The sequence below is a fragment of the Schistocerca cancellata genome, chromosome 9 (genome assembly GCF_023864275.1).
Source record: "Schistocerca cancellata isolate TAMUIC-IGC-003103 chromosome 9, iqSchCanc2.1, whole genome shotgun sequence".
NCBI lineage: Eukaryota > Metazoa > Arthropoda > Insecta > Orthoptera > Acrididae > Schistocerca > Schistocerca cancellata.
The window spans coordinates 167,128,040-167,200,128 of record NC_064634.1 but is presented as its reverse complement, the minus strand read 5'-3'; the positions used below and the strand labels follow the sequence as shown (position 1 = coordinate 167,200,128).

At 40.9% G+C, this 72,089-nt stretch overlaps 1 protein-coding gene across 1 annotated transcript; it reads left to right on the top strand.

Annotated features, from left to right (window-relative positions):
• The first annotated feature begins 29,960 nt into the window (after window positions 1-29,960).
• On the top strand, window positions 29,961-71,205 carry LOC126101260 (protein odr-4 homolog). Its single transcript, XM_049911947.1, is given in 10 exon segments — window positions 29,961-30,162; window positions 30,239-30,406; window positions 35,128-35,333; window positions 45,879-45,951; window positions 45,953-46,057; window positions 56,224-56,400; window positions 59,492-59,611; window positions 63,358-63,448; window positions 66,510-66,692; window positions 70,932-71,205. Coding segments are annotated over 10 exon segments (1,428 nt in total). The 5' UTR covers window positions 29,961-30,066; the 3' UTR covers window positions 71,141-71,205.
• Window positions 71,206-72,089: the final 884 nt, after the last annotated feature.

Here is a 72,089-nt window from a genome sequence, read left to right as displayed (position 1 = left end):
TGTGGGTTATGTTGTGTCTAGACAAGACAGCCTAGACACAATGAGAGGAAGCCGAAAGGCACGCGCTCAAACCCACGCAGGCCGGCGCGAGGTCTGAAACAGGATACGTAATGAATGCTATAAAGAAAAGTACGTAGCTTCTGGAATACTCAACTTTAATCCACACTTGTAGAACATCGCTCCTGATGATACATTAATAGAATCTCAATATCAATTGAATACGGCGCCTTGCTAGGTCGCAGCAAATGTAGCCGAAGGCTACGCCAACCATCGTCTCGGCAAATGAGAGCGCAATTCTCAGCGAACCATGGCCAGCAACGTCGGCCGTACAACTGGGGCGAGTGCTAGTACGTCTCACTAGACCTACCGTGTGGCGGCACTCGGTCTGCCATCACTGACAGTGGCGACACGCGGGTCCGACGTATACTAATGGACCGCGGCCGATTTAAAGCTACCACCTAGCAAGTGTGGTGTCTGGCGGTGACACCACAAGTTACTGAGATGAAAGAGCTATAAATCTCACACATGCTTTCTGATTCATACGTCCTTTCTTCTGTGTAATCATCCGAAAAGTGACACCTCCTCTTTCCATCCTTTGGCATTTTCGTAAGTTATGATAAATTTAGTAGACAGTAAATAGTCGACAATAACACTTTAGTCATCGAAGTACACGTCACTATAGACTTCACACCCTATGCACCCGCAGCAAACAATTCAAACATTACTAACTTGCATTCATTGTTCGTATTATCTTTAGAAACAATTGTCTTATCAGATCGCTATGCAAATGGGAACTACCCGATTTTTCGGCGTGGCGCTGCTTACACAGTTCCATCCCCCGTACTACTGGTGAAGTCTGGTATTTTCTCGAACGATGGCGCTAGATCTGGAAGGTGTTTGCATCGTCAATACAGGATACACAACATGCCACGCCACCTGTGAGACGACCTTATCAACATTAGCTTGTTGACATAAATAAAAGTAATTGAGGCTCTATTTGCATATTGCGCTAACAGATGGCGTTACTTCAGTACTTGAGCCAAGCTCGTAACAGTATTTTGCGAAATCGGAACAAAATTATGCGAGCTAACATCCCAAAGATGTTCGGGCTCACATGCGGTTCCTCTTCGTCGAAATTCTTGGCTCAAACTCGTCTAGGGGTTGAATCTCACGTGTCGCATTACACGACCTAAATTAGACACTTGTGACCTTTTGGTTAAATTGTCTGGTTGATGGCAAATTTGCCAAAAACAAAGTTAGCATGACATATATTAACAGTGATAATAATATCGGGAACTAAATTAACGACCCATATAAGATGTAGGCCACACAGTTGCGACTTGATTAGAATAATGTTTATTCAGAAAGCAAACTAATAGTGAAAGTGGTCGTATTTCGAGTTACTGTTACACCCGAGCGCATATCCATTCGACACAGTTCGATCATTCACAACCTCATCGCGAAATACAAGTTATCTACGCGAAGAGTTAGTTCACACCAGGCGCGCGGCTGTTCGCCGCTCAGAGACTGAACTGTCCACTTTCACTCCACCAGCACTGCCCTCTGCCCGTCCCCGGCCGAGTTTCCAGCGCGCCGAATATCTTCGCTCAACTGAGTAGGGCAGTTCCCTTTCCTGAAGTAGTCCATCTGATTGGCTACAGCTTATTCTACATTATTTTACAGTTTAACACATTTAAATAATCAAAGCTTGACCACTTTCACGCTCTAAATAAAGTTACAATAATATCCATTACAGAATAAACGTTAAATTCTTTTATATAAAACCAATACAATTTCCTTCTTAGCTTTGAATGTCACGGCCAGTATCCTTGCACCAATGTACTTTCTGATAAAGAAATAAAGAACAAAAGTAACTATTATGCACTAAATTTTACAGTAAATATTCTATTACCTAACGATTCAATAAGGTGGCATGCTGTCATCGTTCAATGTGTTTTGTGCGGAGGAAATGATGATCTGATGCTTAACTATAAATACTGATAATTTAAATTTACTATATCTAGATATATTTACTATATCTTGATATTTATAACGTTTGTCACTTTAATGATGCTCTTCTATATGAAATGTCGATACTTAAGATCGACCAAAGCGTTCAGATTTTAGCATTCAGGTATTTGTTACAAAACGTGTTAATTTCACTTTAACAGTAAATCCTAAACTATTATACATATGATCAGTATTCCAGTTTTATTGGGATGACCATGAAATTTTATGAAGGATGGTAGATTAAATTTACTGTGGCTTCATTTCCTGCGCTACTACAGAATTAAATAGTTTTCATAAATGTTTCCCTTTATGGCCGATCTTAGGTCCACAATATTACCAGTGCAACGTCCCCTAGGCCACACATGGCTTCTGCTGGTTTTCCCTATGACGTAGGTTCTCGTCGGTCTCACTCGCACACTACAAGGCTTAGGCCTCAACAGACAATAGACGTCTGTGAGATTCCCCATCTTGTGGTGAATCTGCGCCCTTTGTGGCACGCGGTCCTGGGCAACAGGGTTCGTTTCACAATTCCTATAGGCTGACTCTTTCGGCCATATACAGGGTGGTCGGTCCATTTATCGTGACCGGGCCAAATATCTCACGAAATAGGAGTCAAACGAAAAAACTACAAAGAACGAAACTTGTCTAGCTTGAAGGGGTAAACCAGATGGCGCTATGGTTGGCCCGCTAGATGGCGCTGCCATAGGTCAAACGGATATCAACTGCATTTTTTTAAAATAGGAACGCCCATTTTCATTACATATTCGTCTAGTACGCAAAGAAATATGAATGTTTTAGTTGGGCCACTTTTTTCACTTTGTGATAGATGGCGCTGTAATAATCACAAACATATAGCTCACAATTTTAGACGAACAGTTGGTAACAGGTAGGTTTTTTTAAAATTAAAATACAGTACGTAGATACGTTTGAACATTTTATTTCGGTTGTTCCAATGTGATACTTGTACTTTTGTGAACTTATCATTTTTGAGAACGCATGCTGTTACAGCGTGATTACCTGTAAATACCACGTTAATGCAATAAATGCTCAAAATGATGTCCGTCAACCTCAATGCATTTGCCAATACGTGTAACGACATTACTCTCAACAGCGAGTAGTTCGCCTTCCGTAATGTTCGCACATGCATTGACAATGCGCTGACGCATGTTGTCAGGCGTTGTCGGTGGATCACGATAGCAGATATCCTTCAACTTTCCCCACGGAAAGAAATCCGGGGACGTCAGATCTGATGAACGTGCGGGCCATGGTATGGTGCTTCGACGACCAATCCACCTGTCATGAAAAATGCTATTCATTACCTCTTCAACCGCACGCGAGCTATGTGCCGGACATCCATCATGTTGGAAGTACATCGCCATTCTGTCATGCTGTGAAACATCTTGTAGTAACATCGGTAGCACATTACGTAGGAAATCAGGATACATTGCACCATTTAGATTGCTATCGATAAAATGGGGGCCAATTATCCTTCCTCCCATGATACCGCACCATACATTAACCCGCCAAGGTCGCTGATATTCCACTTGTCGCAGCCATCGTGGATTTTCCGTTGCCCAATAGTGCATATTATGCCGGTTTACGTTACCGCTGTTGGTGAATGACGCTTCGTCGCTAAATAGAACGCGTGCAAAAAATCTGTCATCTTCCCGTAATTTCTCTTGTGCCTAGTGGCAGAACTGTACACGACGTTCAAAGTCGTCGCCATGCAATTCCTGGTGCATAGAAATATAGTACAGGTGCAATCGATGTTGATGTAGCATTCTCAACACCGACGTTTTTGAGATTCCCGATTCTCGCGCAATTTGTGTGCTACTGATGTGTGGATTAGCCAGCAGCTAAAACACCTACTTGGGCATCATCATTTGTCGCAGGTCGTGGCTGACGTTTCACATGTGGCTGAACACTTCCTGTTTCCTTAAATAACGTAACTATCCGCCGAACGGTCCGGACACTTGGATGATGTCGTCCAGGATACCGAGCAGCATACATAGCACACGCCCGTTGGGCATTTTGATCACAATAGCCATACATCAACAGGATATTGACCTTTTCCGCAATTGGTAAACGGTCCATTTTAATATGGGTGATGTATCACGAAGCAAATACCGTCCGCACTGACAGAATGTTACGTGATACCACGTACTTATACGTTTGTAACTATTACAGCGACATCTGTCACAAAGCGAAAAAAGTGGTCCAACTAAAACAATCATATTTCTTTACGTACTACACGAATATGTAATAAAAAATGGCGGTTCCTATTTAAAATTTAAAAAAACGCAGTTATATCCGTTTGACCTATGGCAGCGCCATCTTGCGGGCCAACCATAGCGCCATCTGGTTTCCCCCTTCAAGCTAGACAAGTTTTGTTCTTTGTAGTTTTTTCGTTTGATGCTTATTTCGTGAGATATTTAGCCCTGTCACTACCAATGGACCACCCTGTATTTAATTGAAAGCCCAATGATCGTTAACTCACAATTAGGCCTTGTCGGGATGTCGGTACAAGAAGGCTCATAACGGTGACGGTCCCAATGTGTCGGGACGGATGGCAGCCCCAGCTTTGACTAATAACATCATTACAAGTTCCAAGATGATACATAAATATGATTCCAAAATAACGACCAATAACATTACTGGGGAGGGTCTAATGATTAGAGCGATTAAGTTAGTTTCACAGTAAGGGAGTTAGTTAAAATGTGAAGGAATATTGGGAGCCAGAAGGCCTACGTGTGTTACATTCTGTTTCGCAGCTCAGTGGTATGGTACTGTGAAGTAAGTGGGTCAGCGGAGCGCTGAGTTAAGCAACACACAGGAGAACACTGTCACCGACCAGCGGAGGACGTGACAAGAAGCAGCTCGTCACGCGCCATTGTCAACATTGAGGGCAGCAATCGAGTCATTTATGCCTGCCAAGCAATACCAGAATATTCCATCGACATACTGGGGAGGAAGAACTGCAAACACCAATGACAGAAAGCCATATTTACGGATCGGTAGCCAGTTCCTCATCACCGGCCGTCGTGAGGCGTCGGCGTGACACACAGCCTGATGCAGGTCGTTGCCTAGAAGGCGGCGGAGTGACGCTGCCGCTGTAGTCATCACCGACGCTATTGTCGGACGCTGGCAGCAGGCAGTATGGGAGTCATAGCCCAGATCACGTAAGAAACAGATTGCCCAATCGCTTGGTCTAGCAGGCAACCCTTGTCAGGGAACGGCCACCAGGCGGCAACAGCGTCACACCCTTACTTGTGGAATCAACCACTAGATGGCACTCCGTTCTGTGAAACGTGTGGCAACATCGGCCGAACGCGAGCAGCTTTCCACTATTTGGCGTCTGTGAAGTACAGCTGTTTCCGACATACCGGTGGTAGTGGATCGAGTCGTCATGCCGAGGGCCTGCGAGTATATCAACTGTGGAAGGAGTAGACGAACAAATCCTGAACTAAAAATGTCCAGATTCCCATCAAAAATAAAGAAAGGTTACGCGAGTGGATTTTAAATTCAGGTAAATCTATAAATTAGTTACGAGTTAGAATTAATAAAGAGCCCTAAGCATTCGATCCTATCTCAATTTTGTCGATCTTATATTCTGATATAACGTGGCAGCCCTTCCTGTACAAGAATCATATCATATAATTTTTAAATGAAATCTTTGCTGCGATTTGGACTTTTTTTAAACTGTTTATTCACTTCACTATCGTAATTTTAGCTGTAGAGGCGTTTTTGTGTGCAATGTGAAAACTGAAACCAATATAAGATATGGATAACAAAATGCAAAGCATAGTGTGGTAACATTTGGTAAACAATTTAAGAAGCATTACCTTACAAGACCTTTCCCTTGGTACTTGAAAATGGCCCTAGAGCTGAGATGGCAACAGTGAAATAAATGAATAATAGCCGTCATCTAACTGCTAGGTCATCGGTCCCTCTAAATCCTGGTATATACTAGAGCGAACGAAGTGAACGAGTGTACAACCTCGTTTACTTTGCTGCAAATGAGTATTCATAGATAATTCGCCAATGTTCCCTGCCATTCGTTTATACATGTGAACAAACGTTTATACTGGAATGAAGGGAGGAGGATAGAAGAGAACGAGCATAGCGTGCAAACTGTAGACGCTGCCTATTTTAATTTTTTTTTTATCTGTGCGCTAATAATCCTCACACAGCTTTCACTCGAAAACAACATTGCTTATAGTAACAGGTCTGCGCGAGTGCAGATCGTGTATTACTTTTCATTTCGCATATGATTGTGAGAAGTATCCCTACAGTAGAAATAAACTTGGTTTGTAGAATTACAGGAGCTAATCTACATTCTTCGATTGAAAATTCGGGAAAAAACATAGCCAATCATGGTCTACAGTCAGCCGTGTGACGAAGGCATTTCGCGCGCAGCGCTCTAGCCGAACACAAATCAGCGTCATTCACGTCACCGAAGATACAGCGTTGCCAATTCCGCGACATGGACAGGTCATTGTAGCGTCGCCTGCGACATCTGTTGACCGACGGGAAAACTATTTTTACGGTTGCCTGTTCCGCCGTAAGGACGGTCAATCTGTTTCTTACGTGATCTGGGGTCATAGCCTGTTAAATGCAGAGGAGAGAGCGGATAGCTGGAAAGTCATATTAGAATTTAAAAGAGCTTTGGGGGAATTAAGATGAAACAAGGCAGACGCGACGGATAACATTCCATCAGAATGTCTAAAATCACTGGCGGAAGTGACAACAAAACCATTATTCAGGCTAATGTGTGGAATGTGTGAGTCTAGCGATAGACCATCTGGCTTTCGGAAAAATATTATCCACACAATTCCAAAGACGGAAAGAGCTGACAAGTGCAAGAATTATCGCACGACCAGCTTAACAGCTCATGCATTCAAGTTGCTGACAAGAATAACATACAGAAGAATCGAAAAGAAAATTGAGGATGTGTTAAATGACGTTCAGTTTGGCTTTAGGACAGGTAAAGGCACCAGGCAAGCAATTCTGACGTTACAGTTGATAATGGAAGCAAGACTGAAGAAAAATCAAGACACTTTCGTAGGATTTGTCCACATCGAAAAAGCGTTCGACAACGTAAAATGGTGCAAGACGTTCGAAATTCTGAGAAAAATAGGGGTAAGCTATAGGAAGAGACGGGTAATATACAATATGTACAAGAGCCAAGAGGGAATAGTAAGAGGGGACGGCAAAGAAAGAAGTGCTCTGATTAAAAAGGGTTTCAGACAGGGATGTAGTCTTTCACCCCTACTGTTCAATCTGTATATCGGAGAAGCAATGATGTAAATAAAAGAAAAGTTTCAGGAGTGTGATTAAAATTCAAGGTGAAAGGGTATCAATGATACAATTTGCTGATGTCATTGCTACCTTCAGAGAAAATGAGGAAGATTTACAGGATCTGCCGTATGGAATGAACAGTCTAACGAATACGAATCGAAGAGAAACGAAAGTAATGAGAAGTAGCAGAAATGAGAACAGCGAGAAACTTACCCCAGTTCACTGCTAGTAGCGCCATGTCACCACAATGCGTCTGTGCGTAGCACACAAATATTGCACCATAATTAAGAACGAAATTAAAAGTTAAAGTTGCTTTTTCAAACTTTGTCAACATATGCTTTAGTGTAATAATGTTTAAACTGTCAGATTGATTACGAGGGGCGTTTGAAAAGTCCGTGCAAAAATAAAAACTACTTACGGGTTTCGGGTAAACCTTTTTTATTATTTGATATAGTCTCCTTTTAGAGTTATAAACTTCGTTCAACACTGTTCTAATTTGTTGATCCCTTCCGAATAATAGGAAACGTTCATGTCTGCAGAGTAGCTATTAGTTGCTGCAGTCACCTCCTCGTTTGAATAAAATCTTTGTCCCGCCAGCCATTTCTTCAAATTGGGGAACAAACAGTAGTCCGAGGGAGCGAAGTCTGGAGAATAGGGGGGATGTGAAACGAGTTGGAATCCTATTTCCATTAACTTTGAGACCACAACTGCTGGGGTGTTTGTTGGTGCATTGTCGTGATGGAAAAGGACTTTTTTGCAGTCCAATCGCAGCGTTTTTCTTGCAGCTCGGTTTTGAAACGGTCCAATAACGATGAATAATATGTGCATCTAATAGTTTTACCCTTTTCCAGATTGTCTATAAGGATCATCCCTTGTGAATCCCAAAAGACAGTCGCCATAACATTTCTGGCCGAAGGGAAAGTCTTCGCCTTTTTTGGTGCAGAGTCTCCCTTGGTAACCCATTGTTTAGATTGTTCTTTGGTCTCAGGAGTATAGTAATGTATCCATGTTTCATTAACAGTGACGAAACGACGCTTAAAGTCCTGCGGATTCTTCCTGAGCAGCTGCAAACCATCCTTGCAACACTTCACACGATTCCATTTTTGGTCAAGCGTGAGCAATCGCGGAACCCATCTTGCAGACATTCATTCGAGATGCCCACAGCACTAGCAATCTCACGCACCTTAACTCTTCTGTCATCCTTCACCATATCATGGATTTTATTAATGGTTTCAGGAGTTGTGACCTCCAAACGGCGTCCAGAACGTTCAGCATCACATGTGCCTATATGGCCACTCCGAAAATTTTGAAACCACTTATAAAATGTTGCCGGCCAGAGTGGCCGAGCGGTACCAGGTGCTTCAGTCTGGAACCGCGTGACCGCTACGGTCGCAGGTTCGAATCATGCCTTGGGCATGGATGTGCGTGATGTCCTTAGGTTAGTTAGGTTTAAGTAGTTCTAAGTTCTAGGGGACTGATGACCTCAGAAGTTAAGTCCCATAGTGCTCAGAGCCATTTTATAAAATGTTCTAATCGAAGATGCAGAGTCATTGTAATGTTTATCAAGCTTCTCTTTAGTCTCCTGAGGCGTTTTGCCTTTCATAAAGTAATGTTTAATCACCACATGAAATTCTTGTGCGTTCATTTTTGACAATCACTCGACTTCCTTGATTCACACAAATGCCAAACACAAAAAAAAGACCAATATGGCTGAAACTTGGAGTGCGTTCTTTCCAAAGATGCTACTAACTAAACACGACCACGATACGCACCAGTAGTGCCATCTCTTGGACTTCGCACAGACTTTTCAAACGCCCCTCGTAGGTCAATATTTTTACCTAAATACATCGTTTTAAGGAACAATAAGTGATGCTAAATAATAAAGCAAGAAAGCCAGAAATTGGTCACAATGTGCAGATGTATGTCAAAATTAACTGATACAAGTCCCAACGTGATTTAGTCGGAATCCACGTTAATACAAATTGAAGGTGCTAAACATTAGACTTAGAAATGTGAAAACTTGTATAACGCTTCAGTTCAACATAAAAATAATAACTACGTAACCCTATTAAGCTACCTCTAATAGTTTTCTAGTAACTTAATGAAAACTAAATTTGGAACAAAATCGTCCTTATTTGTAGTAGATTAAGTATCTGTTACACACATCAAAAAACGTTTTCCATCACCTCGGTTCAGAGAGTTCCAGAACCTGTACAGAAAATTGGAGTATAGATCAACATCAACGTTATTTCCGCCCTTTTTGTTGCTCATGAAAAACACACGTTGCATGTTGTACCACCATACAGCGAGACCGTCAGAGGTGGTAGTCCAGATTGCTGTACACACCGGTACCTCTAATACCCAGTAGCACGTCCTCTTGCATTGATGCATACCTGTATTCGTTGTGGCATACTGCCCACAAGTTCGTCAAGGCACTGTTGGTCCAGATTGTCCTACTCCTTAACGGCGATTCGGCTTAGATCCCTCAGAGTGGTTGGTGGGTCACGTCGTCCATAAACAGCCTTTTTCAATCTATCCCAGGCATGTTCAATAGGGTTCATGTCTGGAGAACACGCTGGCCACTCTAGTCGAGTGATGTCGTTATCCTGAAGAAATTCACAAGATGTGCACAGTGGGTGCGCGAATTGTCGTCCATGAAGACGAATGCCTCGCCAATATGCTGCCGATATGGTTACACTATTGGTTGGAGGATGGCATTCACGTACTGTACAGCCGTTACGGCGCCTTTCATGACCACCAGCGGCGTACGTCGGCCCCCATATAATGCCACCCCAAAACAGCAGGGAACCTCCATCTTGCTGCACTCGCTGGATGGTGTGCCTAAGGCGTTCAGCCTGACCAGGTTGCCTCCAAACACGTCTCCAACGATTGTCTGGTTATGTGAAACTCATCGGTGAAGAAATCGTGATGCCAGTCCTGAACAGTCCATTTGGCTTGTTGTTGGGTGGTTGCAAAGCTGGACCTCGCCAAGGACGTCAGGAGTGAAGTTGCGCATCATGCAGCCTATTGCGCACAGTTTGAGTCGTAATATGACGTCCTGTGGTTGCAGAAAAAGTAATATTCAACATGATGGCGTTGCTGTCAGGGGTCCTCCAAGCCATATTCCATAGGTAGCGGTCATCCATTGCAGTAGTAGCCCTTGGGCGTCCTGAGCAAGGCATGTCATCGACAGTTCCTGTCTCTCTGTATCTCCTCCATGTCCGAACAACATCGGTTTGGTTCACTCCGAGATGCCTGGATACTTCCCTTGTTGAGAACCCTTCCTGACACAAAGTAACGATGCGGACGCGATCGAACCGCGGTATTGACCGTCTAGGCAACGTTGAACTACAGACAACACGAGCCTGTACCTCCTCCCTTGTGGAATGACTGGAACTATCAGCTGTCGGACTCCCTCCGTCTAATAGGCGCTGCTCATGCATGGTTGTTAACATCTTTGGGCGGTTTTATGGACATCTCTGAACGGTCAAAGTGACTGTGTCCGTGATACAATATCAAAAGACAACGTCTATCTTCAGGAGTTCTGGAAACTGGGATGAAGCAAAACTTTTTGTGGTATGTGTATATTAATGCTAGAAAGTTTTGGTTACAGCACGTGATGAGACCTATTAAATAATACAGTTATAACAAGTTTTAGGACCTTGATGTAAATAACAACCAATACAAGGTCTCTTAAAGTTGTAGTTCAGACGTCATGTTCTACTGTCAGTTCCGTTCTAAAAATTCTAAAAGGCCAAGTTTTAATGCAAGCCAGCCGAAACGTTTTCTCTGATTCTAACCAACTAACCTACATGCATGCAAAAATTACGAAGATTCTAAATTGATTCATAACATTGTTATTAAAATTTGCGTGTTCGAGAAACCAGCCATTTAGAGACTGCTACCGTGTGCATAGGGCGGATGACATCAGGTGTTCCCTTGGCCGCCTGCCGTGCCACATATTATATAAATACAGCCCGAGAGGCAAGACGAGGCTTCACTTCACACCCAGCCACCAAGATCCGCGTCAGTCAAATGCCGGGGGGCGCGCTGCCTCGGGTGACGTCAGAAACAGGCTTTTGCAAAACGCTTATTTTCAGTAATAATAGAAAGTAAACTCGCGAGGACTGTACACCGTCCTGGATCGCTTGTTGTTGTTGTGGTCTTCAGTCCTGAGACTGGTTTGATGCAGCTCTCCATGCTACTCTATCCTGTGCAAGCTTCTTCATCTCCCAGTACCTACTGCAACCTACATTCTTCTGAATCTGCTTAGTGTATTCATCTCTTGGTCTCCCCCTACGATTTTTACCCACCACGCTGCCCTCCAATACTAAATTGGTGATCCCTTGATGCCTCAGAACATGTCCTACCAACCGATCCCTTCTTCTGGTCAAGTTGTGCCACAAACTTCTCTTCTCCCCAATCCTATTCAATACTTCCTCATTAGTTATGTGATCTACCCATCTAATCTTCAGCATTCTTCTGTAGCACCACATTTCGAAAGCTTCTGTTCTCTTCTTGTCCAAACTATTTACCGTCCATGTTTCACTTCCATACATGGCTACACTCCATACAAATACTTTCAGAAATGACTTCCTGACACTTAAATCTATACTCGATGTTAACAAATTTCTCTTCTTCAGAAACGCTTTCCTTGCCATTACCAGTCTACATTTTATATCCTCTCTACTTCGACCATCATCAGTTATTTTGCTCCCCAAATAGCAAAACTCCTTTACTACTTTAAGTGTCTCATTTCCTAGACAGCAAAGGACCTGGATCGCTTAGATTTCGCAAAAGTAGCTGTTAGTGTGCCGCCCGTAATGTTAACAAATCCGCGTGGCAAGTGGTAACAATTATTTTCCACTTTTGTGGCGACCATTTACTTTTGACTATCAGTGGTCAGGGCGAATGACAATTTAGTAGTAACTTAACGCAGGAATCGCCTCTGAACTGCTCGCATTGCCATATAGGATAGAGAGATTTACTGTCAGAATGAACATAATTAATATTACAGTGTTTGAACCGTGAATTTACTTTCAAAATCTTTTCTTAAAGAATTTACTTTATTTACTAACGATTCATAAAGAACATTAACACATTTAATCACACTGATGAAAATGAAATTACCTTTAACAACTGGGAATTTTATTCATTAAAGCTTTTTAAAAAACAGATTTAAAATTTATAAGCAGAAAAGCTTACACTGCCATAGTCACAACTGCTCACAACAACCTCTGAAAGACTGCACTGGTGCAAATCTGCAACATACTTTAAACTAAATATTTTAACAACTCACACAAAAACATTAACTATGCACCCCGTAAGAGGGATGGAAGTGGTAGAAACACTCACACTAAGAAATTATTTGCCACCGAAAGTGTAATTTGTTTTTAAAAGGTCTCTTACGGTGGAAGGGTGGCAACTTTATAGAAATGACTATTTAAATAAAACCCATGAAATTCAGACTTATATAAAATGTACAACATGCTCTACATTACACATATACCGCCTCGCAAGATGATAGGCAAGATAAAAACATATTTCAGGAATTCAGCCTTTACACCTTAATTCTATAAATTCGTTAACACCGAATCCGACAAACATGACAGAGGCAGCTATTAACGTACGGAAGACCGACAGACAGACAAACAGACACTAACTGCCTAACAAATGGGTACGAAATACAGACGAGCAAGCTGGAGACGAGAGACTGACCAAGAAAACAAGTATAATTTAACAAGTAACTGAAACAACGTATCACGAATCACTTAACTTCTAATAACTGCGATTTCTGGCGAAGACCTGGCGCAGCACCCCCAAAACGCTCTCCCGAACCGTCCGCTGCCAGCCGCCTCAACGGACGCAGGAAGGCGCGCCGAGCTCCCGTCTCACGGCGTCGCAGCTCGCCCCGTCCATACAGGCGTCGTGGGTTGACTCCTGTTGTTCTCGTGTCGGTGCGGTCACTGGACTCACGTGGCGACCTCACATGCGCCGACGCTCCAGGCGGACAAGTCATCTTGTGTCCCAGTGCGCGACCGACCAACCGATCGATCCAACCGCCAATGCCCATTGCCTGAGCCAACTCGAGCAGACTGGCGGCGTAACACATACTAGCACTCCGGACGACAGACAAACAGACACTAACTGCCTCACCAGTGCGGACGAGAGACAGACTAACTTGGCTGACCAACTGACCAGACTCGCCGACTCAGACTGATCCACACTGAGTTTTTTTTTATTTTTTATTTTATTGTATTTCAATTCCCCATCGGGGCGGGCTGGCAGCAGCATATGCGCTGCTCTTCAGCCGAAAGACAGAGAACAAACAAGAGAAGACATTTAAAAATAACAAAGGAGAGAATATGGTGAACATAGATATAAAAAAGGGGGAACATCATGGAAGACACACAAAAAAAACTGTGAAAACTGATTAAAAGTAGCACACACAAAAAGCCACACACTGCGACAATTAAAAGAACACAAGGCACAGTATGACTGGAGCATAAAAGATATCGACAGATGGCGGAGCACATAACAAACACTGACGGCGAACCTCAAGGCAGTACACAATTAAAATCACACCTCTTGACGCACAGGAGAAACAGCACTGAACACAACACTGATGTGGCACACTGACGATGATCAAAACAGAGGATCTGCCAGGCGCAAGGAGATGAGGGAGACTGGAAGAAGGGAGGGAGGGGAAGAGATGGGGGAGATGAGCGGGGGGCACGCTGAAGAGGGCCAGGTAGGGAGGGATGTGGGAAGGAAAGAGGCAAGTATGGGGTGCAGGGTCTCAGGGGAGGGGGGAGAAGGAGGAAAATCCACTTTGGGAGAAGAAGAGAAATAAAGGGGGCCCTGGGGAGGGGGGGCGTGGAACAAGGCCAGGTTATAGTTGGAAGGAAGGATAGACGTCACGGCGAAGTTCGTCATCCGGGAGGGGGAGGCGTAGGAAATTGCCCTGATGAAGGAGATGGAGGGTGTGGAGGTGGAGAGAGGGAGGGATACAGCGATAGAGGCGCGGCAATGGGCGTGGGGTGGAGAGGAAGGAGGAAACCAGAGGGTGGGGGGGGATCAAACCTGCGGACAACGTAAAGGATGCGGAGATGTCGGAGGAACAGGAGGAGGTGGGGGAGTGGGATCACTTCATACAGGAGCCGAGTGGGGGAAGGAAGGCGGATACGGAAGACAAGGCAGAGCGCATGGCGTTCAAGGATTTGGAGGGCCTTGTAAAAGCGGGTGGGGGCAGAGATCCAGGCAACGCTGGCATAACAGAGGATAGGACGGATGAGGGATTTGTAGGTGTGGAGGATGGTAGAAGGATGCAATCCCCATATCCGGCCAATTAGGAGTTTCAGAAGGCGGAGGCGGGAATGGGCTTTCTGCTGGACGGTCTGGAGATGAGGGGTCCAGGTGAGGTGTCGGTCAAGGGTGAGGCCAAGGTATTTCAGGGTGGGGGTGAGCTGGATGGGACGACCATAAAGGATGAGGTAGAAATCATGGAGGCGAAAGGAGCGAGTGGTGCGGCCTATGATGATTGCCTGGGTTTTGGAGGGGTTGAGACGGAGGAACCACTGGTTACACCAAGTGGTGAACTGGTTAAGGTGGGTTGGGAGGGTACGTTGAGATCGTTGAAGGGTAGGATAGAGAGCCAGGAAGGCAGTGTCATCAGCATACTGGAGAAGGTGGACTGGTGGGGGTGGCTTGGACATATCAGCTGTATACAAGAGATAAAGGAGAGGGGAGAGGACAGAACCCTGTGGGACTCCAGCCGTGGAATAAAAGATACAGGAGTTGGTGTTGTGGAGGGTGACATAGGAAGGGTGGTGCGAGAGGAAGGAAGCCACCAGATGGACAAAATTGATAGGCAGGGCGTAGGTTTGGAGTTTAAAGAGGAGACCGGGATGCCATACATGGTCATAGGCATTTTGGAGGTCAAGGGAAACAAAAATGGCAGAGCGACAGGAGTTGAGCTGGAGGGACAGAAGGTGAACAAGGTTGAGGAGTTGGTCTTGAGAAGAGAAGGAGGGTCGGAAGCCACACTGGGTAAGGGGGAGGAGGTGGTGCTGAGCAAGGTGCTGATGGATACGGTGGGAGAGGATGGATTCAAGGACCTTACTGAAGACGGAGGTGAGGCAGATGGGACGATAGGAAGAGGCAGCAGAAGGGGGTTTGTTGGGTTTGAGGAATAAGAGGATGCGGGAGGTCTTCCACAGGTCAGGGTAGAAGCCAGTAGAGAGGATGACATTATAGAGATGGGCGAGGACTGTCAGGAAGGAATAGGGGCTTTCTCGAAGGTGACGGTAGGTGACACAGTCGTGACCAGGGGCCATGTTGCATTTGGACCGGAGGATAAGTTTAATGTCTTGTGCTGTGATGGGAGTGTTTATGTCGGAGGGGGGCAACTGCCCCAAGTACTGGAGACTAGGAGCAAGTGGAGTGCCCGAGGTATCGGCACGTTCCATGACGGTGGGGAAAAGAGAATAATCAAAGTGGGGATCATCGGGGATGGAGAAGACCTCGGAAAGGTGGGAAGCAAAGTGTTTGGCCTTACTGAGGTTGTCAGGAAGGGGGCGATCGTTATGGAGAAGGGGGTAGTGGGGAGTGGAAAGGGAACCAGTAAGGCGATGGAAGGCGGACCAGTATTTGGAGGAGTTGATAGGGAGGGTGGCGTTAAGTCAGGTGCAGGTCTGGCGCCAGGCACGGCGTTTCGTTGCTGTAATAAGGTTCCGTACGTGTCGCTGTATTTGCCGGTGGCGTTGGAGTGTATCCCTGTCACGAGTGCGCAGGAAGGAGCGATAGAGGCGGCAGGATTCACGGAGGAGGAGGACAGCCCGCGGAGGGAGAGTGGGACGGTGAGGGTGGATGGTTTTAGTAGGAACATGGGCCTCCACGGCGTCAGTAATTACCTTCTGAAGGAAGGACGAAGCATGGATGATGTCGTCAGGATGGCGATAGGTAAGAGGGTGGCTTTCAACCTGGGTGGAGATGGAGTCCCGGTAGGCATCCCAGTTGGCACGGCGATAGTCATGGACGACCTTGGGAGGGGGTGCAGGGTGCGGAGCCAGAGGGGGGTGGTGAGCAGACGTTATGGTGAGAAGGACAGCGAGGTGATCGCTACCTGTAGGGTCAAGGACGGCGACAGCAGTACGCCCAAGGAGGTTGTGCGGAGGGAATGACAACATCGGGGGTGGTGTCACTTTCGGGTCAGGTGTGCTGGGGAAGGGGAACAAGGTCACCTTGGATTGTGGAGAGGAGCTGATGCCACCGCCGAAGGGCAGCAGGAGTGCGGCTATGGATGTTGAGGTCAGCGGCAATCACATAGGTGGAGAAGGTGCGGTCAATGTGCGAGAGGAAGTCATAAGGAAGGGGAGCAGTGGAGCGGACATAGATGGTGGCACAGGTAATGGTGAGGGAGGGGAAGAAGACGCTAAGGATAAGGTGTTCAGTGGGGTCATTGAGAAGAGGTTGTGGCCGGACGGGGATATGCTTAAGGTGGCCAATCATGACTGCACCCTGCGCACGAGGACCAGGAGCGTCAGTGCGATGGAGGATATAGGGAGAGGTGCGGATAGAGTGGTGGGGCTGCAGAAAGGTTTCGTTCAAGAGGAAGGTGTCGACCTGGTGGTGGGAGAGGGTGTGCATGAGGAGGTATTTGTTGGAGCGGAAGGAGCGAATGTTCTGGAAGAGGATGCGATACTCGTGCCGCGACATGGCGGGAAGGAGGGGGGGAAGAGAGAGAAGGGAAGAGACTTAAACGAGGGTGTCGAGGCGGGTGAAGGTGAAGTGGGCTTGGTTGTGGGAGTAGGTGGCAAAGGTGTTCAGGTGGAAAACGGAGTGAGCGGCAAGGGAGATTTGTTGGAAGGTGTGTGGGTGCTGAAAAGGGTGAATGTTTTGGAGGACAACGGTAAGGAACCGGATGATGTCCTCGGCCGTGGGGGGTGGACGGAGGGAATTGTTGGGATGGACAGGGGGATCGACGGGACAAACTGGGACTTTAAGCTCAGGGGTGGCTGGAGGGGGTTTAGCTTTACACTTGTGGGAGTAGGTGGGATGGGGGCCATTGCAGGTATTACAGGAAGGAGGAGCAGCGAGATTGGGGCAGTTCTTAAGAAAGTGGGAGGCCTTGCAATGGGGACAGGTGGGGGGGTTTTTGCAGTCGGGAGTCAGGTGGTCATTGTACATCAGGCACCGCTGGCAACGGTAGGATTGGGGTAGGGATTTGGAGGATTCGACAGGGTGGCGACGGTGGTATATCAGGGCACCCTGGGTGAGGAGATGGTCAATGGATGGGGCGGACTCAGAGAAGACCCACATGAGGTAGGTGGGACCAGAGGCATTGTGGATATGGCGGGCAGAGTGGATTTCCAAGTCCGGGTGGGAGTTCAGTTCTGCCAACACTTCATCCTCTGTGATCACCGGGCTGAGCTTGGTGATCACAGCGGTGTAGGTGGGGGGGCGACGGGGAGGCTGGGGCTGACAAGGAGTGGAAGCGGAAAGGAAGGGTGTCAGAGAGGCGTGGGGGCCAAACATAACTCGTGGGAGTTTTCGCAGGAGGTCTGTGTGAAAGTATGGGGATGGGGACTTGATAAGGACTGAGTCCCTGCGGGGAATGAGTTGGGAAATGGGAGCACCAGGTAAGTATTTTCGTATCTCCATGGTGAGGGTACGAGCGTCGAGGAACTTAGGATCGGGAGTTGACAGGACAAAGGTGTGGAGGGTGGGGGCCGAGGTATGTGGGGCAGGAGGAGGGGTGGTGTCCATGGAGACGGCAGGGGGAGGGGGAGGTGGTGTTGACTTTTTGTGGGAAGTGGCGGGAGCAGGGTCGGAAATGACGCGCTTTTGGGGTTTTTTGGAGACTGGAGGCTGGGAGGAGGGGAGAGGAACGGGGAGGAGAGGGAGGTGGCGGGTGGCAGATCCCTGTGGCGTAGTGGAGGCACCAGGAGAAGCAGCCAGTTCAGTGGTGGCGATGGTGGCTCGGCGCGACGTGATGCATGCGGGAGATGCAGATGACGAAGTGACGGGGTGGGTGAGAGAGGGGAAGGCGACCACCTGGGGGGCGGCAGCAGAGGCGGCTACGGAAGCGTACGTGAGGGTGGGGGTAGTACTGGGAGCTGTTGAGGGTGTGGAGGCTGGAGGAAGGGTGTAGAGGTGTGGGTATACAGCAGGGGAGGAGATAGGGGGAGGGGTAAGTGAGGGGAGGGGAGGGGAGGTGTGAGGAGGGAGGCCAGGGGCGGCACTCCAGGAAGTGACTGTGGGAGAGGGGGAGGGGGAGGTGTAGATGACAGTGGAGGTGGGAGTACTCATTGCAGACGAACGGCGACTGACAGACGGACGGGCAGCAGGCGGCGGCGGCGTCGGCGTCGGTGGCGTCGGTCGGCGACGAACAGACGGACGGACAGCAGACAGCAGCGGCGGCGGCGGCGGCGGCGGCGGCGGCGGCGATGGACAGCGAGCAAGCAGGCGGACGGACAGACTGACGAACAGCTACAGCAGCAAGCGGCGGCGGACAGACAGACAGACAGACAGACAGACACAATCTTCGAAGATGGAGATTCCACCCTGAGAGTAGCCCAGGCTTTGCAATCTGACGCTTTCGAAGGAGGGGATCCAACCCTCTAGATGCCACACTGAGCTCATAGCGCCCCTTAAATGCACGTGAACAAGCAACTTTTCCGCTTTCCCACCAGAGGGAGAACCAAACCTGCGATTGCCACAGCGGCGCCACCGCCAGAAACGGAGGGCGACTGCTTCACACTACAGGCTGCGGTGCGCTCTTGAAAACAGCAAATTTTACCAAGGCTCAGTGTTGTGCAGGTGAAGCTTTACCAAATATATGTATCAATTACAACTCAAAATCTTCATTTATAGGAGGAGGAGGAGGAGGAGGAGATTAGTGTTTAACGTCCCGTCGACAATGAGGTCATTAGAGACGGAGCGCAAGCTCGGGGTAGGGAAGGATGGGGAAGGAAATCGGCCGTGCCCTTTCAAATGAACCATCCCGGCATTTGCCTGGAGCGATTTAGGGAAATCACGGAAAACCTAAATCAGGATGGCCGGAGACGGGATTGAACCGTCGTCCTCCCGAATGCGAGTCCAGTGCTTCATTTATAATCATTGTCCTGATCCTGCTGAGCAGACAGAGAATAGAGACATTTCTTTTAGTGGGCTGGCAAAGAATGTGGTCTTGCAGATTGGGAACTATGGTCAGTATGTTCTCCATCACTTTCTTGCTGACCACAAAAATGGCTCTGAGCACTATGCGACTTAACTTCTGAGGTCATCAGTCGCCTAGAACTTAGAACTAAGTAAACCCAACTAACCTAAGGACATCACACACACCCATGCCCGAGGCAGGATTCGAACCTGCGACTGTAGCGGTCGCTCGGTTCCAGACTGTAGCACCCAGAACCGCACGGCCACTCCGGCCGGCTTGCTGACCACAGAAACAGTTTCCATTCTCTCGTAAAAGATGGCAAACAATATTTACAATAATTTCAATTTCCTCCAATGACTCATGATGATTATTATGATAACCAACCCGCTACCCCACAAGTGAACAAAGCTCGACATAGCTGTAGTACTCATACCTTCATAAAAAACCAATCTATTACCCTTCATTCATAAGCACTAGTTTGCTGCTCAGCATATATGTTACAGAGAACTCATAATAAAAGTAATACGTTAACATCACTACAAGAGGGAGACTGCGTCCATCTCTCAAACCAGTTGATATGCCAGACTGAGTGCTAAAAATTATCAGGATAGTGTCTCCATATGTAACTGCTGGATGATCACTCAGACGAAACCTTCCTAAAATGCATATGAACACCACATACAAAGCATATAAAACGTTCTCTGGTTACACCTAACTTTACACATATGTAATAGTCGACTCCTGAACTTCCATTTCCTGCCACAACATATAACTATTAAACATTACTGAAGGCTCCATGTTGCAAAATCTATAGTGTTGGATCAAAAACCAACAAAACAAAATAATAGAACAAGGAAATACAAAATGGATTAAAATGTTATATCTCTATAACATAGAAACTATGATTCAATCTGCCAGCAGGACTAGCACAATGGCCAGAAATTTTATTTTCGAAAGGAATATTTATTCATAAATAATTCAAAGTTCCTGTAAATTGAAATCACTATTTTTGTTAGCTGCTAGGACAACCAAAGATATGTTTAATATCTGCACAATTAGGAGCATCAGCTCGTTAATGAATGATGTCACTTACCATATCAAGACTAAAAACTTATGGGCAGTATCGAAGGCTCAAGTTGACACAAAAATTTGTTCCATTAGCATGTGCAGGATTTAGTCATTTAGTCATTCTTCTTTAAAACTATGTTTTGATCATTTTGACATGGCCTGCACTGATGACCTGTTGCAAAAATATGAAGTTTGATCAACACATATTACTTTGCAAATGATTTATTTTCAGGTTATTCAGTAACAATACGAGTCTGAAAGAGTTCTTTTCTCAAATGAAGAATATTTCAAAACACCATAAAATAGCAATTTACTGTGAACTCTTGAATTTTTTTCTTTTATTAAAACATAGGCAAATACAGTAAACATTTTTAACGAAGACACTAAACCACTCACTGGGGTTTTCCTTCACCTTTTATCAAGTAAATGATATTGTGATTGTAAATTGGACAATGACAACTGATCTGAATAAGGACGTATTCCTAAGAAACTGGAATGTTTAGTGCAGTACCACATTATTATTATTATTATTATTATTATTATTATTATTACATTAGTATCACTATTATTTTCACACAGGCATTGTTGAATCATGGAGTGGTTTTAGATTCGTTTCCTGCTCTTCCATATGGCTTCCTGTCTAAGCTCTCCTGATATCCTTCTTAACGTGTTGGGCCCATGCCACGTTTTTTTCCTCTGTCTTATGTGTAAGCTTCGTTGTTGGGAGTCTTTGAACACGTCCATAAAATTTTAATCTTTGTTTTTTAATTTGTGAAAATTTCTCTGCAGTTTTGTGGAATTTCAGTCTCTATCCATCCTTCGTTTTTCTGACATGTCGTTAGCGGCAGAAATAGACCAACCGGAAGTGCCATCAATTGTAACATGTGGATTACCTGCCTCTTCATCATCTTTGCTCAAGCTAGGAAATAAATAGCCAAATATTTCAGACAATGAAGAATATGAATGTCATTGCTCCTTGTTTCACTCATAGTAATTAAAGCTGCCTTGTTAGGGTTCTGACTAACCACACACTCGGAAATCGCCACATATTTGGAAATTAATAGCCAAATATTTATTACAGTCTTCGTTTTCTAATCAGACGAGAGCATAAATAACACCGAATTCTGCAGGACGTACTGATATTACATCCATAAGAAAGTCCCAGTACAATGCTAAGACGAAAAAATTAGCATATAATGTTACATGAACCTACAGTAGTTTCTTGGACTTTGCAATCCGTAACATTATCCAGTCACTACGTTTACAAGAGACACATCTCCCGGATGTCGAAAAACGGATTTCGGCAACCGTTTTTCTCTGTCTTGTGTACATGTTAATCTTGAAGCAGATTTGCTAATCCAGTGAAATATGGCTTTTGGAAAACAACTGTTCCAGTTTCTATTTTAGTCAGCACAATCGCTATTTCTCTTCAGTTACATATTATTGGTATAGATAGCTTTATGCTCAGTCTAATGTTTTTACTTCTCCTTCATTAGTCGAATTTTTTTTAGAACAGGATGTAACCTGACAACCCAAGCATGTCCCAAAAACGGCTGTACATTTACAGGGTGACATTTATTGAAATATGTGAAATAAAATCGTCATAACTTCTGAACAGTTTGCGTTAGAACATTAAATCTACACGGTTGGCCGCAGGGCATGATTGAAATTAGTACGTGCATGTGCATGTGCTTTGTTGTTGTCAGCCACATTCATCTGGATGGTTTTGTCAATAAAAATCAGTTGTGGTAGTGGAATACTGTGGTGCATTTGGGGGACTGAGAATCCACATTTCGCAATCAAGAAATCTCTTCACCCTCACTGGGTGACTGTATGGTGCACAATGTCCAGTCACGGAATAATCATTGTAATATTCCTTAATGTCCCAGTGACTACTGAAGTGCATGTGAACGTTCTAGAAGATGATTTCATCCCCATTATACAGAGTGAGCCTGATTTCGACAAGATGTGGTTCATGCAAAATGGAGCTCGACCCAATCAAAGCAGGAGAGTGTTCGATGTTCTGGAGGAGCAGTTTAGGGACCGCATTCTGGCTGTGGTGTACCCAGAGGCCACTGGTGTGGGCCTCAATTGGCTACCATATCCTCCAGATATGAACACATGCGACTCCTTTTTGTGTGGCTACGTTAAAGACATGATGTACAGAAATAACCCTAAAACAATTGCTGAGCTGAAAACAGCCATTCAGAAGGTCATTAACAACACTGATATTCCGACACTTCAGTCGGTCATGCATAATTTCGATATTCATCTGCGCAACATCATTTCCAATGATGGTAGGCATATCCAATTTGTCATACCCTAAATCTCAGTATCTATAGTGACGTTTACATATTGAATAAAGTGTACGCATGCCATAGTTTGCAGCTAATTTACTTTTTTTTCATATAGTTTAATAATTTTCACCCTGTATGTGTGAGCAAAAATCAGTTGTGGTAGTGGAATACTGGGAGCCAGAACTGAATTTCCAGAATCGATTTTAAGGTGTTAGAAGCTCTACTCTTCTCCTGTCACCAAATATACCTTCACCCCTACTGTCTACCCCAACCATTCTTCCCTCTCAGCCTGCCACATTTCCACTCTTTACGTTAACTTATTCAAATTCCTATACTTTTCCGTTGTAGCTGACATTTAATCAGTATTTGATGCATTTCTATTACTAACATCACTTCAACAGTATTACTCAACAGCAACATCAGCTACTGTAACATAAATTTTATCTTACCTGTACATCAGAATATTAGTCTAATTTGTAAAATGTCATGGATAGGGCAGGCTCCTCTACACCTGCATAATCATGGTTAGCTTCATACTGTGTACCAAACCATGCACCAGATGAAACATCTTGCCATCACATGCTTCATTCCACTGACCAGTCAACACTGTAGAAAATTTTGTGCAAACGAACCATGCAACTGTAAGTGATGCCTTACATAATCGAGAATGTAAGAAACCCAACATTTTAGAACAATACTTTGATCTAAAAAAACTCCTTTTGTAAAATGTGAAGTGATCATTCCATCCAGTCTATCACCATACCACTATGCCCAAGCAACTTCCTGTAACACCACAGCTGAAAATATCAACCTGCATCCTGGCTGTAGCAAAACAGCTGCCTCATCACAAGTAGCAATCTGATGCAACCAAACACCTCTCATCCCTTCTTATTCAACATGCACTGGTAATCACACAGCCAAATAAACTTATCAGGACCAGCCCAGTTTAAGACATGGTGCAAACTCATTATTCCAGAACGGTGATGAGTTTGAATTATAGCACTGCAAATTGCAATACGCTACAAGGAACACACTACCACTCTGAACTTTAACCGTAAATACCCTACTTCTTTGATTGATTACTGTTCCATTTACTATGATAGTGGCCACTCTCCTGGACTGGTAGTTAGCTTTTTGCTCCAGTAAACTGAACTGTACAAGTATCTGATCGATGTTATTTGTTGTATGCTAGTTTTCTGTAGATTTAGTAGAAGATAAATACTATGTAATACATAAGTGATATTCTTGGATATTGCATGTTATCTACTTTCTTATCACTATCCCTAAATATATTGCACTGGCTAGACAACCATTTTTTTCAACTAAATCCAGCTGCCACATCCTCCTTAAGGGGCTCCGGAACGCCCTATACTTGCAATGTTAAAATAACGCTTATAAATTACATCTTTCCTCACAAAGTATTTGAGGTAGGAAGTTGAACTTTTTACAGATTATTTATTGGAATATGAACTACAACTTAACACAGGGATTTTACAAAATTTTAGTTCAGTTATTAAAGATGATTTTTTTCAATTGTAATGAAAATTCACAACATTTTTTTGCAATTTTTTATTTATATATTCAAAAATATACAGTTTTTTGGAAAAAGGCTGTGTTAAATTATGCAGAAGGTACTGTGTAACATTTACTGAAAGTTTGAAACAAATATGTTTGGAAGATCCTTAGAAAACATGTAATTAGTATGAGAAAATAAAAGTTTTGGGAATCGAGCGACAAAGATTGGATTAACTTTTTAGTGCATTCCAGGTCCATAGGATGGATTATCTTCATCCTCTGCAAACTCCTCCTCCAGCTTCCTCTTGTTCCTCCTCCTGTTTACTCTTGCTTGTATTTCTAGACTCTTTACAGCCCTGTCTGCAGCCCGAAGGCGTTCCTTGTCTAAAGCAAGCATCGCTCGTACCATGTTAGAACCTATCTACATTCCCATATTTCTAAATACCTTGCACCTTACAATGTTGCCATCATTGAAAGTCACAACAGCAACTTTACTTTTACTCATTATTATACTTCAACAAAACAGAGACTCAAGAAACAGAATTAATTACGAATATTTTCGAGATAACGACAGAGTAAATAAACATGAAACAATCGACAATCACACCAGCGATATATATTGAACCATCACAGGTTAGCCACAACACATACTTTATCTCACATCACTAAAATGTACCTGATGAACACGGACGTTAATAATAACACCATTTGACAGCAGTTTAACAGCGCCACAGTGGGTCACGCCCATGTAGAACACATTTAAAAAAAAATTTTAAAATAGTTGTAGTCTTCGGAATTGAATAAATTATATATCTATTAAAAGGTAATAGTCTGCAGATTCAGAAAACGCAAAAAAGTAAAAATTGAACTTTTCATGATTTTGAGCCTTTCCGGAGCCCCTTAAACACTCTAATGTAGTCTCCATACAACTAGATATCCCTGTTTAATTCTACTTCCATTACACCCCACACACCCTACTCCATCCCACTCTCCACAACCTCCAATTAAAAATACAAGCACATCTTGTGGTTTATGCTGAACTTAAAGACATGTTTCTGTTGGGAACACTGTTTGCAACTTGCTACACCAGCACGTAGGCAATGTATTCGTTGTTCATGACCCACCCCCACTATAGCAAAAAAAACATTTGTACATCTGTAATCACATCGTCTGCTACACTGAACTAGCAGCGAACATTGCGCATTATGTATTCCCATCAAGATCTACACTATGACAAGTGAAGATGAAGAATTAATGACATGTAGTGCCATATTAATAATACTCAATGAAATGAACAGTCGAAAAAAAAAAAGACAAAGACTTCGCTAGTGGACAAAAACACATTGTAGAAGATGTAGTGATAGGGATTAGGACTACAATATTGAGTGTGACCTGGGAAAAATGGCTTCTACAATGAGCCATACCAATGTTGGCTTTGTTCCTGCTTCCATGCAGTATGATTGGCCCCAACTGAACAGCACTGTCTGGAGGGTCAGCATGGAGCTACATTGGGTGTCTGTTTGTCTGATATAGGTTTGGTTCCTGTCGATACTATTCGTAGGTGGGGCTTCACAAGGCATAGTCTACATCTCAGTAGGAAAGGGAAGGGTAAACTGGCTGGGACAACAGCAAAATCGTTAAGGGGGACACTGAAACTCATGGGAATACCTCTTTTATAGGCTAAGATCAGTGTCCACTGTTTCAGCAATGAATTAAATTAAGCCTAATGAGTAGCTCAGAGAGGCAGGTACTTGAGGTGTTAAAATATAACAAGATTTTCATAAAAGTATGGTGAAAAATAATGTTAGTATGTCACAAGATCTTCATAAAAGTTCGAATCCCGGTCTGGTACACATTTTCGCTCATTGCTGCTGAGTCTGCTTAATTGAAGATCTGCTGGAATGGTTAGATTCAGCTACTTATGCTATTAGGGTTATTGCAAATTTTGGTGATAAACATATCAGTCAATTAGCCTACTATGCCTATTTTCATTCAGTGCTTTCATATGGCACCATATTTTGGAGTAATTCATCACAAAGAGAAAAATATTTGTTGCACAAAAGCATGTAATCAGAATAATAGTTGGAGCCCACTGAAGATCACCTTGCAGACATTTATTTAAAGAACTCAATATATTCAAGGTACCTTTGCAATACATATATTCACTTATGAAATTTCTTGTTAATAACCCATTCCAGTTCAAAAATAATAGCGAAGTGCATAGCTAACACAGTAGAAGAAAGGATGATCTTCACTATTGTGGGTTAAATCTGACTTTGGCACAGAAAAGGGTGAATTATGTTGCCACAAACATCTTTGGTCATTTGCTAAATAGCATTAAAAGTCTGACAGATAGCCAATTGGCATTTAAAAACAAATTAAAAAATTTCTGAATGACAACGTCTACTCAATATTTTGCAAAAACAGACATGGTGTCTGAAGGGATACTGCAATCACTTCTTATACAATGTTACTTATAATCCTCCTTGATTGCAAAAATGTTTATTCACATGGCCAGTTTCGGTTCGTCTAGAACCATCTTCAGATCTGCAATTTTGGTTACAGGAGTAACCTGTCCACACTCAGCAATCTTCACATTACCAACTTTAGCCCATATAAACAGGTACTTATCTGCATTTAATTTCTTCTTCTTTCTAGTGCTCAAAACAAATGGCATACTGGGAATAAGTGTACCATATGGGACTTAAGAGTCCTGTTGTCTCAGCTATACTCCAAGTCTTCCATGCCAAAATATTAGCATCTGGAAATGCTTCAAGGCCACCATAATCACAATGATTACCCCACATTACAGCTATTGTCAACCATGTACTACCTCCAAACAGAGCTTGTACATCACATGTGAAGTTCAGGCGGAGTCCTCGAAATACATTTGGACCTCCAATCAGTTGTTGCTTATTAAACTGTCCAGCCAAGTCAATGTCAATTGCCTTCAAAGCACGATACACAGGAACGCTGAGCCGCCAGCGACGACGCCATGCACGTCGCAGAGGCATTGCTGTGGCACGTTAACACAAGTAAACGTAGCAAGCCAACGCCCAGCGAGACACCCAGAGCTATGCGTCCGCACTCCTCGACGTTCGCAGAGCGAATGACGCTCCGTGCTGCGGCGCAGCTGGAGCCTGCAGCGCTTATCGCATTGTGTCATGTGAATAAACATTTTTGCAATCAAGACGGATTATAAGTAACTTCTACTCAATAGATGAATTTTTAGACATTAAGTAGTAACCGTAAAAAAAAAGTGTAATGAAAACTTAGGTTAAACTGACACATTCCATATCATTACGAAATGTCGTATTCGTGATCTGTGGAACAAGTATTAATGTAATGTAAATGTAATGTGCCAGGAATAACATACTGTGTGAGCTGATTCTGGAAAACGATTCTGATTTTCGTTACTGTACTAGGATGTTGCCATTCGATTTTGTTATTCTAATTGATATTATAGGGCCAGTTATTTCAAACAAAGACACAAAATTCAGAAAAGCAAATTGTGCAAAGTAAATACTTGCTGTTACTCCTCATTTTTAGGTAATGGGAGATTCTTATCAAAGCCTTGCGTATTTACTCCATATTTCAAAGCCAGTACGGTCACAAATATCATATTTCTTGCAGTCTCTGAATCTTTGGTTGAAAGATTGCAAAACGATAATTCAGCTATTTCAATAGCACTGAAACACATATTTAGTTCACGACAGATTTATATCTATATGCTAAATTAATACACGTCCTCAACGGCAGCATTTTCAGCACTTCCAATGAATGTGACAGGGGATTAACCATTTGGTTGTCCCCCTGTCATATCCAGGTTCACTGTTAGTAGATTTACCACTAGTGCTTCCTCCCTTCTATGTAAACTTACTTCGACATCATAGAGAATTACATAATTTTTTTTCTGTTTCACTGCCCATTCGTAGGGACGCAGCTCTCACAATTTGTTGACAACATATCTCTCACGAAGTCGGTTAATAAACGCTGTTGTCGTCGATTTCTTTTGCTGCAGAGCATTCTGCGTTGCAGCTATGTTTAAAGGGCCAGTTCTTTCACCCTTGTTTTCCACAATTTTTGTGGAAGATGACGCGCACTTACCGGTACACCTGGACTCACAACGTCTTTCACATCTTCTTCAGATATGTTTTGTGGAAACTGAACTCAAATTTACTTGTTTGAGTTGCCTGTGATTGAATATGAATGGTGTGCAAAAGAAAGTATGTTCTGCCAGGTACAACACTCCCAAATAAACCACAGAGTACTTCAAACAAATATAAAGAAATACGTAACAAATTCTCAGATTACTTTGTAAGCCCACAAGGCAAAATAATTACAGCTGAATATTGTAGCATAATACTGAATACAAAAAACATAAGCAATCATAATTTTGTTTACCTCTTTATCCACTGTATCCCCTATTTCATTTGGTTCCTGAAAACCCAGGAGCCGGAAATAATCGAAAAAAAAATCCACTAATTTCATACAGTGAGTCCGTCCCACTTCCAAATTTCCTTCCTTCTTCTATTTTTCTTTTCTCTCGTTTATCCTGTGATATGTGAGACACGATTTTTGACCACACCATTGCTGCCAGTGCCAAGTGCCTCAGCAATTTTTCATAGAGAGTCAGGCTTGAGCTTCGTATTTTTGTAAGTGGAACTTCTAACGTTCAATAGGCACTCCTCTATCTGATGGAGTGCGATAACTGCGTGAATTTTGTTTTTTGTCCACGCCAGTTTCGAAAAAAAGCACCCCAGCCACAGGCAGTACTCTGCCTGGCAGTGTGTGGTAAGTTCGTGAATATTGCTGATTTTCTCCATCCAGTTTCGAAAAAGAGCATCCAACAACACGGACAACAGATGAACCATCCTGACACAGATGTTGGCAACATGTTGACGAACATCGGTACTACAGAGCTGCATTAAACTAAGCTGTGAACATGTTGCAGAACATGTTTTTAGCTCAGTTCAAACGTGCCTTACTCACTCACAACGCTCATCTGATAATTTTTTTTACCCTCATGCCCCCAACATCAGCTCCCATCCTATATTTCATTTCTACTTCTTTCATCGTGATGCCATTCAGCCAACTGTTTAACCACAGTTGGTCTTGAAGCCTCCAGCGTCATCTCTATGCGATTCACTCGTTATCCAGCATTGTATCAACGACACAATGTTGCAGTGAAAATCATCGCTAGTACGTCAGGTTCGCCTGTTTTTATATCACCTGAATTTTTCATATTTTAATGTTTGTTAAAATTACACAGACCTTACAACATTTACGTAGCTGAAGTGCAGTCACATTGTTAAAAAAAAAAGTTCAAATGGCTCTGAGCACTATGGGACCTAACATCTGAAGTCATCAGTCCTCAGTCACATTGTTGATGTGAACGTATCCCTCATTAAAGTAATGAAAATAAATAAATAAATGAAAACGTTACTATCCGACTGAGGAATTCTTCTATTAAGCCGTAAATATTTGTAGTCTCTAGGTGTTGGCAAATATTCACAACGTCTTCTTGCGTTCTGCAGATTCAGAATAGCGTTCTAGTTGTGTTTCTGTCAAACAGCAATTATTATATCGCTGCTATTAATGCCACAGATGCATATGAAGCTGTCTGCGGCAAAGACCACGTAGCCACGAGGTATGGAGTGCCGAATCCGTATGTCAATTTGAAGCATAATGCAGACATCGAAATAGGTAACTGTCAGAATGGGAAGACAAGTACTTGCCGAGGAAGGAATATTGCCGAATCTTCAGGCACTTGCCAAACCAGATTGTTATGAAGTCGGTTTAATTATTGGCCAGGTGTGTGCGAATGAGATTTGGCTTGTAGTTTGTTGACATTTAATATTTGAGCAGTATAGGTTATGTTTATCCGTAGACATCTGGACAGCGAGATTATGTGATACACCTGGCGAGAACGCCAAGACCTGCTAACAAGGATGAAACTGAAGATACGCAAGATGAACGAAAGAGACCCAGCGATCATGTTGTGATAAAATCATTTAAAGATCTCCAAGAACATTGGATTGCAGAGCACGCAAAACATGTAAGTTCTAACAAAGCAGCTGTGTGCCGTATATGGTACGCAAAATGTTAATGTGAGAACGATATTGTATTGTAGTAAGCAACTAACAGTGGGTGAACACTTTGTACTAACAGGATTCGCGTACTTCAATTTGTTTGTCTGTATACATTATCACTGTTGCTTAAAACACTCATTATATGGATAATTTCCTTGAAGACTATTCACAAAACAACGAGCAGTGGTTCAGAAAGATAATGTGCTTCAATATGTGCACTAATACGTTATTAACATATTGAGTCCCATATACACACAATCATCATCTTAATCATGATAATAAATACCTAGTAGTAGGCTTCCACTTAGTAAATTTTCTGATGAATACATATTTCATTAAACTTGTAAGAATAAGTGAAACAAAAACGTGATAACTTTTTACATTGTTGCTGAAACATGTTTCATAATGTTAGCTTGTGAACTATATTGGTGTACATTTTAAGAGACGGTTGTATGTTAAAAACAGTAACTGTGTTGCAATAAATAAATAAATAAATAAATTCTGGTCCACATTGATGTTTGCAAGTCTAACTTCATGTTGTCATTCTGTTCAATGTGTGTAGAGCTGTTTACTATTATTTACAATTTTTAGGCTGGTTTTCCTAACAGTCATTTCAGAGTCAGTCTATTTGTAAAAAATGATCTAACTGTAGTCTGTATGTGTCCATCTTGTTTCCTAGGGAAAAACACTTTTCCTGTTTTGGTTGTTTTTACACCTGTTATTTCTGTTTGTTGTGTGTACTTTTGTTTACAGTATTGGCATATAAGTACTCCTGTTCTCATTCCCTGTTATTACCTTATGAAATATGCTGTTTTGTTGTGTATTGTGCAGTTTTATTGCTATTGTTGTTGTTGACATGTGAAAGACATTTGAATAAATTCACTGTTAAGGAGGTAAAACATAATTCCCATCATGTACAGACACGCCGGCACAACACACAATTTGTATTTTACCATAATTAGATCTGTTCAAATTTATGGAGGACTATTTTAACCATATGTAGCAAATCAGAATATAACCCCGATATTTTAGAGAAGAAAGGAAGGTATCTGCTGAGCCATGCTGCCTTTACACTGTCATTATATTGAAGCAATATGCCGTCACTGCTGGAAATACTGATTTTTCTTAATGCTGTTGTCACACCCAATAAATAGTGTGGGACACAATATTAGTCATCTAAACCCATGAATAGTGGGTGTGGTTTTGTTCTGTAATGTAATAGTGGTGTGCCATGTGATACCATACATGTGCAAGCAGGAGGAGAGCTTGACACTGATACTGTTTCCTTGTCTATACACTATTTTTTAGAATATAGATTGTGGTGACAGATCGCTCTGTAGCATAGTCCAAAGTATAGATTAGGTAGAAAGGGGACAGTTTAGTGAGAGTTTGTGAAGCACTATCAAAAACTTCACATATTTCAAATATTGTGTCAAACTAATTGAATAATTCAATACCGAACTGTTAGCTGGCCACATTAAATCACATTCAAAACAATTTTTTGTTTGTAATGAGAGTTAAAATCTTTTTTTCCTTTATCCATTCTGGATTTGGAACACTGTGACTGTCGTGTTAAAGGTTTCAGGAATTACTGCAACCAATCACCATTTTTTCTTCAATTTTTATATATTCATGACCGGAAAAAACAGCGTTTGGTTGCAATAATTCCTGAAATCTCTTTTTTTTTTTCCCCCGTTCAGTCATTCATTCATCATATTACATAGACCATATCAAGATGGATAATCTTCAGTGCTGTGGAGTAAGTCAAGATATACTTTAAGGAAGACAGGCATCATAGTTAGTTAGTAGCATGTTCCATAGATTATAGATTCTTTTACCAAAATTATGTTGAATGAGTCAGTTTTCAGCACATGTTTGTATATTTAGTGTTAACATTAATTGAAAAACATTATTTTTGGTCCTACTCATGCAACTTCATTTATCTGTATTTCTGTAGTAATGGTAGACTAGTACTGCACTGCTTAAAGTTATTTATTCTTACACCATCGCAATTTAAGTGGCTGGTTCAGTAAGGAAGCTGTTACTTTGGGGAAAAAATGCTACTGGCTCCTTAGTTACAATACAGTTGCTGTCAGTCTGCTGTTAGACCGTGTATATTTCATTAATATGAGTCAACTGGCAGCCACAGCGGAGCCTCACACGTAACACCGTGGCCTGGCATGGAGGTAAAACATCCATCACTATGCATGCAGCAGTCGTCATTTCCCACACCATGAGTGTGGTCTTTTGGCACACATCACAAAAAATAAATTGAAGATATATCCCTGAACATGTGATGGCTCTCACGAAGGAAACACACTTTATGGTAAACAACAGACTTTTGAGAACAGTATTAATGGTTACTCCCTCTGAGAGAGATCTGAATAGTTGTATCCATTAGCAGTTAAATTGTGACTTAGACATGGAATATACCTCACCTGCCCTGAAGAAGGAAGCTTAGGTGGACTGTAAAACATCATGTTTATGTGCTTGGCTACTGCTTAGTGCAACTGATACAGGGTGATTCAGGACGTACGTCACATAATTTGAGAGGTCATTCTATGTGTGAAAATAAATTTTAAAAAAGTCCTAGCAATGTATGTCTGATTTTTGATTGTTACTGAACTGGGGTGGGTTGAAAATGACACACATCCATGGATGAATATTAATGAAATACTTTTTAGATGCTGTGGTGGACACAATAAAGGTGGGACAGATGACTGATCCATCCTTCAAGAGGTCTCCACAAAGTCCCACACCCACCTCAATGTACTTGTCAAAGGTGTGTTGTGTAGCACACCAAACATCCTCTCAATGGGCTTTAATGTGGGCTGCAGCATTGGTGATATGAGCAACAAGTTCTTCATGTGTATCCACCTTCATAGCGTACACCTGCCCTTCAATCAGCGCCATAAACAGAAGTGTAATGGGGTTAGGTTGGATGATCTGGCAAGCCAGTTGATTGGTCTGCCATGGCCAATCCACAGTTGAGGAAGTGTGTTATTCAGATACTGGGCTACATGTCTGATCAGTGGGTTGGTGTTGGTGACCCATCGCGTTGCAGGTACACTTGCCATTGTTGCTGTAATGTTATGTCTTCCAGAAGTGCAGACAGTCTTCTGTCAGCAAATGTGTGTATGCTCTGACTTTCCTGTGATTTGACAGGAACACAAGCCCTACCACCAGGTTATCAATCATACCACACCAGTTGTTCACTGACAGCCTAACTTTGAATCTTGTTTCCTTAGTGTCAAGAGAGTTCTCCATCGCCCATGAATGAGAATTGTGGGTGTTTTTGATACCATTGCATGCAAATTTAGCCTCACCTGTAGATAAAGTGTGTTGCATGACACCTCTGTGTACAGCAAACATTTCACAAAATTGTGGTCTGCTTACCAAATCGCCTGGATGTACAAAGATGTTGTGTGGGCTGCACATGGAATGGGTGCAAGCCCTCGGAATGTAAAGTACACCACACTTGTGTTTGTGGAATATCGAGCTGACTGCTTATGTGCCATGTACTGGTGATGGGACTAAGTTGTACCATTGCAATAATGTCTTCCTTTTCATCAGCTGACTGGACAGCCTTACGTTCTGATGTTATATATATACTAGGTAGTATTTTGGATTTGCGTAATGTTCTAAAAACCCTGGGAAATTCTCTGTCGCAGGGGGCTTGTTGATCAGGAAGACGTTTCTCATGTTCTGTCACAGCCACATGTGCACTACCATAACTACTGTAAACAAACAATACATCTTCGTGGGTGAACGTATGCTGCATGTTGATATTTGCGAAAATGATGGACTTGTTCAATTAAATTCTCATGCACAACTCGCACACGGCCTCACGACTGCGCACTGAGTCAACCCACAATTGCACACTGGGTATGCATGCAGCTGTTGCCTTGGTGCAAGTGCTTCCATCTGTTGGAGAATCCCAACACCTTTTGTAGGATTGATCAATCATCTATCCCACCATTATTCTGTCCACCACACAGCATTTCAGTAATTAATATTCCAACTTGTTTTCAGTCATTTGTGGAAGTGCGTAGTCTTTAACCCGCTCCACATCCATAACAATCAAAACTCAGGCACATGTTCACAGGACTTTTTTGGTTTATTTTCACACTTAACAGCCACCTCACAAATTATGTGACATTTCTCCTGAAATCTCCCTGTATATGGTGAGTGGTTACAATGTAACCTAGACGTTGGGGTATGCTACAATAAGCAAAAACGGGTGCAGATCTCCAACAGCTAACATTTTTGTAGTCTTCCAGCACTCGTATCCAAAAATTTTTCTTTAACAGGTCTGACTTTGCTACTGCCCCTAATAAGCATGGTGCATTGACACAAGGAATGGTTAACATTTTTCTTTATGTTGTGTGTTCTGGCAGAATTGTGTATTGTTCCATTATATGCTGATATGAGGTGTGATAGATGTGCAGCAGGAAGAGAGGTAGTTGCACTAGTGGTTTCATGAAAGATAGCTGTGGGAGGTTCAGTAATGTAGGGCACACAAATAAGCAGAGAAAAATTAGTGAGAGGAGGTTAGTATTAGCATACTCATTTTATTGTTTCATAATATCATAAAGTAAGTTTTGTATTAATGTACTGTAGTGCCTTAAATGAAGATTTGAAGAAAATAGTGTTTAACTTGTTTACTTATGTGTTTGCTGTTTTGCAGGTCACTCGAATGTTGCCAGGTGGTTTCTCCGTTATGGGAGTCTTTACAGTTGGCCCTGGTGATGTTTTTGCAGATTCATTAGGGCTGAAACAGCTGCGGCAAGTTCTGGTCCGCATTAAAAAGCATCTTTCCACTAATCATTTCCTTTTTGGTGATGGCTGCTCAGTTGACAAGTTATTACTTCATTTTGACAGCAAAACACACAAGTATGTTTCCTGACTTGAGTGCCTTCATTATGTTTTTGCACAACTTAGTTAAGAGATCTCACGACTTTAGTGATTCAGAATTCTGTTGTTTCTGAAATTTAATGAGACTGGATAAATTTTCTTGTGGATATTTGTCATGTAAAAACAAAAGTTTAGTTGTATGAGAACAACCACAAAGAGAGTGTTCCCATATTTGACACAAAATGATGAACTTCCCACCCTCCTTTTCTGTCTTGTGTTTATTTTCTGTTTTGTAACCTACAATAATACATAGTTAATTAACTAACGAAGGAGAAATGTATTTATTTGTGTTTTGTAACCTACAATAGTACAGACTTAATTAACTAAAGTGTGTACAGTTTGGTTAAAAATGTGATGTGGCCCTATCGTGAATCTAACCGAGCTGTATATTAGTTTTGTAGAATGCATGTGATTTCTCTTCCTACAAATTGTATTACAATTTTAATATGGTGATAGAAAGTAATGAGTGGGATACAAACACCTGATATGAGGGTTGTCTGTAAAAGGTTCAGTTATTTTTCACAATGAAAAATGTGTTTATTGGCATTAAATAATACATGTATGGAACACTTAGATTTTTACCTGTTTTTGAGATCAATGCTTTTTTGCATGCAGTGCACTATCTTCTGTATACCTTCATCATAGAGCTCTCTTGTTGTGCCATGAAGGTGGCTTAAAACCTGTTCTTTCAGCTCCTTTCTGCTTGTGAAATGTGTCCCACCCAGGTGTTTCTTCAATTCAAGGAAGAGATCGAAAAACTGGGGCTATGTCTGGACTGTAGAGCAGGCATGTGGCAGTATCCCATCCATATTTGTTGATGAGATTGGTTGTGTTACAGTCAATGTGTGGACAAGTGTTGTCCTGATGGAAATGCACTCCCTTCATACACATGCCATTCCTCTTGTTTTAGATGGTGCAGCGAAGGTTCTTCAATATTTCACAGTAGTGATCTGTATTGATTGTTGTACTGCCAGTTAGGAATTTGCAGAATTATAATCACTTCCTGTCCCAAAACATTCTCGCCATCACTTTGCTGGCAGATGGTGTTCGTTTAAACTTCTGCTGTTTCAGCGAGACTGGATGTTTCCACTGACAGGATTGTTGTTTTATTTCTGGTGTTGTGTAGTAGACTCAGGTTTCGTCTCCAGTGACAATAGAGTTCCAGAATTGCTCGTCATCAGCTGTGTGGGCCTGAAGAAATTTGTGAGCTGCTTCCACACATTTCACTTTGTGGTCTTCCACCTTTGCACAAACCTTGGCATAACCTAAATGATCCATCAAAATTTTGTTAATTCTGGATAATCTTGCAGAACTCCCGAACCATCACCCTTCAATCTCTCAGTATTGCTTCTCCCACTTTTACAATTGTTTCATCCAAAACTCATGGCTGTCGAGAATAGTGTTCATCATGGACATCTATACTTCCATCTTTGTATTCTCTATACATTTGCCCACATTTTTTATGCTCATACAAGTTTCTCCGAAGATTTCACACAGTTGGAAATGAATGTCTACCGCCACAATCTGTTTTGCACACAAAAAAATGAATCTCAGAGCAAAATTCACATCTAGTGTGAGACACAAATGGGATTTCCATCTTTAACGACTGCCAAGCCAGGACTGAGTGTTGCTGATAGCTCGCCAGTGCGGGAAATGAGTCAGAACCAAGCTACTCACCAGTTTTGCTGGATCCAGCATAACAGCATTGCTTGCAAGTGCAGGTTCTTGGGAACCTTGTTTTGCAGACAACTCAGATACATACATGTTCTTCTGGCCTTGGCTACATTGCTTTGGTGCTGCAACTGGACTGAGGAGATGGGTTGTTGGGTGGTATAGGTTACAGGTGAAAGGTGAGGAAATGTTGAGGGGCTAGTGACCATGGGTTGGGGTGGAGGGGCAGCAACGGAATGATACAGGGTTGGAAGGGGGAAATAGAACATAAGAAGAGGGAGATTGGAGAGGGCTTGTGAGTGAAAGGGAGGGCAGGGGCTAGCTTCCCACATCAAGTACACAAACCACTTTTTGCAACCTTCCCACGTCACTATTATATGGAGCACTGCTGATCACTGTGGATGTCGCCTCTACAGGGTAGTCATAAATACTCTGAAAAAGCTTGTGAGGGTGTTGCAGGGCAGGTTGTGCTGAGAAATATTGTTAAGGAAAAAACTGATACATTGTGCCATCTCAGAATTATTTAGCATTGGAGTTAGCCAATTAGGTCATTTTATACACGAATTCAAGCTGCCTGCCAGAGGCAGTGTTTCGAGACACATTCTATGCATCCTGGAGGCTTTTGTTTGCGAGTAATCAAAAGAAAAAAGAAAAAAATCAGAATTCCACGTGATACCCTAGTGTCTTAAGAATAATACTATTATAATAGTGCACAGAGTGGTGGCATAATGTAGTGATTAAGGATATCCTTAATATGCAGAAAGTTGTAGGTTCAACTCTTGTCAGATGATTTGAAGTTTTTTGTTCATTATTTGTATGCAGTTAATCACTTTAAATGTAATGTTTTTAATTTCTGCTTCCTTGTAGCGTCTTGTTATTCATAATACTAATGTTTCATGCATCTATTTTTCTTCCCATTGAAAAATTTGTAATTGGCAATCTGTCAGAAACCCAAATATGAAGTAATTTAATTATAAAGGCTGTGCAATGGTATTAGAATTTTAGTTTTTGTTGAAAGGTGTAGAGGGTAATTGTCGGTCAAACATTTAAAACATAAATTCTTGTTGTACTATGGATAAAATAATGCAGATGATGATGTAATGGGAAGAAGGAATTATAAGAAAAATGAAATTAAATTACAATAAGGGACAGAAATAATAAATGCAGTAAAATGGACAGAAACATAAGATGTTAAAACAGCTGAAATTAAATAGACAATACATAAAAATAATCAAAATCACTTGAACAGAGATCATGAATGAAAAAAGAATGTAAATAATATTGAGACAGGGTGGTGATTCTTCTGGAATTCTCAGGGAATTACATTTCATCAGGAAAATTTGGGGAAATCTCGGGGAAGTTTAAGAATTTCATAAAATGTCAGGATATTCTGCATTTTTAACGTAGCACTGAAAATGAATTTTATAATGTATTATAAATCACAAATATTAAAATAATTAATACTTAAAAATGCATCAATTATGAGTATTATTCCATATGAATTACTGATGTTTAAAAACTGAAGTTAGAATACAGCTTATGGCTGGTAAAGAAGCTTAGCTGAGAGGAAAGAAAAGTCATTATTGTTGTATGCTGCCCCCTCTCCCTTTCTCCCCACTGACGATTATTTTATCATGAGCCTCTTGACAGCATCTTCCTCCTTACACTTGGAATTCTCAGGGATCCCCACCCCCACCACGCCCTGTGTGAGTAGCCACCATGTGAGAACAAATGAGAAATTGCATGTAGTGATTACAATGATGTGACAAAGGAATAGAAATAATAAAATTATATTTAAGAACATAATTGAATAAACATGATGATCAAAGTAATTTTGATAATATTTAAAAATAAAAAAAGTTAAAGCAGCCATTGAGATTCATACCCCCAACTTTCTGCACATGAACAATGAATTATCATCAATCTATGCAGTACTATTATGCTTAAGGCACTAATGTATCGTGTGAAATACTGGTGGTTTCAAAATAGAGATCCTGACCCTAGGGACCTCTCCTTGTTAGTAGAGTCAGATATGTAATAAAAAAACATGGAGCAATTTTCCCAAGTCGTTCATGTAACAACAATATAATCAAGAATAAAAAGTAATTAAATATTCACAGCAGCTGCTCAGTGTTCTCCTCCAACCCAAATGCACACATTGCAGTGTTGTCAAGAAATCTGCAAGTATTCTGAATTCAGAAGTTTCCCTGGTTTCATCAAAGCCTAAATTATTCTCACAAGACACTCTTTAACAATGTCTGCTGGTGTCGCTTGGACAGATCTCTGCATGTGGCCACACAGATAAAAATCTAAAAGGGCAAAAATATGGGGCTGGACTGTATTTGCCAATCCACCTCTGCGGATACAATGTGTCTAAATGCTCCTGTACCCCATCAGCGAAGTGCAGTGGTGTGCCATCATGTTGGTACACATTACCTAACAGACTACTAGAGGAACGTCTTCTTAATACAATGGAAGGATGTTTTTGTGCAATGCTAAATACATCTGTCCATAGAAATGGGGAGGAAGTAGGACAGTAGCCAACAAACAGTCTTTATATCTGCCCAAATGTTCATGCCGTATTTATGCTGATATGATTTCGTATATATACTATGCACATTTTTGTCATTTGAAATGAGGCTGTTTCAAGGGCTGAATGGCCTTTCTCTGATGGAACATACCTAATCTGTCCACAACACTATCCTTTTGAATTTGGAATTTTGATGCATTGTTTTAACTGCCACAGGGAATACTAATTCCAAGAAAGATAGCCCTCTTTCATTAAGGTATACACTTTCTTTATGTGATACAGAAATAGGTTTTTGTCATGTAGCATGTCCAATACTACAGCATGCGAAACCTTTAGTGACAAACAGGTGGATACATTTTACCATGCTTAATTTTCAGGCATAATTTATTTCTCAGCACAACCTCACCAGCAACACTCTTACAAGCTTTTTGCACTGTTTCTGAACACCCTGTAGACCATGGTCTACCATGGTCACACACTAGATATCCTTATGTACTACTGACTCCAAACTTTTCACCTCACTCATACTTGCTGCTAAGTATATGCTAACTCATAACTACTTCATGCTAGAGGGGAACTGATAGTGGTATCAGATGTACCCTCTGTCACACACTGAGAGGTAACTTGCCGGGTGTAGATGTAGGTGTAAAAGATCTACAAATAAATCTGTGCATGGCCATGAGACCATCATATGCAAACCTGTTGAAGTGCAGTATTCATAATTGGTTTGTCTCTAAAACAGAATTGTGATAGCCTATTTATATATCTCACATATACCAATGAACCTGGCCCCAGCTGTTAATTTAACTGTAGAAACAGTCCCAGCTGTTAATTTAACTGTAGAAACAACTTCTACTCACCTCAGCTGTCAATTTTTTTATGTTGTGTATATAATCAGATTTATTTATATGTTACTAAATGTTGGAAATATCCCATTGCTGTACTGCCAGGAGTAGCAATTGGTTTCATATCACCTGAGGTGAAATCCCTCTTCTCAAACCCTAAGAATACTAACAGTAAATAAAAAATTTGTCAATTTAGGAATGGAATCCTTCTCAGCACGTAAATAAATCAGTTTTCCTGGCAGTAATATTTTTTCATAATTCTAACTTCGAATACGTATAAGGCAGTCATCTATGAAAACCTGTGGAATTATTTAGATCAGTGCATACTCGAAAGATTGTTTCAGTTCGAGTATTTCTGCTGTGAAAACTTTTTTTATTCAGTCATTCAGTTCGTCTTTCATGAACCCCGTCAAGATGGGGAGCATTCAGGGATGTAGAAAGAGTCGAGCTATACATTAAAGGGGCAGAAGCTGCCACTGCATGCTACTTCTGTAGTATATATTGACAAGAAATTTCGATTAGCGCTAATCTAACCACAATATGAATTATGGAAATTTTTGTGTGTATATTATGAGAAAAAAAGCTACTGCTCTTTCTCTTATTCTACTCAACCTGTTTTATCTAATGTTTCAAACAAAGCATTTAGGTAACTTTACACTGACAGCTGTTAGCAGTTTGCATACCAGCATAGTCAGGATCTGTTTGTATTAAACATTAGAGTTCACATCTCTCAGAACAGATATCTGATAAATTATAAGAGGAGTGGCTAAAGCACTATTCTTTTACTTTTTGTTGATATCTAATTATTTTAAATTTCCTGTCTCCTTTCTGGTTGCAACATGTTGTCATAAGCTTCTGCACTAGAGTAAAAAACACTCTTCTGACCCATAGAAAGGGATGCATAGCCTATCTGAATTTTTTTATGCCTTGTGAAATATGAATCTGCTCATCTAAAAAGCTTTAGCTTATTTGCAATCATACATAGACTTTTCTCAGATTACTTTTCAGCTTCTGAAAATCTGTTAGCTTACTAAGTCTTTCTTTCTACAATGCACAGTTTTAATTGATGCTATACACCATATCATGGCACATACTCTTTTATTAGACTACCAACCAAATTACAGATGCCTACCCACCTTCCCGCTGCTTAGTAAGTATTTTTGCTGCACACTTTTATGCAGTGATGACTTTCTTTCTGAAAGATGAGTTGCTTGAATGTAAAACCTTTGGATAGTATTAAACAATAATAAGCAGAAAACTTGAAGCCCAAAATTGGTTGAGCTGTATTTCTTAAGATGGTCAGAAAAGTGTTTTTTCTCTCCTCTTTTCAAAATTCTGTTAGTTGAGCCAGTTTATTTTTTAAGATGCTTCCTTACTTATTTATAAACTTAGACCAAGTACTAAATTTATTAATGTCCATGTACCCTGTAGCATTCAGTAATGAAAATAGTGAGTGAGCTACCATTTGCAGAAAATAATTCAGTAATTATCTCAAAGATATGATGATTATTTCTTCCATTGCAAATACATTCTATCAGATAAAAAAAAATCTTCTCAGGTTTTTTTAAATGGATTACCTTTAACTGTTGCGAAACTATGTTGGAATTGTAATAATAATTTATTGATTAAAGATGTCTGTCATATCAGGAAGCAATATTTATTGCTTTTAAGCTTTTGTGATTCCAAGTTCAATTGGAACCAAGCAATGTTGGAATGCAATAAAATCCTATAGCTTCGGTGCAGGTTTGTGAATAAACAGATGTAGGTAAATAAAATAAGTTAATTTTTACTTGGTTTTGAAGAGATTTTCGTGTAATTAGGCCCAAAATGTAATTAGGCCCAAAACTATATCTATCACAGCCGCAAAATGAGTGGGGTATTTTTCCCCTAAATGCCAAAACTTCAATTTTTAAACAGTGATCAATACAAAAAGTGTATAAAAAACAAAACAGATTTGAACTGAGCACATCACTTGTGCCAAAAAAAAATTTTTTGGACATGAGTGTAGGTAGCACCCTGCACAATAGGTCTCTTGAATATCAAATAGTGGAAGGGGTATGTGTATCCAGTTACGTTATTATTGAGACATTGAGCAGCAGCTGGCACTTCCCCCTATGTGTGTTTATGACAGTCTTTAATGCCATCATACATGCAAGCTTATGCATTTGGAAATATTTAACTTTAATACTGTTGGTATTATGTCTTATAAAAATGAATTAATCACCACACAGTTACTGTAAGCCAGGTTCTATATGTTCGTACATGTGCACCACAAGATGCGAGGGACAGTAAATATATAAACGAGATGGAAATATTCACAAAACTTTTGGGCTGTGTTTTTGCTCAGAGCTGACAGACTAATAAAAAACATGTGGTTGCTTGACTAAATTGTCCTAGCCAGCTACTCTATACCAGCAAAGTGATGTTGGGCATCCAGTTGAAGTAACTGAGGGCAACAAGAGTAGAAGAAGTGAAACAGAATGGTGGAGGGAACAAAGGGATAAGAACTGGGGGGGGGGGGGGGGGGGGAAGAAAGCAACACGGTGGGGTAGGCATGGCACAAGTGATGCCATCCCGGCACAGGCCAGAGAAATTGTCTGTGGCACACAATCGAATGTTGAGGGGTGAGACTACAGAAAGAATAGCGTGTGTGTACCCCACTAGTCTGAAATGTTTAGAGTCTGGATTAATAAGAAGTAGAGAAAAGTTAATTTGATGATTTTAATGCTTCAGGAGTTCCACAAAGTCTCCCCCTCTTTTGCATAGTACTTTCTGAACCATGTGAAACTGTAAGAAAATTCTTTCTTTGGGCTGTTGTTCAACTCATGTGTCTCAATGGCTTGGTTGCTCCTTTGCAACTGGTCCATGACGACAGGGGCCAGGAATTAGGGGCATGAGTAAATATGGCACGGAAGAGCTGTTCGTGGTCTAGTTTTGGAGGACAGTGCCTGTATGTGAGAGCCAAATTAAACTTTTCAGCACTGTGTTGGAGAAACTGCTTGTTACTGCAGATACATCACTGCATGGTTGGCTGGATTGCATGGCTGGCGTTTTTTAGTGTGGAGGGAGCAGTAACTACCAAGTGGAGATATTGTTCACGGGCTTTATGTGGGTGGAAGTTTTTGTGTAGGTACTAGAGAGACAAAGCTGAACGTCCAGGAAGGTGTCAAGCTAAGCTGAAGGGAATGAGGTGAAAGAGGAAGAAGGTGTTAATCCTGTTGAGGAATGATGATAGGATCTTGGTCCTGACTCCAAACTGTGAAGATAGGAATGAACTTATGTCACCTGGTAGTTAACTACCTGGTGAGGTTAGGGACGTTTCTCTGGATTGGCCACAAGTGGCATGCCATTTGATGATTTCATATGGGTGCACATGGCCATGCCACAAATGTAACTAATTTTTATTTTTGTCATACTGTTCAAGAATTGTCACACTGTACCTTCTGTCCAATAATCACTGTGGGTTTTCACAAAGGTGCTGCTCCCTGTGTGTCCAGTGAGCATGATCAAATTAATCTGTTTTAAAATTATGGCTTGTCTTACCACTGTAATACGCTTATGGTCTTGTGAATGGACCTAGGAAAGGTTTATGAGGTTGTGTTGGAGACAAGGAGTTCCTGGAAAGTAACCAGAGTGTGGTTGAATGGCAGAGGGGGAAGGGTAATGGTCCAATCTTGAACATTTAGCATCAGCTTTCGTTTGATTTCAGAGGGATTATAGTAAGTGTTCCCTCTAGTTATCAGATGAATGAGAGCAAACTTTGACCAGTGTGCATGACTAGATTCACGTATAATGCTGAAATAGACCTTTGGAACAGACTGGAACTTCGGTGTGATTGAAGTTATTGTTAGGGGTCTGGTTTTTGTGAGATTCTGGAGACTGGAGACTGGAGACTGCAGCAATAGAAAAGTTCGACAAGACAGGGTGTTGGTGCCAAAAGATATTGACAGGGAAGGAAAGAGGGGGAGGGTTCCTGGGGCCAGTGATATTCAGAAGTGGGAAAAGAAAACCAGTAGATAGGATGACTTCTGGAAATGGTGTTTGGAATGCTTTTGCAGTTATTGGAGATCAAGGATTTCAATTTGAGGAATAAGTTGTAGGAAACTGGGTTGCAAATTAATAGTAACTTGAGAAGGAAGAGATGTAATTGAGTGATGCATGTGCATGGATATTTTTTGTAGTAGTGTGTTTGAGAATGTTAATGATTCATGTAGTTTGAGATTTATTGATGGTTGTGGCATTAAGAGGAGGGAATTTTTCTGGTTAGCTGTTTTGCATTTGAGGGAGGGAGGGATCCCATGCGCTAGGCAGCATTTCAGGTACAGGATGTGGGACTAGGTTTCAGCTAAGGATAGATGATTTGTTGAGTTGACATGGGTAAATGCAGAAGGGTTCCTTAGGAATGTTATGTAAGCATAAAAATGAAGTAAATGACACTGGGGAGTTGTTATTGGTGGTAAAATGAAAAATGTGAAATAAGGATAGGAAATATGAAAACATATGAAACGACTGTATAAAGTTCACTGGAGAACTATTCCAGGGGATTGAGCTATGGTACTGCAAAAAGAATTTGTACTGTGAGCTGTAAGATAGTTCTGTAGGATGAGAATATTTTGTTGCCTATCTTTGACTAGCATATGCAAAGAAATCATTGCTCTGGCTGGCCATATTCAATCCAGTCCTATGTAGAATGTGAATAATCATGAGAACAGTGTGTGTAAGAGCTGTACAGGTTAAAGGATCAAAGGAAGCAGAGTAGATTACTAAAAGTCCATTTAACTGAGGTCCTGTGAAATGGCTCCTGACACTGTGTCTATTACTGATGCTACAGGGTGCCAAAAGGTTCAGTGTAATTGTGCTAGTGAGAGATGATACTACATATATGTGAAGAAAGGCAAGGACCGGTGCTCAATGTAGATGGTATAGAGAATAAGACGTAGAATGCAGGACAGCAAGCAAATGGCAGAAGGCACAAGGTTAATTGGATGAATGGAGCACATAGTCATTTTAATATGATGATGGAAAATACTAGGAATAAAAATAATGTAAAGAGTAAGATGACAACTCACTGCATGGCCAGTTGTTATTGAACATACAGTGTCACTTCTTATTTAAAGATACTGTGTATTTTCCTTATTTGATCTGGACACAATTAATTACAATACATTTCCCATACATATTCAGTTCAAACTACGTTCTGTCACACTTCCCTACATTTGCTTGATGAATTAATCTTAAAGGCATCTGGAATTTAGCGGTTATGCACATATTTTTATTCTTGTGAATAATAATCTCAGAAGTGTACTATTTTTATGAAACATTTGGAGCATTCTTAGCTGTTAATATTCAAGCAGGGCGTGACAGTAATAGAAATGAAACCTAAGACTGTAACAGTCCATATATGTATTCAGTATTTCGTGTGCATGTGTATTTTGTTACACATAAAAATGTGGCTGTTTTGATCTTTCCTATCCTCAGGCATACATGCAGACTGTTTAGTGCCGATAGCACCACACCATCTTCTGGCACATCAGTAGACTGGAAATTTCAAACAGGCACCTGCTAGATGGCACCAAATTGAATGCCAGTATGAATTAGATCAGTTTTTCCCAGTCACTGAAGCAAAGTTGCACAACCTATCAAAAAAATCATTGCAGGTTTGTATTTTGATGGTATTCTATGTTTTTTAGATTTGCTAATTGCAAACCTTCAATTTTACTGTGTTTTTAATACCACTCTCGTTCCTCTGGTTTGTGGCTACAAGCTTTTAGTCTAGCCTATACCCACTGTATGATGATGTAAATTAATTCTGCTGTTAAGTGATCTATAATGAAGCTTACATGTATCTCCAAATTTGCTTAAAAATTTAGTCAGTCAAACAGCATATTTTCAATATCTGAAAATCCATCAAAAGTGGATGATAAAAATTTGATTGAAGATTTAAGGAGGTAAAAAGGAAAAAAGCCTCTGTCAGCAAAAACAAGAGAGTTATAGCGGGATCACATTCAACATTTGAATAGAGTTTCAGATGTAGATTTTCAAAAGATGTCATGTTCAGCAACAAAGAATGAAAATAATGTTACAGGCAGGAATATGAAATAATATGTCAAGTTAAAACATTTTGACAACAGATTGGTTTACGTTTTCGTGCAATTTGGCTTTTGCTTACACTTCGGATAACTTTATTTGCTTTAATGAAAGGTCATGGCAAAGGGCATTTGTTTTGTTTCTCAAGGCTACATAAGATCCTTTTTAATGCTGCTTCTTTCTGTGCATTTAGTTTTTTAGAAGTTCAATCTCAGCAACCAGTTCCTTATTCGCTATTTCACTGATGGGATCTATAACTGTAGTATGGCCAACTTTTTTTCTGTTGATTCACATTCTAAAGTTGTGTAAGTTTGTTTTTGCAAATTTCTTACTTAGCAGTGTTGTGCACGACTTCCGGATACCCAAGTCATTAATTTACTTTTATTTTTCATAGAATTATTTACTAAGTACTGTACAAATACATTAATTTCTCATTATCAATCAGTTAAATAATATACAAAAGTGATAAAATATTAGGTTCATGAATTGCTACAGTAGCTTATTTTGATAAAGTTTTAAAAGTAAAAATTCAAAAAGCAGCCAACAGGATTCGAACTCTCAACTTTCAGCATGTCAGGCATGGATCTTAACTACTATACTATGCAGCCGCTTACAAGGGAAACTCACCATCACATCCCCTTCATATTTTGTGGTGAGAGGGCCCAGTGCACATTAAAAACTGAACACAGATTAAGTATTAAAACAAGAAGAAGTTGTACTGAACTGTGGAAAAAAAAATAAAGATAGAAACAGTGAACGGTCCAAGCACATGACGTGCAACATAGTGCAGTGTGGAACAGCCATGGCATCATGATTAAGTGGCCATTGCGTTGAATTGCAAAGCAGGCGAGCCGTGCTCAATGCTTCTCCATGCCATTTTATTTTTTATTTTATTTTTTTCCCTGCTGTATTCAAATTTCTCTTTTTGTCGTGGTGCAATGTCTGTTTGCAACAGCAAGGTGTAAGGAAGAGACCTATAATGAAAGTTGATTCTATACGACTACTCTATTAGAAACTGAAAGGAAGTGGCTTCTGAAAGGGAACTGCAAACATTTGAAGTCAAGGCGACAAGTCATCCGAATCTCCAACAGAAAACACATCTTGTGTGTCATACATGGCATTAGTAACTACATTTGTCATATGGTAGGAATCTCTTATCAATGCTTCTAATTTGTATGCCTGGTGAGTGAGGTATGCCTCCTTCCCTGATTTAGGTGTTCGTGTGAATGTGATCACTCCCAAGGAAATGATGAAAACATAATAGTTTGTCACATAAGCTGCATCAAATGTATGCAACAGTTTCAAAATCACACAGTTTCTCTGCGCTCTGTCAAAACATATATTTTTGAAGTTGGGTTTTAGTTTGGAAGTTTTGACTCTTGAATTCCTTTGTTGTAACATAGTTCACACACTTGTTTTTCATTTCTGTGAGACATAGACATCTAAGTGGCGTTTTGCCTGCCCTCACTACTCATCACATTCACTTGTGACAGTAATGTATTCTTACCTCATGAGTCACATTTTATAACCAATGTATAGTATGACAACTGCCAATACTACAGAAAGAGTACACCTTCTTCCTACTTTCAAGCTTTATCTGTGTTAAATTTTTGACGAGCTATCCACTGGGCCACTAAACCTGAGGGGGCTCCAATAGGGAGTTTGCCTTGTTAGACTAACATTGTTACTTGTGAAGCTCCTTAAAATCATGCAAAATATGCAGGTATAAGAGGTCAGTCACAAGTTGTACTATATTCTTACACTGAAATAGATAACACATCTTCAGAATACAAACAAAATAAAGATTATTTCCATGAGAAATGAAGTTATACTACCCGTGAGTAAAAGGTAATAAACCTGAGCAACAATTTGTGTATTTGCTACACAGTGTTGTAAATCATTAACTGTCATAGAGTAATCCAGTAACATGTGAAAAAAAGCATTAAATTGATGCAAATTGATTGATATTAAGGTACTTTTGGTGTTACAATTATTCTGTAATATCTTCCCCGTGCCAGTTGGAATATTTATGCTGGGGTTTGCTATGAATAGTAGCTTCTTTCTTGAAGGTAATCTTAGTAGTTTATTGATCAAATCTCATTCATAATCTTCAGGTCAAAAATGAACTGAAAACACACATGCACAGTTTTCACATTCATTTTGTTTGTGTGTTTGCATCAAACTTTTCATTCACAAAGCAAGTGCTGATGTTTGGGAAAACCATGATAAATAATGTTGGTCATCTTGAGCAGTATTAATGCATTGTGCCATGGTGCAATTGCAGTGACCCTTGCTCAAGATTTACACAAAATAACTGGTTTTCCTTTGCTGCTCACCACGACTTCTGTGTTTTGCTCTATACACAGCCACCACAGTCCTCAATGTGACTTCAAGGTGTGCAAGGACGTCTGGGAGTTATTTGCTTGTCAGGGGCCAGAATGGCCTACTTCCTTAGGCACACAGACACAACTTGGTATCAGCTTCCCTGAACTTGGTTGCATTTCCCAGTTGGAATGTGCATCAAGTCCCTTTTCTGGGACCGTAATACTGTGTTCCCTGTGCGTTTCTGTACACTCCTTCCTGGTTAGTATCCTGACCATAAATTAGGACCAATTTATTTCAAAGACCTGAAGTTTGTCACCCCCCCCCCCCCCCCCCCCCGAACATCAGCATGTGTTCCTCTCATTTCTTCAAGAGAATCAAGGTGATATTGTAGCTGTAAAATCATTAATAGGATGGGACATACTTTTACATCCTCCACCAGTCAGGAACAACAGTAATTCATGGGAACACGTAGTGTTTTATGGTAGGGCTGATAGGCATCATCAGAACCATTCATTTTAGACCAGCTTTCATTGGGTTTTAATTTTTATTTACCCAATAAGCAATCTCCAGGTAAATGATTGATGTTACTCTTGTTGTCCTCTGATATCTCTTATTCACAATCCTCTCTCTTCCCCTTAATCATACTACCATCTCAGATAGCTTACTGTGGGTCTTTACTCATGTGGGTATTGAACAACAGCTCATTTGGCTACAAAAGTGATTACTCGCCCAACATTCACTTTGTCAATCCTACGTGCGGATTTGCAGGTGCAAGTAAGACTTCTACTCATTTGGAGTTGGGACATCTGGTGGACTTCTGCCTTCTTTAATAAACTATGCTCTATCAAAGAGACCACAGCTACATGCCACTCTTCTGTAATGTATTCTGCATCCTCAACACTACCTCGTCTGACAGTTTATATTATAAACCCTGTTTTTCTAAGTTTTTAATTACTTTCAATGCAGTTAGCCATTTTTTCCTGCTGCACTGTATTGTACTATTTTAGGGCTCCCTTTGGTAAAGCACTCTGGTGAAGCAGACCTTTAAGATTCCTTATCCTTGATACTAGCCAATGACGAAATAACTGTTGAATAAGTTTTTATTCTTCTTCAAAGAGTGTGTTTTTTCTATTGCTCTCTTTAACAATTTGGCTGTATCAGATCTGGGGTGGGATGCTTGCCGCGGCATGCTCTGCCCAGGACACGCTAGACTGCACCTACACTCCAGTCAACCTGTTAGTTCTCACATTTTCTTTCACTATAGTTGGACCTACTGCTATGCTCATGGTGCTTGTCTCATAGGTACATGCCGTTATTTGCAGACTGGCTTAAATCTGCCAACACCCCCACCCCCACCCCGGGGCATTTCTCGTCATTGTCTATACCTCCTTTTCCTCCTTACAACGAGATGGTGAAAGACTGGTATGATTACGAAAAACGTCTTCGACAGCACTTCTTGGCATTTCATGTCATGGATGAACAAACATGTAAGTCTCTGTTTCTTTCATGGATTTCACCTCAAATGTATCAATTGTTGTCGCCATTGGCTCCTTCGAAAGATCCTGCGTCTTTGTCCTTTGCCGAAATGTACTCACTTCTGTCCGTATATTTTCATAAGCAAACGAATGTGGTAACCTCTTGTGTTGCCTTTTATCGTTGTCAAAAACAACCGAATAAATCCTATCGCGCTTAGGCTTCTGAACTTCATGGCCTCAATAGAAAGTGTCAATTTGTTACTGGCGTTCACAAAGAATCCTATGCCAATTCCATGGTACGGGATGCTATTATCCGGTCAGCGCCCGACAAAGAAGTGAGGCAACGTGCCCTTCAGTTGGCAAATCCAACTCTCGAGAAGTCCTATCCATTGCGCAGTCTTTTGAAATTTCTCATGCCGCTGGAGCGCAAATAGAGGTGTGGGGTGACGTTGGGGAAATACAACCTATGTGCGCTGTTGATGACATGTGCGGCGTGTCTCCGCCGGTTGACGTGGCTGCAGTACACTCAAGAGTGCAGCCTTGGCCTAACCGTAAACAAACCTCTGAGAAACTGCAGCAAAACCCCCAGCAACTTCCTTCATGTCTGGGGTGGCGATTTCAAAGCCACTGTAAATGCTCAATGCCTCATCGACACTTACCCTATGCCCCGACTTCAAGAACTGTTCACTAAACTAGCTGGAGGCCAGTATTTTTCTAAAATTGACCTGTCGGAAGCTTATCATCAACTTCCTCTCGACGCTGCTTCCCGGCAGTTTCTGGTCCTTAACACGCCTTTCGGCCCCTATCACTACCAATGATTGCCATTCGGGGTTGCTAGCGCCCCTGCTCTCTTTTAGCGATTCTTGGAACAATTATTGCTCCCTGTCCCTGGGTGTATCAATTACATGGACGACATTGTTGTCACTGGCTCCACCACTGAAGAACATCTTCAGAATCTCCGCACACTTTTTCATGTCTTACAGACAGACAGTCTTAAATGTAATCTTCGGAAATCACAATTTTTTTCAGGCATCTATCATGTACTTGGGGTTCCAACTCTCTCGGGATGGTATTCGTCTGCTTCAGCAAACTGTCGCCGCGATCGATGCCCTTCCTCACCCTACATCTATTAAGGAACTACAGGCCTTCTTGGGGAAAATAGCATACTATCACAGGTTTTTACCGTCACCGTCTGCGGCTTCGGTGGCTCAGCCATTGCATCGCGTGTTGCATAAAAACGTGCCTTTTCACTGGTCTGCGTCATGCGATGTGGCTTTCCAGAAATTGAAGACTATGCTGAAACAGGCCCCGTGCCTGGCTAGTTATCGACCTGGCCAACATCTCGTTCTTGCTACGGTCGCCTCTCAATACAGGGTTGGTGCAGTCCTTGCGCACTGTTTTTCTGACGGTTCTGAACAACCCATTGCCTACGCCTCCAAAACGCTCATGGATGCCCAACGAAAATATTCTCAAATTGAAAAGGAAGCTTTGGCTATTATTTATGCTCTTCATAAGTTTGGTTTTTTTCTCTATGGATCCAAATTTCATCTTGTTACGGATCACAAACCACTTGTTTCCTTGTTTCATCCATCAATGTCGTTTCCCGACAAGGCTGCACACTGCCTCCAGCGTTGGGCTCTTTACTTGTCTCGTTTCAATTATGAGATTCATTTCCGGCTGACGGCTCAACATGCGAATGCTGATGCACTGTCTCGCCTTCCCATTGGTCCTGATCTGGCATTCAATAGGGACGAACTTTTGTGTTTCCACGTGGATGTTGCTGAGCAGCGGGTTGTGGACGGATTCCCCATCACCGGGGACTGGCTGGCGGCTGCTACGGGTTCTGACTCTACCCTCTCCCGGGTTTTATGCTGTATTCAGAAGGGTTGGCCAGATCGTCCGTCTGCTAAGACTTCTGATCCATTGCGGAACTACTACGCTTTGCGCTACCGCCTCAAGGCTAGGGATGGTGTTATCCTCCTTTCCACTAACAATGCGTCGCTGCGTGTTGTGGTACCTGTGTCTTTGCATGCTTCGTTCTTGCGCCTCCTTCACCAAGGGCACTGGGGTGTGTCTCGCACAAAATCTCTGGCGCGCCGTCATGTGTACTGGCCTGGCATCGACTCTGAAATAGCACACATGGTCGCTGCCTGCGGCCCTTGTGAGTCACAGGCCGCCGCACCGAAGTCATTTTTGTCACTGTGGCCTTCGCCAGAGAAGCCCTGGGAGCACATTCATGCTGACTTCGCGGGACCTTTTTTAGGTACTTATTGGCTACTCGTAATTGACGCCTACTCTAACTTTCCTTTCATTGTCCGTTGCACGTCACCTACCACCGTGGCAACTACAAGTGCTCTTGTCTGCGTTTTTTCTTGGGAAGGACTTCCCTCTACTCTTGTTACTGATAATGGTCCGCAATTTGCCTCTTCCGAATTTGCGGATTTTTGTGCTCATCATGGCCTCATGCATGTCACGGCCCCTCCGTTCCATCCACAATCGTGATTTCCCTAAATCGCTTCAGGCAAATGTCGGGATGGTTCCTTTGAAAGGGCACGGCCGATTTCCTTCCCCATCCTTCCCTCACCCGAGCTTGTGCTCCGTCTCTAATGATCTCGTTGTCGACGGGACGTTAAACACTAATCTCCTCCTCCTCCTCCATCCACAATCAAACGGCGAGCCTGAACGACTGGTCCTCACATTTAAGGCTCAGATGAGGAAACTCCTGATGTCTTCTTCTGCTGATGATGCGCTTCTCCAATTTCTGGTTTCTTAGCGTTTCTCACCCCCATGGGCGACCACAGCCCGGCTGAGCTCTTACATGGCCGACAGCCCTGCACGCTACTTCATCTTCTGCGGCCTTCCACCTCACGGCCGCGGGTGCCTTTGCTTGGCCGGTTCACTGCCGACGACCTTGTATGGGTACAGGGATATGGCTGGCGGCCAAAATAGAGTCCAGGCCGCATCTTATGACACCGTGGCCGACGCCTGTATGAAGTCCAGATGGACACGGGTGTTGCAGTGCGTCTTTCGGATCAGCTTCAGCCTCGGATGCAGGCAACGCCTGTTCCAGATGCCGCTACACCACCTTCGGCTCTACCTGATGCTCGGGATCTTGGCATCTCTCATTACTCACAACGCAGCCCTCTCACAGTCATCTCAGTGCCAGCACAAGAACGGACGCTACCAGGAGACGTGCCCATGCAGAAACCAGATGACCATCATCTGTCGGAGCAACTCTACTTGCCTCCTTCTCCTACGGACGCCGACACATTGCCCATGTCTCCTGTTATATCAACCGGACTTGCCGCAATGGGCAGATTGATGCACGGGGCCCCAGCAGATTCGACCCCTATGTCTCCTGTCATCTTGAGCCGTTATCATCGGGGACACTTCCGTCCATACGGGAAGCCTCCTCCTCGAGACTTCACGGCCAGTCAAACAGTGCCTATGGACGGTAGCAATCTACAGGCACCTCCATCAAGACCAGTGCAAAAATTGCAAAGGGGGAAAAGTGTTGTGACCCGCCGATCATTCAAAGTGCCGCCGCGCAATTACGCACGTCCTCTACATGCGGCGCTGTCTGCCACCCATGCAGCAGCCGCGCCACCTAAGCGGCCAGCCGGCCAGCGTCCACTAGACTTGGACTCAGTGCAGATTTGACCGTTACCATGTACACATGCCTTACGTGGTCTGCTCGCTCTGTGACTTACATGTATTGTCGTCTTTTGAAATATAAGTGTTCAACTTGGTGTTAAAACTCCATGTACATCACAAACAAATAAGCTTGCAGAACACACCATAAAAATAAAATTTAGCTTCATAATGGAGTACAGTGTGATAAAATTGAAACAATGAATATACACGGACTTTGCAGCACTCATATGAGGTGTCCTTTCTGCCTACCTTCCCTGTTTTTTCTTCTTTTCTCAGCATACCACACACATTCGTCCCTTTTTCCCATCTGCAATGGTTGCATTATGTGATGGAAGTATTTTTCTGATAGTTGAGCCACTTTTCCTGATCCTTGAGGAAAGCTCTCTGCTGACTGCCCAGCAGCAAGTAACATGATGCTTATACTAGAAGAGACAGATTCCTTAGACTGTTACAGCTTCTTTTGTGTAACAAATATTTTAGAATTTTTCTGTGTATTGAAGAGAGGTGTAACTTTAAAAGTGCACCAAATTCTTGTTCACCTTTCATTTTTGCCTGTGTTATTCAACTGAAACTTGGATAATATAGTTATAAATCTGTCCTTTGACAAAAACTGGGACAAAAATTACAACTGACAAGGTCAATACTCTAGCGATTCTTCAGGTCAGGACTCTCACTTGCTGCTATATGCAGCAAAATAGCAAAGATTTTTTTTCTTGCACATCTGCTGCTGTTACAGTTTTCCATTGTTTGAACCTAGAAATAGGCATGATCTTATTTCACCTTCAAAGGTTTTGCATTATATAATGATACTTTTGTTTGTTCGCCGCGCGGGATTAGCCAAGCAGTCTAAGGCGCAGCAGTCGTGGACTGTGCGGCTGGTCCCGGCGGAGGTTCGAGTCCTCCCTTGGGCATGGGTGTGTGTGTGTGTGTGTGTGTGTGTGTGTGTGTGTGTGTGTGTGTGTGTGTGTCCTTAGGATAATTTAGGTTAAGTAGTGTGTAAGCTTAGGTACTGATGACCTTAGCGGTTTAAGTCCCATAAGATTTCACACACATTTGAACTTTTTTTTTTAGTGCACTGTCGAAGAAATAAAAGAATAAATTTGAAGATTCACTTAATTCATCTACTGCTCCATTCTGTTTCAATCCACAAAGGCCTGTGTATGCAGTTATACCAGAAATTTGTTATTTTTATGCCCTTTTCCTACTTTGAGTAGGCATAAGTGTAAAAGCTGAAGCATGTTTGGGTTCCTTTTGTGATGTTCCTATAGAAGAATTGGTGATAACAACACAATCTGTGAAAGTAATACATTAAAAATATGCAGCAGTTCAGTTTAAAAAAAGTAGCTTATCACATTTTTCAGACAAATTGTAAAATGAATTTTCATCACACACTTCATTTTCATTATCTGTAGACTCGTCAAGGACTTCATAAATAATTTACTCCGAACACTTATCATCTTCACCCTATATTCTGAACACAAAATAAACACACGAGCAAATAAAATGCACCTAACAGAGAACTTGCATGTCAGCTAATGCCTATGAAGCAAGTGACAATGTTTCAAAAATGATGAACACTTACAGTGATGCTGCTACTGCCATCTAGCAGTCACAGCAGAAAATAATCAGAACTGTTGTGGTGTAATATTACATCTGCTGCACATTCCTATTTCCCACAGTCACCTTAAGATTGCAGCAGCCACATGCCAAATGTCAAGCACTTCCTCTCCACCCAGTGAGAAGGAATTATTTACTCCATTACTGCCTTACTCCTGCATTGGGTCAATGGGGATTGAGATGGGGAGGTGCCTCTTACTATAGGTGAACCCTGGGGGCCCTTGCCTGCTCCCTGATCTGGATCTGCGCGCGCGCCCACACACACACACACACACACACACACACACACACACACACACACACACCTGACCCATATAGTTTCATGTCCCATGCATTTATTTCTCATCTCTGGCATCAGTGTTGCTTTCAGTATCACTGTTTTACCACTACCTTATACTATCACAAATCAATCAGATTTCTGGCTGATGTCACTAAATCTAGACGGACTAGTCCATGAATGAGGGATTGATGACCTCACTGTTTATTCTCATATTACCACCCACCAACCAACATATAATTTCTTGAATTGAAATTATTTTGTTAATTGTTGTGTTGTATTGGGTAACACTGAGAAACTGTGTTATATAAGTAGAGATGACAGTCAAATTGTTCCACCCTGCATTTTCCATTCTTTGATCAAATTATTGTTTAATATTTTTTTTTAGGAAATTTTACAAACAGTGGAAGAATCTGTTCAGGCATCAGCCTGCATCATAGAAGGTCAGGCACCAGATCTGTCTGATGGTATTGAAGCTGTCGACTGGACTGGCACAGGCCACAAGTCAAAAGGAAAGAAAGAACCATTGACACTGTCTGCGGTTTTGTATCAACCATGCAAATTGGTAAGTTTCCAGATGTCAGACTGGTAAATTTCCAGATTTTTGTGATGAACTGATCTCTTTCCTTTGGGTTAATGATGGTGGAAGCTAAGTCTCTTTCTACTTTCTCTAGCTTACTCTCGTGTGTGTGTGTGTGTGTGTGTGTGTGTGTGTGTGTGTGTGTGTGGGGGGGGGGGGGGGGGGGGGGGGGGGGGAGAGAGAGAGAGAGAGAGAGAGAGAGAGAGAGAGAGAGAGACAGAGAGAGAGAGAGACAGCATTTCTCTAAAGGGTCATCCAAAAGTGATGAGAACTTTTTACTGTTGGTGTAGTGGTGATAGTGACGTATTCTCTAGCTGGCTGATCTGTTATGAAAAAACTACCAACTGTCTCCCATCGAAAAGCTTCAGTTACGTCAGAGTTCTTGTTTTAATAAATGCTCTTTCATGTATCAGGCAATTTTAGTTTGCCAGTAAGGAATAAAAATGCTTACCTTAATACCTCTTTTCATTCTAGTAAGTGGGAAAAAAATTCAAAGGGGATCAGATCCAATGAGTAATGTGCAGTATAACTATTGTTGTGCTATGTTTGACAAAAAACTACCTGATCTCATTGCTGTGCAACCAAGAGTATTTTTGTGGTAGAAGAGCCAATCTTTTGATCGCTATAATGCAGACGATTTTCTTCTGCAGTGGATTGTACAGTCATTTTAGCTGTTGGAAGTGATATTACGGTTGACTGTTATGCCTTGGGGAAGATATTCATGGTGGATTATCCACTTTTATGTTAGATTTTCTCACTGTCTTTTTGAGTCTTCATAAAAATTTGTGTAACAACAAATAATTTTTATGGAAGTTTAGTGAACAGTTCATTAAGATTCAAATCAGTGAATAGTAGATATACAGGGTGATTCAAAAAGAATACCACAACTTTAGGAATTTAAAACTCTGCAACGACAAAAGGCAGAGCTAAGCACTATCTGTCGGCGAATTAAGGGAGCTATAAAGTTTCATTTAGTTGTACATTTGTTCGCTTGAGGCGCTGTTGACTAGGCGTCAGCGTCAGTTGATGCTAAGATGGCGACCGCTCAACAGAAAGCTTTTTGTGTTATTGAGTACGGCAGAAGTGAATCGACGACAGTTGTTCAGCGTGCATTTCGAACGAAGTATGGTGTTAAACCTCCTGGTAGGTGGTGTATTAAACGTTGGTATAAACAGTTTGCAGAGAATGGGTGTTTGTGCAAAGGGAAAAGTTCTGGACGGCCGAGAACGAGTGATGAAAATGTAGCACACATCCAGCAAGCATTTGTTCGCAGCCCAGGAAAATCGACTCGCAGAGCTAGCAGAGAGCTGCGAATTCCACAATCAACTGTATGGAGAGTCCTACGAAAAAGGTTAGTTATGAAACCTTATCGTCTGAAATTGGTTCAAGCACTGTCTGCAGCTGATAAGATTAAAAGAATCGATTTCTGTGATTTTATCCTTGTTCAAATGGAAACTGATGAATCTTTCGTTTCAAAGATTGTGTTTAGTGATGAAGCAACTTTCCACACTAACGGGAAAGTCAACCGTCACAATGTCTGTATATGGGGCACTGAGAATCCGCGGGAAACAACTCAGTATGAACGTGACTCGCCTAAGGTGAACGTTTTCTGTGCAATTTCAGCCAATAAAGTTTTTGGTCCCTTTTTCTTCGAAGGTGCTACTGTAACTGGCCTACAGTATCTGGAGATGTTAGAGAATTGGCTGTTCCCTCAGCTCGAACAAGAAGCACAATAATTCATATTTCAGCAGGATGGAGCGCACCACATTGGCACTTATCTGTCCGTAACTACCTGAACGTCAACTACCCGAGGCGATGGATCGGCCGCCAGGCAGCCCGTGACAGTGCACTTCATCACTGGCCTCCAAGAAGCCCTGATCTTACCCCCTGTGATTTTTTCTTATGGGGGTATGTTAAGGATATGGTGTTTCGGCCACCTCTCCCAGCCACCATTGATGATTTGAAACGAGAAATAACGGCAGCTATCCAAACTGTTACGCCTGATATGCTACAGAGAGTATGGAACGAGTTGGAGTATCGGGTTGATATTGCTCGAGTGTCTGGAGGGGGCCATATTGAACATCTCTGAACTTGTTTTTGAGTGAAAAAAAAAAACCTTTTTAAATACTCTTTGTAATGATGTATAACAGAAGGTTATATTATGTTTCTTTCATTAAATACTCATTTTTAAAGTTGTGTTATTCTTTTTGAATCACCCTGTATTTATAGGGATAGCCCCCACCATTTGACCCCTTGTTAAGTGTGAAGAGACTTCTCATTACTTTTTGGTACCGCTTCATAGTTTAAACATACTTCTTGCCTTCCACTACTCATGTGCAGATAGGGCGATGTAATTAAATGCCAAAAGATAGTGGCTACCTTCAGATTTGTCAAATGCTGTTCTGTAAAGGAAGGGATAATACTGGTAAATACATGAATGAGCACCATGCTAAAGGTTTAGTAGCAGGGAGGAAATACCAATGTATAAGCAATGCAAACCGGAATTCTCTTTGAGAAAAAAATAGTAAATCAGTTTTATGTGTTATTGAGCTAAATAATTCTTCTTCTTTTGAATTTAGTCGCATTGGTATCCTTTCATGTTTACATAGTCCTATATCTTTCATTTGCATGGATGTTTATGGGTGCATGTGAAACTTCCACATTTATAGAAACTGCTATGGCACAAAGAAAGAGATCGGAAGCATCAAAGTGGTTGGTTTATATCTTGATATTATATTAAATTTATATCACAGATGTAATCCCATCAGATCCTGGAGTGGAAGAAAACCCTACCGGTGGCTTTGAGCCATTGAGGGCACCTTCGGTATTACTTATGAATATCTGTAGCCCCCATGTAATAAGACTAGAAGACACAGTTGATGAGTGTCCACTTTACGGGGCACCAGAGTTTAGCAGACTCCTTGATGTTTTGTGAGAACAGTAGGCCATGCGATAGTACGTGCTTTTGAACCAGACTGAAGAAAGACTAACCTTGAATTGAGTACAGTGACAGGCTTACACTGTACAAAGTTTGGTAATTTTGCTGCTCCTGAATTTCTTTATTCTATCATTACAGGGTACTGGTGATGAAGAAGAAATGCAACTTTTGCCGTGTGGAGCCAGTATGGAAGTTTACGGTACCTTGGCAAGTCGTGTTTTTGTTAATGAGAAGGCTACAGTTGGTGATGCAGTACAGGTAGGTAGGACAGTTTTTCATACCTTTTAACTTTGTTGTGATGCATTGAATTCCTATCAAAAGTTGCTATTAATAAATCTTCACCAGTGCCGAAAGTGAAATTGTATTGTAGTCATACTTCAGTATAACCTGGTGTTCACATTCCAGGAATCAACATTTTTCTCTTTGTTGATGACATTTTTTATTGGTCCCTTCAGAGTATTGATTTACAGACACTTTTTCATTATCATAATTATAAATTTCCCACAATGACACCTAATGAAACAATATTAAAGGAGAGAAACAAAAAATAAAACAGAAACATGTAATTGAAATGTAATTTAAGTTTGCAAGGCATTGTCCTTCATGTAGTGTTTCCAGACATTCCGCAGAAAACAAGCCCTGGTCTCCATAGTTCTGAATCGGTTCAAGTTGGAACAGTCGGCGACGCTAGAATTTTGTCTCTGAACACTGCCAACCTTAGAATAACTATACTGTGTGTAGTGTAGTGTAATTAAACAAAGTGTTGGACTGGGCTGCAACTTCAGAATTAGTCCAAACAGTAGAAAACTTGTCAACAGTAAACAAGAGCTATGGTAGCACCTCTTCCAGATAATATTCTGCCTACCTCCCAACTGTCCCAGATGTGACACATCACGTTAAAAAAAATACATACTATGTGGTGATTTTGTTAAAAAAATATATTAAGTTTGAACTTCAGGGAGACATTATCAAGTGGTGTACAGTATATGCTTCTCTATCGCCGCCCCCACTCCATGCTGCCACCAGTTCCCAGAGTTTGTAATGATTTTTGAAGTGTTAGGAATGAATAGCAGTCCCCCCTCCCCAAAAAAGGAAAAAAAAGTATAGAACATAATTCTATTACTGGGTCCACCCTAGTATACAAATGCATTGTCAAATGTTATCCTTTATTTCACAAAAGCAATGGCTACACAATATAAATACAACTTATAGAATGTAATTCTGTCATTGTATCCGGGTCGACAGAAGCGTCCGATCCCACGCGTCTGCTTTGACCCGTGACGTAATGGTGTTGTCGTGTGTGACGTCATGACGGCGCGGAGTTTGGTTTGAGTGTGGCTGTCTCCAGTTCTGTTTTATCTTATTTTATTTACTTTTCTGATCTGTTCGTTCTATCTCGTGAGATTTTTTTTTTTTAAGACAAAAAACACTAATCAGCTACTGAAGCATCTTTATCTTCTGTGGGTTGCAGGGGTTACGACCCCTGGGGAGGTAGGTGGGTATTCATGCATGGCTGTCTTCACTTACACGTTGTAGCTACGCAAGGCGTCTAAATTTGTTTATATTTAGTTTGCCCCCCACCCAAAACACCCCATTTTCCGCGCTTGTCCCGTTAGTGTCATTAGGCTTCTTGTGGAAAGTGTGTGTGTTTTTTGTTGTTTCCGCCATATTTGTGACGTCATGGGTCAAAGCAGACGGGTGGAATCGGAGGCTTCCGTATTTCCATTGTATCCACCATATTTTATGCAAACCATCACCATCAGCCATTGCCAACTGCTATCATGTATTTAATATATTTTCTTCAAAATATCCTTTTTAACATATGATGTAACAACTTTTATATTTTGAAGTTAAATACACTTATTGTCTACGGGTTGACTTTATGTGTATATGTTTGTAACATATTTCCAGATTTTGTGCTTACATTAAATATTTGCTGTTGATAGAAAAAATGCAACAGAAGAAACTATAATTCTGGCTTTATTTATCAAAAAGTGTAAACTATTGGTGTGCTCATGAAATGTAAAATGTGTGTATATGCTTGGAAAATTTTCCACTATTTACATTTTCTCACAATGTATACCATTTTTTCAAAGTCCCATGAAAAGTTTAAAAGAAGAATTTTACTGTATGAGATTATTATGCAGTGATGCACTATGTATAATGCAATGAGTGGTGAATTCGCTGATGCTGCTTGGTCTTGTAGCAATCAAAGCACCAAATGTGCTCTTGCTACTATTTCTGACAACCAAAAATTTTGAACACAGGCTGTGTCACTACATTCCTTATTTTTACCATTACATCATGTTGTGTTCAGTAACATTTGTGACATATTGAATTTGAAATGAATGACTAAAAACATTTGCAGCTTCCTGAAGCTGAAATTCTGTCCAGTGCAGATCATGGGAGTTCAGAAATCTTCTAATAAAGGAGATAACACTTTATTTACTTACTACTTTTTACAATTAATGGCATCATTATTATCATTATCAGGCATTTATAAAATATCATCACAGGCTCAGAAACAGTTATTTGACTCCTTGTAAATCATTCAGCATTTTAAATCATTGTGTTTTATTTTGTGACAAGTTACATTTGTTCAGTGTATTTTCATTTTGTAAATGCAATAAATATCAGTTAAGTATTTTAGTAATATGCTAAAGACTCATAAGCCATTATATGCTAGATGTAACACAAGCTGAGTAACAACTAGGCATAGTGACAGGAAAGAAAAGTCTGTCACTGTTTCTCTTCACTTGGATTTGAAGATAATAGTATAGTGGAATCATTATTGTCATTAAAGTCACAGCAGCAGTTTTTAGTAGTCACATTGCTTAATTAAAACTGCTATGTATATTAGACATTAAACTTCTCATATTTAAGGCTTCATATTATAAGGACAACAGGCAATATTTACAGAGAATTGACTTCATTCTTGTGCTGAGTTCATTTCCACTTTAAACTGCTGCAATGAACTTGAGCATGTTTAAACATATATCAGGTAATATTCAGGCTGTCTGTGTATATTTAAGGAGTGTCCAAATGAAAAGATAAAAAACATTGTAACAACTAAACCATTTGAAATTTGCATATGCAGCTTTGGGATAATGCAGTGAGACATCTAGACACAAATGTAGCATCGTCATCTCCTGCTAAAAATCCAGGCTGTGTCCTCAGCATGCAATGTGATGCTTACCATCTTTTTCGATGTCAAAAGTCCGCTACTCATCGAATTACTTGAGCATGGAAAAATGATTAATAGTGGTGTGGACTGAGAGTCACTCCACAGTCTATGCTAGTCCATCAAGAGCAGACAGCATGGGCTGATCACAGTGTAATGGCCAAGTTGAAGTGGGAGTGGCTTGAGCATCCGCTCTACAGCCTGGACATGTCAGTCTGTGAATTCCATGTGTTTGGTTCATTAAAAAAAACTGGAAGGGAAGCACTTCAACTTGGATAATGAACTAAAGGGGAAAAAAAAGAGGAGGACTGGCTCCTGTCACAGTCACAGGAATTCTGGAAACATGGAATCCCTCAGTTCATGAAACACTGGGACATTTGTTGATTTCTTTTGAATATACTTCAGTTATACCTACAATGTTGTTTCATACCTTTGGTTTTGAACACCTCTCATGATGAGATGAGAGTGTGAGGTGTCATCATAAAATGCTTTTCTCCTCAGTGCTATAATTGTAAATAGCAAGTTATGTATTGGTCTGTGTTCAGACGAAATATGTAGTTTATAATGGAACTGACATAAAGCATTTTTGAATGTATGGTTGAGTAGTGACTTGAATTATGCTGTCTATACCACAACTATCTATCACCCTGGAAAAACTTTTTAAATTTCTTGAAAGTGCTTTTTGTAATATTTGTGTATTCATGATGAAGATAACTCTTTGTTATCCAGCATAGCTCCACGCCACATAGAATTTGAAATTTTTAAAATATGGTACATATCTAAATGAATGAACAAATGTTGATTTTGATTTTAATACTTCTAGGCACTTAAAGAAGACATAATACGGTCACTGGCTGCTAGACTTGAACTGCATTGGGACAGCCTAATAGAAGAAGAGCAAGGGTCTCCTGAAGGTAAAACATGTTCTTAAGATACCTCTAGCAATGACTTGTATGAATACATGCAAAATAGAGGAGTGAGTAAAAAATGATTGTATTAAAGGATTGAAATAACACAACCTGGATAAATGCGGGGAGAACTGGCAAGAACAAGGGCTTAATAAACAGTGGAAGACTAATCCAGTCTGTTCATAGCATTTCACTGTTGATTGGAATGTACTACTTATAAATGTAGTGAGGAAAGTTTTGGCAGAATGTAAATAATTAAAAAGCAGATGAGACCACTCACCAAACAGCAGAAGTGTTGAGACATTGATGCATTCAAAAAAAAAAAAAAATCAAAACTTTGCTAGCTTTCCAAAGAAATCTTTTGATGAGGTAGAATGGTGCTCATGCCCACTCCTGTTCACCCCCCACCCCTTGCACGTGTGCACACACACACACACACACACACACACACACACACACACACACACACACACACACACACACACACACACACACACACGCGCGCGCACACACACACTCGCGCGCGCGCACACACGCTAACAGCAAGTGTGCAGGATAGGAACGTGGAAGAGGAGAGTTGGCAGGATTCACATGCTAGACATGCAATGTACAGCTGGTGAGATGATGATTTTACATCTACACTTACACTCCACAAGTCACCTTTTGATGTGTGACAGTGAATACTTTGTGTCGCTTCTTCCCTTTTTTTTCCCCCCCCATTCACTTACGGCTAGTGGGAAGAACAGTTGCTGGTAACTCTCCGTGTAGGCTCAGATCTAATTTTATTTACATGCTCTTTTCACAAGACACACTTTGGATGAAGCAGTATGCTGGTTAACTTGTCAAATAATGTACACTTTCAGAACTTTTGACAGTAGACCACACTGTGATACAGAACACCTCTTGCAGCTCTACTGCTGGAGTTGGCTGAACACCTTCACAGCACTTTCGTGCATACTAAATGAACCTGCAACAGAAGTTTGTGTTCTTTGGATCCTCGGTCAGTCCTATGTGGTAAGAATCCCAGACTGAAGAGCAGTATTAAAGTATAGGTCGATTGAGTGTTTTTAAGAGACATGCTTTGTTGTTAGACAACATTTCCTGAGGATTCTTGCAATGAATATCAGTCTGGTGTCTACCTTACCCACAATTAATTTTATATGGTTGTCGCACTTCATCACTCCATACACATGCTTCTGAATATTTTAAAGAAGTAACTGTTTGCATTGATGGTTCTACAATTGTGTAATAATTCAGTAAAGTTTCTCTCTGTCTGCATATTCATAACATGTCACATTTATTTACATTGATTGCGTTCCCATGTTTTTAATGTTGACTTTGGTGATTGCCACCATAGCTTTTAATTCTGCCCTTTTAAATTAATCTAATGATTATTTGGAAAAATAACAGAGAGAAAGTTTGATAAATATCATAAACTTCCTAAAATTTTGTATAGTCCAAGAAACACAGATAGCTAATAATAAAAATGACATTTTGGAAGTACTGCCAGACTATGCTCATGAAGAAAGCAGAGGGTAAATCTAGAAGCAAAGTAATATGAAAGGCAATTGCAAGATTATTTGCAGACTGTCTGAAGAATCCAGAACAAATTTGTAACTAGATAAAAAAAAAAAAAGAAAAACCATAGGCCTATTAACTTCCTCTCTTGCGTACTGAGAAAGTAATGCTTGCCAAGGCAAAGCAGTGAACTTTCCTTTGAAGTGGGTATAACACAGTGTAACATTTGTAACTACTAAACAAATTATGAACTGGAGCAATTTGTGTGAACTCTATTTGTGATACACTCATAGATTCTTTGGAAAGTGTTTGACTAAATTTCAATGAAATGTGTAGTAACTGTTCCTAAGAAACAAGGCAATGACTTAATGTGATGTGTATCCAACACCCTTTGATTTGCTGATGACATTTTCTGTTTGCTTCTAGTGTAAATAAACATATACAAAGCACGAATTACTAGAGCTAGTCTGAAGTTAGGCCTAAAAATGAATTACAATAAAACTGTGTGTGTGTGTGTGTGTGTGTGTGTGTGTGTGTGTGTGTGTGTGTGTGTGTGTGTGTGTGGAAAAAACCTACACATTAGGAATGAAGTTGCAAATGTACTAACGAGACTTCGTAATTAGGGCCACTGCAAGCAACAGTAAAAATAGCATAGTGCTTTTGGTACACTAAAAGCTTCTGATGATGGGTTGTAAAATGAAAGTTTACAATAAGTCATTGTGTGTTGTTACGGGTTACAGCAGTGATGTCAGAAATGTTCATGTGAAAACCATTCAAAAACTGGATTGTTCAAGCGGCAGTGGAGAGATGTCTCCTGGCAATTTCTAAGAAACAAAGAGGATCAGGGAACTGACTGGAGTTGAAGACATAATTGTAATGAAAATTATGTCAGCCTTGGCATGTAGTAGCCTGGTTGGGTGATAGATGGACAAAGGAAGTTTTTCTGTTGGATTTGGAAAGATATGCAAATGCTCAGACATTGATGCAATAGGAGGTGTACAGATGAAATTAGAAAATATGCAGGAGCTTGCAGCCAAAGATAACAAATAATCCCTTAAAATCCTAGAGGAGGACTTAATTTTGTAATGGATATCAAATGCCTGACAGTGATTAAAGACATTGTGCAGCTGGTTGAGGCAAAGTAATTTAGCTTTGAAACAAAAGTCATTTATATAGAATATATTTGAAAAATTTTTGTGATATTTGACAAAATACTTTATCTGGAAAGATAAAAAATCTACTCGCCAAGCTGTGCCAGAACGCACACATAAGATGGTTGTAACAGGCAAGCTTCCAGAGCCAGTTGCTCCTTCTTCAGGCAGAAGGGTTGAAGGAGAAGGAAGAGGGGTAAGGAAAAGGATTGGAGAGGCATAGGAAAAGGGTAGAGTTCGAGAAAGTCACCCAGAACTGCTGGTCAACGGAGACTTACGGCATGGGATGAGAAGGAAAGACTTTTTGTTGTTTGTAAAACATGTCATCTTGTAGATCTCATAAGATCAGTGAGCATGTTATAGTTCCATCTACAGGTTATCTTTTCCATTGTTTACAGAAAGAGTCACATTACATGAGCCTCCACGAAGAGTATTAGTGCCATTACCCCACTGTCGAGTGGCACTTTCTGACTATTTATTCCCTGGTGAAGGTCCTAGTGAGGCTCTTGTATCACTTCAGGAGCTGCTAGATCTTGATATGAGTGAGGATGATGTTCAGAAGGATTTGGAACTTCAAGCAGGTAATTTATTCCCTTGCTTAATGCTTTTTATCTCCAAATGTACATGTATAAAAATGCAGTGTAAAAACTGTTAAGTGTGCATCATATGGGGCAAAAAATAAGTGGAAATCTTTCTGAATGAGCTGAATACTTCATCTACTGATAGTCCTACCTATTGAATACTGAATTATGTAAAAACTGCTAACAATAGTCTCTCAACACACGCCTACCTTGTCAGGTACCTCAATGGTCTTACTGCCATCAAACTCTTCCTACCAATGCATTATTTATTTCAAATTTACAGTCTCATTCTTGATGACTGTTACTAACATGTAATGAGACAGTTATGTGCGAGGACATAGTATTTGCTAAAAATGAATCTGTTGCACTGGAGTGGTCCTCTGATGGCACTGTCCTGTGCCACCCTGTTCAGGGCCACCAAGAATCTTAAGCCCCTGACCTGATGAAATCCTTCTGATGTGGTCATAGGATGAAAACTCCCTATCCTGATCTTAATTTCTCAGTGAGCCACCTTACTAGATGCCTACCTTCACTTCACCGAATGTTCCATAAAAATCAGTTCACGTCAAATTTACTTCAACAGTACTACCATTTCAACAACCACAGCATATTATACATGAAAAGAAGTCTATCCCATACAGTTTTTATTACTCAAGAAACACCTCTTTTGCAGTGACTCATGAAGGACTTTGTGAGACTGCAGTGGTCAGAAACTGTGGTAGACATGAAACAGGCCTTCAAGACTGAAATTTTCCAATGCACCCAGCATACTTGCACTGTCTTTCTTGACCTCTCCACACTCTCATGTACCTATCACCCACTGTATTCAAGATCCCTTAATCATAGCTGCAGTGTGTACCAACTGTTTTGTGTGTATATTCTGAAGTGAGTTTTGTCCAAAAGTTCAACATTTTATGGTCTTTTTTTTATGTGCATGTCTAATTCTCAACGCCTTTCCTATGTGATGAGTAATAATCTACCATTATACATAATTGTATTCTATCCAAGGTTTTCCATTGATTTATATAGTTCAAATGTTTAAAAAAAGGTAATCGTGGTTCTACTAGAGTATCAAGCTTCTCGTGAAAAATTCTTGTGAATTTGGAATCCTATGTCACTTTAGATATATTGTCAATTACATTATTTGGAGATTTGATCAGACAAATTTCATTTCTTTGTTGACTGTTTGTGAACATCTTCTTGGTCAACTGCTGCTCTTTTTCTGTAATTGAATACATAAAGGTTGTAATGTTTTGTAACAACATAATATCTGAAAGATTCCCCCTGAATAAAGATGTTCAAAATGGCAATTGCCAGTAAAGTTACTAATTCCTTGGCAGCTTTTTGATGTTTGTGCAAACCTCTATCACAGAAGATTGGAGGAACTGTATAGAAGGTTTGGCTTAGTCATAAAGTTCATTGTTTTTAAGCACCTTTTTAAGAAACAGAAAGCATGGATACCTCCCTACCCATACATGATAATTACAGGTAGACTGAACAATAATCCCTTGGAAATTAAAATGATCCTTGTTAGCACACTCTACACAATTAAATTTGACACAGAATGTCTTATAAAAAGTAAGAAAATACTGAAGTAATAAATGGTGCCAACTGAAGAATATCCTAATTAAAACAACCAATTAACTGATATCTCTCATGAGAAGGAAGCACTCATGTTGGACTTAAAGACTGTTAGTGCACAATAGTTCAGAGTAGATAGCATCGGAGAGATAGGCTTCCATAAAACTGACAAAAATTCGGTAAAGTTCTCGGTGTAGACAGAATAAACTGAGGAATCAAACAACAGACATAAGAACTCAGCTTGCAAAAAGCTTTCACCAAAGCAAGTATAAGAAGTTATACAGAATCCCATAAAGTGCCCTTGCCCAAGGTTCCTCTTGCTGAAGAGAATCCGAATAAAATTATTTAGAAGGGGAAAATATTCTCTACTGACAGGATACCTTTTCTTTAAAAAAAAAAAAAAAAAAAAAACACACACACACAAGAGTTCGACAAAGGTTCAGTGCTGCCTACAGTGGAAGTAATCAGACTTTCTTACAATTTTAGAACATATATATTAACTGAATACAAAGAGTACTAATAACCAAACAATTAATTGAAACTGCTCAGAACATCTATGAAACAGAACTCACTATGTGATTGGATCTCAGCCGTAATCCACTTCCCTAAACAAGAAAGGAGATCAAGTAAACTTGCTCAAAAAGTAATCACCTGGAACTAAAATAATTTTCCAAATTGAACAGGTTTCTGGATTACTCGAAACTCACTGGGCTACATAAAGAGGGTTTATACGAACCGGGAGATCCGGAAAAAAACTGGTAATTTTTTCGTCCAGGAGAAAACCGGGAAAAACCTGGGAATTTTTTAGAATTCCAGGAACTTTTCATTGTTTTAGTCACCAATTAATTTTTTGTGATTTTTGACTGGTAAGAACCAATACTCTAACGAAGGATACTACTGTATCCCGCTTCTGCAGAATAATGCTGCAGCAAAAAAAAAAAAAAAAAAAAAACACCTCATAATTAATACTGGGTGGGGTTATTTGCAATTAGAGAATAAGAACTCTTCAGAAATTTGCACTCTTTATTGCCTGTTGTTAGCTAATAAGTTTCTCTTGTATAGAAACCATAAAACCAATAAAGACAAGAGACAAACAAGACAGTAGACATTTCTTCAGTCATTAGGCTGCAGCATTTTTTCCTCTCTAATCTTACTACAGCTTTACAAGGCAAGCTTTCCTCACTGTGAAAGAATCTATTAGCTCATCAAAGTTTGTCAAACATTTTTCTAGGCGAAACAAACAAACGTCTTTGTGTAATACTGGAAAATACAGATAGAACCCAAGACTGGTGTGGTTCCTAGATATGACTACATCTGCTGGATAAAATGAAATAGGCCCTTTCTAATATTGCAGCAGTTGTAACACACTCCAAATAAACGAGATTGTTTTGGCACAAATTGTCATTTTTATCTACCTCATTTATATAAATCATACCATAGAATATAATTCACAAAGTACAAATATGAAATGTGTATTAGGTCTACTATAAGCAAAATGTTTTATGTTAGGAAATAGTTTCACATTTCATTCATACTCTCTAGTTTCTTGAGCATGAGACTGAAAAATAGTATAGTATGAAATTTTGGAATAATCATATTCTTCTATATAATGTCCCCATTTCTTCTCCTTCCTCGTTCCAACAAACAATTGTGTTATCACTAACTCTGTAACTACAGCAGCCTTTGTCAAAACTTATTCTCTGGTTAATTTCAGAAAATAAGTTAACACTGCCAGGATCACCAGTTTAGTTATCCTGCATTTATTCTCTGGTTAGGCATTACTACGTGTCCATGCAATGTGTTTCCCATGCTGTTCAGAGAATATAACTGAAGTGGCTGCTAACTGTGGACTGTACACCTGGCTTTTACTAGTGTAGCAACTTGGCAAATAAAATGGTCAAAATTTAATGGATGGACGGAAAAGATTAGTACATAATCTTTCTTACCTGTTATTCTTGTTAGTAATTTATTTCCACTCTGGTAGTCTGATTCTACGGATCTTGCTAATAATTATAACAATGCTCATCATTTGCACACCCAATTAACCACATAAACAGCAATTGGCATTCTCCCGTGTGGGAAAGGCTTTTATTTCTGGATGCATTGGGGAGATTCACCTGACAGGAGACATCATGTACACTATGCACATATACAAAAATCAACTTATCATTTGTTCAAAAACCAACAGCGATGCATTTCAAAGTCATATAAATAACTGATAGACCAACTTGCATTATATGCTAAGCACTCTGGGATTTTTTTTTTTTTTTTCCCGAGGATATGAATGTGGCACCCCCTGACATTGCCGTCTGGGCCAGATACCCTGGTGCAAAATATAATCTGCTGAACATGGCAGTCATCTCCAATACAAGTGAAAACTGGTTTCTGATTCAGGATTGCAGTTTTGTTTGTGATATGGAACTGCCTATTAGTGTGGGGTGGTGGTTTATTTTTTATATATCTATCGTAATTGCTCTCACCTGGGCTGGTGCAGTTTGTATCTTGCTATCCCTTACGTTACTGATTATGTGCATGAGAAATTTATATTAATACCATGGCCTATAGTATCTCTCAAGTAAAATGTTCTATTCATTATTTTTAATTATATATAGGTCAGCAGTTAAATCAGATAACTACAAACCTTATATATGTGTTTAGATCCAGAGGATTTCTGTCCCCCAGAAGTGGAGCGAGAATCTACAGATGTGGCCTCATCAGCACCTTTATCCAAAAATCGAGGAAAGGCTTCATCTTCACAACAACACCAACAGCAGACAAACGTTCTTCTTGCTGGACTAATTGTAGCAGCAGTTGTTTTAATTCTATCTGTGACTGCACAGCTGACTGGATGGTTTGACAGAACATAAGAAAAGTCTGAAGATATATTTGTAGAAACTGACTAATAAAGTTTGTTATACCTTTCCAGTATTCATTGTGGCTATTTCTTATTTAAGTGTAGCTCCTCAAATTCCTTCTCCTTTGTACAGTCCAGGCAAGATGAGGAACACCAATCTCACATAAATATTTCTGTGCCATCCATAAACTTTCCAGGGAATGACTCAAAACTCCTATTGTCTTTTTTGAAATTTCTCCTTTGTGTTCATAACTATTCAGGGAATAAACCGAAAAATTGGGCGAGTTTCTTACTAGACAGAATAAACAATCCAGCAGTATGCTAAGAACAGCATTGTCAACAGAAGGAAAGTTTTTAAAGGGACAAGTGCATAGGCTTTTATGAAGGGGATTCAGTCACAGCAGATACATCAGAACTTGTCAGGAAGCTTTGTGGTATTAATGTGTCTGCTAAGGACTAACCAAAAGGCATTGCAGTCACAAAGGCTGTGTAAATGGGATAGATTCTCAACTATACACTCCACTTAATCACAATGTGAACATTGATGAAGCAGATTTAAAACCAATGGGAATTTGCAGATTGTAATTTAAAAAAAAAAGCACAAAACCAATAGTTACTGACCCATTCAACATTGTACCTTCACGTCCCCCCCCCCCCCCCTTCTTTGTTTAATATGATTCAGATTCTATTATTTGCAATTGACCACACACAGTAGAACAGGCTTCCTCGGTGATAAGTTAGAATTGCAATCAATGTACTAAAATGTTAATATTACTTGTACAGTGTAAGTATCTTACAACTATGATCTTAAATACTGATATCAACATTGGCCATATCACAGAACTCTTCTATTGTAACATGGATTTTTGATCATCCAGTCAGAATGTTATCTGAATTTTTTAAAAGGAAAGGAAACACGCCAAAAAAGATTGGGTGCACTAAATTTACTGTTATTGTTATCC